Source organism: Eulemur rufifrons, chromosome 6 (genome assembly GCF_041146395.1).
Source record: "Eulemur rufifrons isolate Redbay chromosome 6, OSU_ERuf_1, whole genome shotgun sequence".
In the NCBI taxonomy this organism is placed as follows: domain Eukaryota; kingdom Metazoa; phylum Chordata; class Mammalia; order Primates; family Lemuridae; genus Eulemur; species Eulemur rufifrons.
In genome coordinates, this window is record NC_090988.1 from 93,523,545 (window position 1) to 93,595,633 (window position 72,089).

At 39.9% G+C, this 72,089-nt stretch overlaps 2 protein-coding genes across 6 annotated transcripts in view; both read right to left on the reverse strand.

Moving 5' to 3' along the window:
• Positions 1 to 743: 743 nt before the first annotated feature.
• LOC138385292 (glycine N-acyltransferase-like) lies at positions 744 to 29,232 on the reverse strand. Of its 4 annotated transcripts, XM_069471438.1 has the most exons (7): positions 28,236 to 28,253; positions 25,790 to 25,840; positions 10,657 to 10,752; positions 7,867 to 7,974; positions 5,853 to 5,979; positions 4,028 to 4,196; positions 744 to 1,854 (listed from the first exon to the last, which is right to left on the reverse strand). In XM_069471438.1, the coding sequence occupies exons 1-7, from the start codon at positions 28,236 to 28,238 to the stop codon at positions 1,455 to 1,457; spliced, it is 954 nt and encodes a 317-aa protein (XP_069327539.1). In that variant the 5' UTR covers positions 28,239 to 28,253; the 3' UTR covers positions 744 to 1,454. The 4 variants fall into 4 exon arrangements, with proteins under 4 accessions (XP_069327539.1, XP_069327541.1, XP_069327540.1 ...); XM_069471440.1 differs by lacking the exons at positions 25,790 to 25,840; positions 28,236 to 28,253 and adding an exon at positions 28,958 to 29,232 and having other exon boundaries at positions 745 to 1,854; XM_069471439.1 differs by lacking the exon at positions 25,790 to 25,840 and having other exon boundaries at positions 745 to 1,854; positions 28,236 to 28,297.
• Positions 29,233 to 69,475: 40,243 nt separating this feature from the next.
• Positions 69,476 to 72,089, reverse strand: part of LOC138385293 (glycine N-acyltransferase-like) — a 17,191-nt gene continuing 14,577 nt past the window's right edge. For both annotated transcript variants that reach the window (XM_069471443.1, XM_069471442.1), the window contains one exon: positions 69,476 to 69,972. In XM_069471443.1, the coding sequence (XP_069327544.1) occupies positions 69,573 to 69,972 (400 nt within the window). In that variant the 3' untranslated portion in view covers positions 69,476 to 69,572. The remainder of the gene's footprint in view (positions 69,973 to 72,089) is intronic.

The window sequence follows — 72,089 nt, forward strand, 5'->3', positions numbered from 1 at the left end:
AAAAGGGCTAAAAAGACTCAACAATCAAGAGAACACAAGAGGATAGTTATGCAAGACAGGGCAGGCTTACAACTAAACACTGGTGTAAAATAGAGAAAGCAAATTAAATAAAGGATATTTAAAGTAGAAAGTATACAGGTCTAAACACAGGAGAAGAAAGAATGGAGTTTTAAAACAATTCACTGATGGTAAGATTGAAAAAAAGTAAAATCAGGAAAATAAAAGGTATATTCGTAATAATAGTTATAATTAGCCAAAAATGTTTGAGTAGTTATATGTGAAGTAGTGTCTAAGCACTTTACAGATAGCACAGACTCTTCATAAGAACCATGAGAGAGTAAGAACAATGGTTATTCCCATTGAATGGATAATTAAATGGAGGCCTGACAGATAAAGCAACTTTTTCAACATCCCTTGGGGAAGAGATGGGATTCCAGCCTAAGAAGTTTGACTCCAAAGTCCACACTCAAAATTTTCATGTGTGATGTCTGCAGGGATGACTTCTTACAGGTGTATACATTCAGGAAATGTATCACTTGGGCACCATAATTGAAAAATTGAATGATGGTATCTTCTGTTAAATGAGAGATGAATAAAAATAAAGACATCAAGAATTGGTACACTCTAGAAAAAAGAGGAGTATTGAAACCAATGAAATACAGAATGAAGCCTAAGGAAGTGTTTTAAATATGATAATAAAATAGAATGAATGACAAAAAGTAATTCTTGACTAATAAGATAATGTAGAATAAGCTTTCACAACCAAACAGTGTCTTTATTATAAGGGTACTTGGGGAGGGGAATTAAGAAAGCTCAGCCTTTAGAAGCAATGCTGCTATCTCTTTCATGGGGTATGAGCTATAAAAGAAGACATTAATGTGAGTTAGTCTTTTTCTTAGTAATTCTCCCTGTTATATCACATACATATGTATGTATTTGTATATATATACATTATATATAGTGTGTGTGTAGACATGTGTATGTGTAATATATTTCATGGGATTATAATATGAGGCTTAGGAAATGACCTGGGAAAAGGAAGATTTTGCAAAGGCTTATTTAGAACACTGGCCACTCTCTAGTCAATAAAAGAAAAGCCATAGAAAGCCAGAGGGAAAGCTCATAGAACCCACCTCCTGGTGAAAGGACAAGGGCCAATGAGCTAGGAGTTCTAGGAAGAGCAACACAGAAAAGCATGCCACTGATTAGAGAGAATCACAAGGATCCTTGAAATGTGGGAGCTGGAGCATCTGGCCTGCTTCATACTGAGTAGACTAAGGGAAGTCCAGAAGCTGTTTCAGAACAAGGACCAAGGCTGTCCTGTTCGTTTGTCATAGTTGCTTTGCAGAGCTCAGATTCCACTCCATTATATTTATTCTTTCTGTCTATCCACCATCCACTGCTCCAGCCACCTGCACAACCCGCCCAACACTGTCTTATTTTCTGGGCCAGCTTTACAGAGGCACATAGTTCCACTGGTTCCAATCACAGGGCAGGAGGATACTGGTATTTTTGTTAGCTCTTTGCATGAAGTGGTTGTCCTTAGCCACATGGGAATACACAGGGAAGGCAAGTTTTTCCAGAGCCTGCACCTGGGTATAGAGGATATGGGCGACGAGACCCTGGTTTCGGTACTCCGGCACGGTGGCTGCCATCCGGGTCTCTCCAGTCTGGTCCATCAGAGACCAGCAAACAGGGGTCCCCTCAGCTCCCAGGAAACAGAAGCTGGGGAAGGCCTGGAGACAGCGCTCGATGAATCTCTGGCTTTTCTCATTGCCACCAAAAAGCCAGAATTTATTCACCAAGGCAGCATCGGTAACATCCAGGGATGAGTATGTAAACATCTCTTCGTTGCTATTGGAAACAAGGGAAAAGAACAATCTTTAATAACACACATTCCAGGAAGGATTATATTTGTTTTCCCCCAACTTGTCCTGAGAGGCGAATAGGAGCTTATCTAATGGAGAGTACTCTGTATGCAGACCACCGGGACTCATGGAAGCACCACTGTGTGACCCTGGGCTGGTTATTTAATCTCTCACTTCCTTCCTTTTCTCATCTAATGATGGTGTGATGATCGCACCTCCCTTATAGAATGATTGTGAGGCTCCAATGAGCCAATGGATGCAGGCACTTAGCACGAGTAACTGGCAGACAGTAAGCACTCCATAAAAGTTAGTTACAATCATTTCATTTAGCTTTGTCCATCATCCTCCAGATTTGACAGCTCAGGTGTTATCTTCATTTTACATAGAAGGATAAAGTTTCAGAGAAAATAAACAAGTGCCCCAAAGCCCATGCTAGCAGGCCGTAAAGCCAGAGCTGAAGATCATGAAATCTTAGAATGCTGGTGTTAGCGGGGTCCTTGGGCACCACAGTGAACAAACAGGAAAGCCTCATTCCAGCGAGGGGCAGCAATGTGGAGTGCAGATGACCACTGTAATGGAGGACTGAGGTCCAAAGGCTCCTGGATTGGTGTAAGGGGTTTCAGGAGGCATCCTGGAAAGAGCCCAGGATGTGGAGCTAGAAGATCTAGGCTCAAGTCCCCCCATTATGCCCTTAACCAAGCTCATGGTGGTGAAGCCCCTTCATCATCAGAGCCTGCTTTCTGTCCAGAAATGGGGAGAATGTCCCCTGCCATGTCTAACGCATAGGGTGGGCAAGAGGATCCAATGAGATTCTAGCCGTGGAGGTGCTTTTTAGGTTGAATGTGAATAAAGCTCTTCCAGGCTTATCTTCACACAGAGAAGCCAATCCCTGCCGTCAGCTTTCACTTCTATTGAATATTAGACTAAACATCATTGGGGGGAAATGAAAATTGGTTTAAATTCTCTTTCTTGGAAACCTCTTTTTTTGTGAAGTGAATGCATTACATGCATTTATTCAGCACCCACCATGTGCCAGGCGTTGTTCTAGCTGTTGATGATCTATCAGTGGACAACATAGAGAAGGTCCCTGCTCTTGTGAGGTATGTGATATCATTGGGGAACATTCAAACATCAAGTAAGTAAGGTAAATAAATGAGCTGTTTTCAAACAGTCATAAGTGCTATGAAGAAAATAAAACTGGGTCATGCATGGAGAATAACTGGGAAGTGACTTCAGATGGGGGGGGGTTAGCCAGGACTCTCGGGCAAGGTAACCTTTGGGCAGGCCTGAGTAACAAAAGAAGTCATGTGTGTAAAGATTGGATGGGGCTTGGGGAAGGTATTATAGTCAAGGGAGAGGGCAAATTCAAAGGGCCTGAGCTTGTGATGATCGAGCAGCCAGAGGCCAGGGTTGTTGCAGGGGAAAGCAGGAGATGAGGTGAGTGCTAAAAAGGTGGATGGATTCTGGCTATTGCAGACAGTGAAGGAGTTCAGAATTATTTCAAGGAGAGAGGGGAAGCGCTGGAATCTTTTAAGTAGAAGAGGGGCATGGTTTAAATTAAATTTTTAGAAGATGACTGTGGCTACTTGACAGAAACTAGAGTGTAGGGAGGCCAGAACAAAAGCAGCCAGAGAAGTTGGGAGGTATCGTGGGTTAACTGGTGGCCCCACAAGATATGTCCACTGGGAATCTGTGTATGTTACCTTATTTAGAAAAAGGGTCTTTTAGATGTAAGGATCCTTAAGTTAAGGATCTCAACATGAAATCATTTGGATTCTCTGGTGGGTCTTAAATGCAATGGAAAGACTAAATCTAATTAAATCCAATTAGACCAAAGAGGAGGAGACACAGAGGAGAAGACCACATGCAGGTGGGGTTAGAGACTGGAGTAATGCAGCCCCAAGGCAAGGAATGCCTGGAGGCATCAAAGCTGGAAGAGGCAAGGAAGAATTATTCTCTACAGGTTTCAGAGGGTCTATCGCCCTTTCCACACCTTGATTTTGGGCTTCTGGACTCCAAAATGTGAGAGAATAAATTTCTGTTGTTTTCAGCTACCCAGTTTGTGGGCTTTTTTTTTGGCAGCCCTTGAAAACTAGTACAGAAGGCTACTTCCGTAGTGAGAGGTGTGAATAGTGCAGAGTGGCTTCTCTCAAACTTACATGGACTTCAGTTTGTTAGAGTTGGGTACGTTCTCTGCATCCAGCATCGAAGGCATCAGCTCCTTTGCTGTCTTGACTGTCGCATAGAGAATATTTTGTGTTTGCTTGACCTTGCCAGAATTAATGGCTGCAAGATTTTGAATCGCTGTATACAGGCTGGACTGTGAACCTAGATGAAGAAAATGAGGAATCATAGGAGATAGCATTCTTCATTTTAAAGTTCTAGAAGAGCTGTCCAATGGGGTTGGAATGTTTGTGGGTTCAGAATCATCAAACCTTGTGCTCAGTCATCATATAGGCTTTATATGATAAGGACTACATCACTCTTAAGGTTTTTCTAAATTTAAAATTGGGATAATGGCCGGGCATGGTGCCTCACGCCTGTAATCCTAGCACTCTGGGAGGCCGAGGTGGGCGGATCGTTTGAGCTCAGGAGTTCGAGACCAGCCTGAGCAAGAGCGAGACCCCATCTCTACTAAAAATAGAAAGAAATTATATGGACAGCTAAAAATATATATAGAAAAAGTTAGCCGGGCATGGTGGCGCATGCCTGTAGTCCCAGCTACTCGGGAGGCTGAGACAGGAGGATCCTTTGAGCTCAGGAGTTTGAGGTTGCTGTGAGCTAGGCTGACGCCACGTCACTCACTCTAGCCTGGGCAACAGAGTGAGACTCTGTCTCAAAAAAAAAAAAAAAAAAAATTGGAATAATACCACAAGTCCTGAGTACATCACAGTACAGTTATGGCTGTCAAAGTAGATGAGATATAAACATAGTTACTACAATGTATTGAACACATTCTCTGTCCTCAGTACAGTAGATTGTTGCTATAATTGTCCCAGCTTGTTTCTACTTCACTTTCCTGATTTTCCGTCCTGAACTGACTGTGGTGTTAGCTTTGTAACTTCCTTTGGCCAATGGAACAATAGCAAATGTGATTCAATAAGAAGTTTGGTGTGCACTGGGGCTGGCCTTTTCTTTCTGCTCCCGAGAACCCTGTGACTTCTACATGTTGCACAATCTACTTCCATCACTGCAGTCAATAGCTAGCACAAACAAAGCTGGGTCAACAGCCAGACGTGGGGTCATGACTAACCTAGTCCTATCAGCTCACAGACAACTCTCCAGCTGACTGTGGCCACATGGGTGAATCTAGGAGAGACTAGCAGAATAACTGCCAGCTGAGCCTAGTCCAGATTGCTGACCCACACAATTGTGAGCTAATAAATGATTGTTGTTTTAAGTTGCAACTTTGAAATAGTTTGAAAATATAACTGGTAACCAGGTAAGATCCCATTTAATCATTAAAGGCTCTATGTTTTGTGCAACTGTTATAATCATTTTTATACATAAGGAAACTGATAGACAGAGAGGTTGTTACTTGCCCTAGATCACACAGCTAAAAACAGGCCCAGCAAGTTCTCAATCTTAGGTAGTCTGGAGAGCATATTCTTAACCACTAAAATACTCCTTCATATATATGACAATATGATAAAGCAGAGATAAGACAAAGGGTAAGGTCCACTCCCACATCCATGCACTGTGATAGACCCTGAGCACACCAGAAAATAAATCATGAGTCCTCAGCTGCTAAAAAATTTATGTTACTCATAATTTCCTGTGTAAAACCTCATATACTGCAGTCTTCCAGTTCTAATTCACTATGGGGGTGACAGCAGCTGAGACAAGGAATGGGCAGCAGGCTTAGTGCCCAGAGCTTGGAGGAAAGGAATGTGGGATGTAGGGTACTTGTTCAAAATGAAAAGTGACACTATGGATGTAGACACAGGCGATCCCAGCAGCTAGCCCACATCCCCATCCTCTTACTTTGAATCTGCAAATGCTGTTTCCAGTTGATGACTTCTGGTAAGCCAAGGAATTTCTGACATTTCTTGGGGTTCTTAGAATAAATTTGGTAAGTATTGGTGTAATGATCAAGATCATCTGTCATCTCCTGTTCGGGTTAGGAATAGAAGAATCACCAAAATGTTTGTATTTAGTGATTACAATACTGATTTTCAGTATTCCATTATAGTATTATATTTTAAAATACTAACATATTTTCTGTTGGTGTATTGTCTTAACATAGAAATTATTTACATTGTGAGGTAAGGTCAAGGATTCTCTTATTCAATTAATGAGAAATTTTCTGAACATAACTATTCGGAAGTCAGTTATTGCTTTAAAATTTCACATCTAACAAAGAAAGATAGTTCACTTAGAATCATTTTTCTATTTCTCCATAAAACTCAAGTAGAAGAGTAAAATTAACAATTGACAATCAAAATCTTTAGCCAAATGAATAAGTATTGCTCTAGTGAAAAGATTTTTAGAACATGTGGGCCATAAATGTGTCATTATTATTATAAAACCAATAAAGTTAACGGGATTAGGAATGCTGAAACCAAGGAAAAGGATGATAAACTAGATATGCTTCCTTGTGTTTTTAAAAAAGGTTTACCATTGTGAGACAAACTGCAATTTCATCAAACAAATAAACAAATTCATTCATTCAAATATACCTAGCAAATTTATCAAACCCAACATAGGATTATTTGTATATGAAGGAATAGATAAGAGGAAACATTCTTTCATCCAGTACAGAATCAGAAAACTTTTTTCCCTCTAATACCTGGAAAATATTAAACAAAAAGACACTTCCTAATCAACAATTTTGCTACCTATCAAGCTTTAGTTTTGAGAACAGATACTAAAAACTAGCTCAGATAATATTATTTCTTATTCAGGATTCTACTAATAATTAAAATGTCTTCATTTTAAATTTATTATTTAATTTGGTACGAAAATAATGTGTTTAATAATTCTATGTTTATCAATTTTATTTTATATGCTATTTTAAAATATAATTATACATTTTTTATTTTTGAAATGTGTTTGCTGTTTAATTTCACTACTTAAAAAAAATGATTACACAACATTTAAACAATTCCAAATTTTGCTCCTTAATTTTTCCTGATTGGCTTTGCGGTTTCAGACCTTATGTCTTGCAATTGCTATTTTCTGTGCTTGGAAAATAACAATTTTCTTGCCCTACCCTATAAAAACATCTTATTTATCTTCCAAGTCCCGTTATTAGTAAAATTTCCACCAGGAAGCAACTCTAATCCTCTCCTTGCAACCTCTACACTTTTTTATTGAGTTTATTGATGACAACTGGTTACAACCCAATGCAGCATCTCAGTGGGAAGACAGTACCACCGTGAGAAGTTGTGATCTAGTATGAATGAGTTGGCACGGTTTCAAGACTGGTGTATTTTTAGAGATAGGAAATGTTTTTTCCCCTAGGCTAATAGTTGAGAATAGAAATAGGATCTGATTTATGACAACATAGAAGTCTAGAAATGCGCTTTTAATGTCTGTAACCAAAGATCAGCCTCGATTATGCCACCAACATGATCTTAAATTAGCATGACCTTCCACTGGTTGCCTCCCATTCCCATAAACTGAATGGGGGAAATAAGAAAGTGTGTTTGGTCTTCAGCATCAGCAGAATGCTGGCTGGGGGAATATCTTGGAAGCAAAATAAAAGAATGAATGAGTATGGAAGTGTGCCACATATGCTTTCACTCAGCTTCCTGCCCCTGCTATTCTTGCTTCTTTAATGTACTTCTGTTTCTGCACATTTTATGCCCTGCTGTAATTTATCTGTGGACTTATCCATATTGTCCTTTAGGGTATGAGCTTCTTGAGGAAAGGGACTTGTTGACCATCACTGTAATTCATTTGTTTATCCCTAGGCTTGGCCATATTGCCAGGCACCAGGTAAGCACACAGCAATTATGAGCATAGAGACATATTCAGTTCACGTCGGGCACCTTACCTGCTCCTCAGGGCGGATAACCACTGTTTCAAAATCAGGCCACTTGTCCACCAGGGCCTTTAGATTGAATGGGTTTCCCTGGTTCATGTGGAAGACGGTTCCATAAACCTACAGCATTTCAACAAAGTGGGAAGACCAGCACATTACAAAGGGATGGTAAAATGCCTCGCGTTTGACCAGGACAAGGCTTATTTCTGTGAAATCATGGAATTTTTATGATTGGAAGATACCCAATAAACATTACTGTCAACCGATTTTTAGGTTCTACTTTTTTTGCCCCACTAAAATTATCTCTTAAAAATATTCACATAGTAAAATATTCAGACTAATACAGTTGATTAGAAATCATGAACTCTCCCATTGTAGGATTTAATAATATCTTTAAATGGATTTCCTTCTATTCATGAACAAATTTTAGAAAAGTGAAAGATTTCGGATATGTGTTTTTTCATTTATTGCAAGTGTTTCTGTAATTGCCCTGTGTTATAGAATTTTTACAATGATTGCTTTAAAATCCTTGTCAGATAATGTCAAGATTTGTGTTACCTCTCTTTTGAGATCTGCTGATTGTGGGTCCTCATTTAAGTTAATATTTTCCTGGTTCTTAAATGGCAATTTATTTTTTTCAATTGAGTCCTAGACATATTGGATATTATGTGTTAGGAGACTTTGGATCTTATTTAAATTTTGCTTTAGCTGGCTTTCTCTGACACTGCTCTTGCAGGGGACGAAGGGAGGGATGCTGCCTCAGTGCTGCAAGCTGAGTGTGGAAGTCCAGATACCCGGCTGAGCCACCACCTGAGGGGGATTGGGGCTCTCCAGTACTGTGGGGGTGGGAGTTCACGTCCCATTAGTCCTCCAATGGAACCCTGGCTTAGAGAGTCTGAGTATCTTGTTACTGCTTCCCGCATAGCTTCCACTGATGCCATCGTGAGAATGTGTGGCTTCTTTACTGGTGACTGGAAAGCAATGAAACCCTGAGTCCTCCCCAGGCCTTGGTTGACACTGTCTCGGCAGAGAGGAGGAGGGATTTCTCCTTCCTTCCAGTGGGGTGGAGATAGTTTCCCCACTTGGCCTTTGCTGGCAGGGATAGAGCTGCAGTTTTTCTGTGGTGTTTTTCTTTAGTAGACAGATGCTATTTGAGGTTTTTAGTTTTACTGGGCTTGTCTGTTCCTGGTCCATTGGCTAAAGCAGGTAGATTTTTCTTGGGGGCTCTTTGTCTGTGATGGTTGGTATATTTGGTCTCCTAGCTTTTCTAGCACCTAGTGTGAGATACTGAAAGCAAAAAGAAAACCCATGGAAGTCACTGGGGTTCTGTTCCTTGGATCCAAAGACCCCTTACTGGTTTACCTTCTTCTTTACACATTTCAGTCTTCTTATGTTTTTATAAATATATATATATGTATAAATATCCAGAAATTTTAGCTGTTTTAGCAAGAAGAATGGGTAAAAGTGCCTCATAATTCATTTTTCTATCTTTTCTTGATGGACAGTTGGTGTTTCTAACTTTTCACTGCATAATAGCAAATGGCTCCTCAAAGATATCTTTTTATATAAACATATTTTTATAAAATCTTTGCATACGTGTCTGATATTTACTGAGGCATAGTTTTTAGAAGGGAGATTGCTGGGTTAAAAGTCATCGGCATGTGTAAGGATTTTTTAGACATATTTTCAGATTATCCTCAGGTAAAGTTACATGATCTCCCACTAACCAGTGGAGGCCACAGTTATTAAAACACAGACAGTTGTGTCTTTAAAATGAAAATAAAGCCATGTGATCGACGTGTAGAAGAAAGCTTGCCTTTCTCTTCCCCAGAGTGAAAGGAAAGTACACCAAACGTTGGGGTTGAGGGAAGTGAATGTGTTCAGTTCATGCAAACATTGTGTCAAGTCTTTCAAAGTATCGGTACCAAATAAGCAGAACAGATGTGCCCAGGATTCACTCCACTACAAATGTGTGGTCTGATCTGTAATAACAATGGCTGGCATTCACAGGGCTCAGCTGTGTGCCAGGCACGGCTCTACCTGCTACACCTGCAGTCCCCTCACTCTGACAACCACTGTAAGGGGTAGAAGCTCTCACTACCCCCATGTTATACGAGGAAACTGCAGAGCATAGAAGTTGGAGGGTTCCAGTTCAGCTATTGCTGTTTAACTATAGTGAAACATTTTTTTTTTTTTTTTTTTTTTTGAGACAGAGTCTTGCTTTGTTGCCCAGGCTAGAGTGAGTGCCCTAGCATCAGTCTAGCTCACAGCAACCTCAAACTCCTGGGCTCAAGCGATCCTACCACCTCCTGGGTAGCTGGGACTACAGGCATGCGCCACCATGCCCAGCTAATTTTTTCTATATATATTTTAGTTGGCCAGATAATTTCTTTCTATTTTTAGTAGAGACGGGGTCTCGCTCTTGCTCAGGCTGGTCTCGAACTCCTGACCTTGAGTGATCCACCCACCTCGGCCTCCCAGAGTGCTAGGATTACAGGCATGATCCACCGAGCCCGGCCTATAGTGAAACATTTTAAAAGTAAGCAATGAAGTGTGTTTGAGTCAGCAGAGAACAATGTTTTGCCATTTTGGATACTGAGCAAGTCATGTCAATGAGACTGTTTTCTCTTCTGGGACATGAACATAATATACCTCCCTCACAAAGAGGTGACATGTACTAAATGAGACACAACATGAGTCAGTTCTGCCCCAGGGTAGATGCACAATAGAAGCTCATCTCTTTCCAATCCCTGTCACGGGAAGGTTCAGCCCTTTCTTTTGCTGACAGCATTCCATTCTCACCTTTAAGGCCTCAGGGAGGCTCGTCCTCAAGGATTTCTCTAGCATCTTCAGCATCTGTGGACCCTGCAAGTGGATCATCTTGGCAGGTACCTTAGGCTAAAGAGAGGAACAAGAAACAGCCAGGAATGAAAAGATGCCTGTCATAGTCTGTTTGGATTGCTGTAACAAAATACCGTAAATTGTATATCTTATAAAGAATAGGAATTAATCTCTCACAGTTCTAGAGCCTCGAAAGCCCACGATGAAGGCACTGGCAGATTCAGTGTCTGGTGAGGGCTTTGTGGTTCATGGACAGTGCCTTCTAGAACCATCAACTATAGTTGAACAGCAATAGCCTGAACTGGAAACCCTCCCTTTAAAAGCTCTGTATTTCTGCTTATAGTTAGGAAAATTGGTACTTTAAGATGGGAATCTGCCATTTTTCTCATTTTTGCTGGCAAATTAATAAACCTTTCTTTCCTTTGCCTCAAAAAAAAAAAAAAGGGAGATATTTACATTTTGACTCACTGCCTCAAATTCAGTTCATCATCAACACTTATTGGTCATAGTATCTTAACTATGTGAAAATGTAAGACCAAAGTTGTCACAGACTGATGCCATCAAGTGTTCTGTTTTAACTCTGTGAGAATCAGAGGAGGGAGAATTCACTCCGCAGTGAAGGCACCAAGAAATTAATCTAGAGGAGACATCACTAGAATGGACCATTGACATGCGGGCAGTGTCAGGGGCCACTCTCCAGCCAGTATTGGTAACCCTTTATCTTATCAACCACAGGAGAGAGATCTTGTTAAACTCAAGTGGCATCAGACTTGGGAGTTGCCAAAGCTGTAGGTGTCGGGACGAAGTCATTGCAGTATGAGCTTATTACTTCCTTGCCATTGCTTACTTTCCTAATCATTTGCCCGAAACTACTCCCTGGTCAAATTTTGGTTTTATGTACTTAGCCCTTTATTGGTGAGATACCAGCTTCTGATGTTCTTTGCTCACTTTGGCTTCCCAGATCTCTACCCTGTAAGAAATACTATCCATTTTATATATTGACCTTATGTGTTGTGAGTTTACTGAATTCACTTATTAGTTCTAGTAGAAGTTGTTTTCCAGATTACTTAAAATTGTCTATGTATGTGATCTCAGTTGTGAAAAATAAAAATGTCTCCAGACATTTGTACTGTGTTGTTGAGAGTCTCAAAATAGTGGAAAACTAACATATCCAGAGGAAAATCTAACCTTTTGTCTAGAGACAACTTTCAGCAATGTAGCTTTTGTTCCCCAAGATGGTGGATTAGAGGGTTTGTTAGCATGCCTCACCCACTTGTAAATAGCAAAACAGCATGTAGAAATTCACAATTTGGACGTGTATCCAAGAAGAGACATGGTAACTCAACAAAAAAGTGAAAGAAATCACAGATACTTTGATAGAGGCAGTGGGCAGTAGTCTATGCTATGGGTCTTGGAGAAAATTGTGAGCCTTCAGAGCATGAGAGGGGGAGAGGCTGTCTCTGCAGTACACATTCCCAGTGGGGAGCCAGACCATCCAGGCCCCAGGGGAGCACCTTGTGCCTACCAAGGGCTGGATCTGACTGGTGAGGGGTGGTGAAACTGTGAGAAGGAATGGCACCAGGAATTGCTTTGTGTTCGCTCCCAGACCCTGATGCTTATAGGAGGAAGACATTAATGATCCTAACTCACAGGAGACCTCATGGAAATCTGTTGGCCAACCTGGGCAGTGGTCACAGATTGGGAGAGGATTTGACTTGAGATTTGTGATTTAATCTCAAGCAAGGATGAGCCCTGATGGCCAGAATTTAGAAAGGAGTATGGAGTGGGCTCCTGCTGTGGGCATAGGAGTTCGGCGCTGCCCCCTTAGACCAAGAGGGATGTGTCCTGAGAGACACAGTTTCTGTCCCTGGCAGGGAGTCTTATGGCCTGGGGCAATTTCACAATCTGAATACAGATAACTTGTGACTCAGCTGGCTGTTTTGGCTTGCTTCCAGTGGTGGGCCATGTGTGGGAGACTTGCTGAGTCAAAGTGGGAGCCAAGTGAATGCCCCCATGGCCCACTAAGCTGTGGTGCCCTGGCTGCCTCTTTTTTTTATTTCGGCATATTATGGGGGTACAAATGTTTAGGTTGCATATATTGTCCTTGCCCGCCACCCCAGTCAGAGCTTCACGTGTGTCAATGCCCCACAAGGTGGGCATTGCACTCATTATGTATGTATACACCCACCCCATCCTCCCGCCTCCCACCTGCCTGACACCCAATGCATGTTATTCCTATATGTGCACTTAGGTGTTGATCACTTGAAACCAATTTGATGGTGAGTACATGTGGTGCTTATTTTTCCATTCCTGGGATACTTCACTTAGTAGAATGGGTTCCAGCTCCATCCAGGATAATACAAGAGATGCTATATCACCATTGTTTTTTGTGGCTGAATAGTACTCCATGGTATACATATACCACATTTTATTAATCCACTCATGTATTGATGGGCACTTGGGTTGTTTCCACATCTTTGCAATTGTGAATTGTTCTGTTATAAACATTCAAGTACAGATGTCTTTTTTTTATAGAATGTCTTTTGTTCTTTTGGGTAGATACCCAGTAATGGGATTGCTGGATCAAATGGTAGATCTACTTGGATCTCTTTGAGGTATCTCCATATTGCTTTCCACAGAAGTTGCACTAATTTGCAGTACCACCAGCAGTGTAGGAGTGTTCCTATTTCTCCGCATACATGCCAACATTTATTGTTCTGGGACTTTTTGATAAAGGCCATTCTCACTGGGGATAAGTGGTATCTCATTGTGGTTTTGATTTGCATTTCCCTGATGATTAGAGTTGTTGAGCATTTTTTCATATGTTTGTTGGTCATTGTTCTGTCTTCTTTTGAAAAATTTCTGTTCATGTCCTTTGCCCACTTTTTGATAGGGTTGTTTGATTTTTTTTCTTGCTGATTTTCCTGAGTTCTCAATAGATTCTAGTTATCAGCCCTTTATCGAATATGTAGTATGTGAATATTTTCTCCCATTCTGTAGGTTGTCTTTTTGCTCTCATGATAGTTTCTTTGGCTGTTCAGAAGCTTTTTAATTTGATCAGATCCCATATATTTATTTTTATTGTTGCTGTGATTACCTTTGGGATCTTCTTCATAAATTCTTTGCCTATGCGAATGTCTTGAAGTATACTTCCAATGTTTTGCTCTAGAATTCTTATAGTTTCAGGACTTAGGTTTAAGTCTGTTATCCACTGTGATTTGATTTTTGTGAGAGGTGAAATGTGGGGATCCTGTTTCAGTCGTCTACATGTGGCTATCCAGTTTTCCCAGCACCACTTAATGAATAAGGATTCTTTTCCCCAGTGTATGTTTCTGACTGCTTTGTCAAAGATTAGATTGCTATATGAGGATGGTTTTATATCTGGATTCTCAATTCTGTTCCCTTGGTCTGTGTCCCTGTTCTTGACGGGGCTTACCTAAAAATGATACAAGCCATATGTGACAAACCCATGGCCAACTTCATACTGAATGGGGAAAAATTGAAAGCATTCCTGCTTAGAACTGGAACTAGAGAAAGTTGCCCTCTCTCACCGCTCCTATCCAACATAGTGCTGGAAGTCCTAGCTAGAGCAATCTGACAAGAGAAGGAAATCAAGGGCATCCAAATGGGGACAGAAGAAGTCAAACTATCTCTCTTTGTTTATGATATGATCTTATACCTAGAAAATCCTAAAGATTCTTCCATGAGACTACTGCAATTGATAAACAAATTCAGCAAAGTCTAAGGTTACAAAGTCAATGTACAAAAATCTGTAGCATTCCTATATGCCAACAACAAACTGAGAACCAAACCAAAGACTCAATACCCTTCACAACAGCAACAAAGAAAATAAAGTACTTAGGAATATATTTAACTAAGGAGGTAAAAGACCTCTACAGGGAGAACTATGAAACACTGAGGAAGGAAATAGCAGAGGACGTAAACAGGTGTAAAACCACACCATGCTCGTGGCTTGGCAGAAAATAGCAGAGGACGTAAACAGGTGGAAAACCACACCATGCTCGTGGCTTGGCAGGATCAACATTTTTAAAATGTCTATACTGCCGCAAGTGATCTACAGATTCAATGCAATACCTATTAAAATACCAACATCATTCTTCACAGATATAGAAAAAAGTTTTACACTTTGTGTGGAACCAGAGAAGACCCCGTATAGCAAAAGTAATCCTGGGCAAAAAGAACAAAATGGGAGGCATCAATTTATTAGACTTCAAACTATACTACGAGGCTATAGTAACTAAAACCAGGCTGCCTCTTATCCCTATGCAGGCTCTGTGGCACAGCAGAGGTGGCTCTGCTCCTCTCTGTCACCTTACTCAAGAGGCCAGAGAACTGTTCAGAGACTCCGGTCAGGGCTGCCACTTACATGCATGCCATTGGGGAGCCTGAAGATGGAAATGTATAAATTCCTGGACACATACAACCTTCTAAAATCGAACCAGGAAGAAATAGAAATCCTAAACAGACCAATAACAAGTAATGAGATTGAATAAGTAATGAAAAAATCTCCAAACAAAAACAAACCCAAGACCAGATGGATTTACTGCCAAATTCTAGTAGACTTCCAAGGAAGAACTGGTTCTGATCCTACCAAAACTGACCCAAAAATTTGAGGAGGGAAAAATCCTTAGTAACTCATTTTACAAGCCAGTATCACTCTGATACAAAATTCAGCCAAGGGCACAACAAAAAAAGAATACTACAGACCACTATCCCAGATGAACATAGCTGTTAACATCCTCAACAAAGTATTAAACCTAGCAAACCAAATCTAATAGCACATCATAAAAGTAATACACCACAATCAAGTGGCTTTACTCTAGGATGTAAAGATAGTTCAACATACACCAATCAATAAACATGATACACCCCATTAACAGAATTAAAAGCAAAAACCATATGATCATCTCAATAGATGCAGGAAAAGCATTTGATAAAATTCAGCATTCCTTCATAATAAAAATCCTCAACAAACTAGGCATAGAAAAAATATGCCTTAGAATAATAAAAGCCATATATGACAAACCCACAGCTTAACATCATACTGAATGAGAAAAAATTGAAAGCATTTTCCCTAAGAACTGGAACAAGACAAGCATGCCCACTTTCACCACTTGTATTCAACACAGTACTGTAAATTTTAGCCATAGAAGTCAGCTAAGAGGAAGAGATAAAAGGCAAATTGGAATAGTGGAAGTCAAATTATATATATGTAGATGTATGTGTGTGTATATATATGTGTGTGTGTGTATATATATGTATATATATATATCCACATTTGTCTCTGGAAGGAGGTTAAACATATTCCCACCAGCCAGCAGAGGCTATGGCTTATTGCTCAAGAGAATGAACTTGGAGTCCCCTATCCTGGGTCCAGTCTTGGATTCTCACCCTTGCCATGTTGGATAAGCTATTGAGAGAGAGCAGGAAAGAGAGGAGAAAAGGGTGAGAATCGGTGAGAGCAAACCTATGAACACAGTGACCTTATGGTTCAGGGGTTGGGGAATGCAGTAATGGATGTTAGCATGGACCTCATGACAGTTGTGAACATGACACTTCAGCAGATACCAGCATAGAAATATGCCAGTGAATAGAGATCAAAAAGGTAGTGTTCAGTTTAATGTTTTCCATCATGAGTAGATGATGAACAAGGACTATACGAGTATCTTTCCCTTCATCTGCCCACCCCACATGAACTATTGATGTTAGACCACGGAGAAGGGAAGGAAAATAAAATCTCTCTAGGTTGACTGAGTTAAACTGAATTTATTCTGTTTTGGCCATGAGTGGAGATTTGATATAGAAATTCAGTACAGTTTGGGCAAAATATAGAGGTTGCCTTTTAAACACATTTGTGTCTAGGGCCTGTTAAAGTGTATTTATACTATAATATCCATTGCAAAATCTGAAAATATGTGCAAAATATTCTTTCTTATTGCCATGGCCGAATAAATTTAAAATTCCTTTTATTTTCTGCTGAACTCAGAATATCGTGATCAGAACATAGTGAAGCAGCCACTATAAGTTGAATCAACCAGAATGGACACTTGAAATAAAATGTATTTAATATGTAAGTTAGAATAAGGGATGGACATTTTCTCAACTAGGCCCCCAGTAAATAAGTAATGGTGAATTCTAGGTTATACCTCCATTAGAAGCACCTGACACAAATATCCTAGATTTGATTAGGGGGAAATGTATAGGGGAAAATGTAAATAAATTTAAAATTCATTTAAAGAACACAGAGAAAGTTAAATCACAAAATTCTACAATCACTTCTATAGATTGAAGAAAACCTTTTAGACTGGGGAATTTTGAAAAGTAGCCATTCATCATAAAACTATCTCAGGCAAGTGTCCACAGAGTGTCCCAACTGATGTAACCTCCAAGAAAACTTCACTGTTTCCCTGGGAGGTTGTCTGTACCTTAAGGGTTGACATGTGATGGCAGCTAAATATTAAGTAATATTGATTAATATTAGTAGGTTCTACTATGATGTGTGACTTTAGTTTTATGTTAGTTGATTCAAAGCCATTTTGTTTTGTTAGTAAAGAACAGGGCCAGTTGTGTCATTAATTTATTTCTAATGACTGTAAATAAAACCATTTGAGCTACAAAGAAAAGGGTGCTAATATTTTCTCCTTCATACTGAAGGAAGGAAATAAGAAAATCTGCTAGGGAATGAGGAAGTGGAATGTATTTATCTAAAATGTGTGCATTTTTAAGGAATGTTTTATAAAAAATTACAAATCTACAAATGATTGTCCTCTAAATAGATACACAGTCACACCCACACACACTCACACACACACAGAGAGACATACACACTAGATTGTACTTGTATTCCTCTGGAATGGACCATTTCCCTTTGGAGGCTACAGAAAAATGCAAGCAAGGATCTGAACCTATCATTAGAACTGCTCTTACATAGTTTTGAAAGTAGGCATTCATGTGTGTGTTTCATTTCATTCTGAAATTTCTAATTAATTGTACTATGTTAAGGGATATACAGACAGCAAGCCCCCAAATAGCATCATGTGCACAAAGTTCAGAGCAACTGAGAAATTTAAATCAAACTAGAAATCGAACTGCTACTGACTTCAAAGAAGACTCGTGATGGTTAACCTCTCGCCTGGCAAACGTTCTTTTAGGGTGAACAAATTAAACATTAATATATAGTCACAGAGAACTTTGGAGGTGAACTGTGGGCAAACGTCAAAAGTTTTTATAGAATGCTCCTTGGAAAGAAGTAAGGAAATAATTTCTGAGTCAGCACAGAGCTAAAGGCAGTGTTTGGACTCTGGCATACCCATGGTCACGTCGTAGCATTGCAGCTCACTGTCTGTGAGACAGTGAGCAGACCACTTAACTGAGGCTCCATTTTCTCATCAATGACATGGACACAACAGAAAATATCTTGTAGCGTGGTAATGCAAATTAAATGAGAGAAGACATGAAACAGTGCCTGGCCGAACATAGGTGCTACATAAATGTTGGTCTGTTTCCCTCTACTTTCACAGCAAGTTTCTCTTCTTTACTCCCCGCAGAATTTTCCATTGTCACTTTTATGGATGCAGGGAGGCTCTTCCTCATGGCTTCCTCCAGCGTCTGCAGCATCTTGGCACCTTGCAGTAGGAACATCGTGGAGGATACCTTAGCCTAGAGAGCTAACCAAGCAACATCAGGAGTGAGCAGAGCTGGAGGAGATTCAGAAACAAGAGTAGCAAGTTCGTATTAATGGCCAGGTTTTTCCTCAGTGTCTCTTACATGAAGTCCTCACCAACTCCAAGGAGAAATGAGAGTGGAAAAATACACAGAGATTTTTTTCTGAAATTTTCAGTTCTGTCTCTTACCTTTCCATGAATTCCAGCCACTAGTTCCACTTTAGATTAACAAGCACGTTTTAAAATATATGTATTATCTCTAGAGTTTTAGTTACTACCAGTGATTCTCCTGACTCTTTCAGTAACAAGCTGTGTGATGTTTGGAAAATTATTCAGTCTCTTTGTGCGTTGGTTTCCTCAAATGTAGCTGGGGTAATAGCACTATCTAACACCTGGAATTTTTGTGCGGATTGAATGAGTGAATACATGCAATGTGCTTGCTAGTGTCAGTCATATAGTAAACACTGAACATTTGTTATTTATTTTATTACGACTACCACTCCTTTTTTCCTCCTCTTCCTTCTCCCTACTTGAGCTAAAGTGCCGTATATTGCATGATGTTTTGATGTAGCAATTTTCATGTAGAGCATTCTCACATGGTCTAAATATAGTCAATTAACCATTTAAGAATTATTACTACCAAGTCATATTCAAAGCTTGTACTCTCACCCTGTCACAGAGTCACATTCTTTTTGAGTCTAATTCCATCTCTAAGACTCATTCTTGGATCTGTGATACATATTGTAGAAATTAGTAGGTAATTTACAATAGCATTTTTACATATTTGACTCACTGCATCAAAATGGGATTATCTAAATATTCCATAACCTCCCAACTACATGGAAAGAGGAAGAAAAAAGGCTGTGTCTCTGTGTTCTAGTTTTTAACTGACATCCGGAGGGCAGCCAAGTGACTTCTAAGTGAGGCACTAAGGAAGTGCTTTGCAAGCGTGTTGCATTAAAAGGGGCCCTGTGTGAGATGTCACCCTCCAGGCCAGAACTAGGTAACCTTGTGATTTTGGAAGAGTAGGGGAAAACTGTTGCTTTCAGCCAAGATAGGATCATATAACTTGGGTTTACTTTCCCACCTGAAACAACAATAATTTTCATATGTTGGACATCAGACCATGCAGAACTATGATCCCTGAGAAGAGGAAACTAAAAGATGTGAGTCCCAGAATTGTATCAGCTTATTGTTTGAAGCAGCTTTCAGGTTGCAGCTCAGGGACATGGAACTCAACCAGCACCCAGGGCCTCTCACTGAAGTGAGCATATAGAGGTTGGAGTTTGGAGAGGCCAAGGTGGAGCTTCAGAGAGATATAAACTGGGGCAGAGGAGAGGGAGAGAGTGAGAGAGGAATTTTTTCCCCCTCGAGATCTTAAGAAAAGAGCAGTCCCCTAGAACATTTGGCTAATTAATGATCTGAATATGCATCAAAAGAAACTACCTTCGTACCTTATCCCAGGGGAAGAATCACTGGAAAAGAGTACATAAGACTGAGAATAGTTTATGTTCCCACAGGTTGGAGTGGAAAGCTCTCCCAACACAGGGCATCTGATAAGATGTTCAGGTTTAGCCGAGGGTTAAATCAAGCCTGTCTGCTCTAGATCCACCCTTACACTGGTTAAAAGCAAGCCATGAAATGATCTGACTGATTCCAGTAACTAACTGTTCATCAGAACAAAATACAACACTAAAAGTAAGTACAATGAAATCTGTCAACTAAGGATGTGTAATTCACATCATCCACTAGCCAATAAAATAGGTTAGACATGTAAGAAAGCCCAGAAAATTTGATGCATAACCAGGAGAAAAAAATTGGTAAAATAAACCCAGAGCACATGCTTTCAAACCTCTGGTCACTGCATTTTCCCTGTTGCAACAGGTATTCTCCCCATATTACAATAGTCCTTTCCCCCATCCCCTTGCAGTAATCCTTGCAAAAATGATTCCTCCTTATGCAAAAAAAAGAAAAAAAAGAAAATCCCAAAATAAATAGACCTAGAGACATTAGAACCAGCAGACAAGTATATTAAATAGCTATAATCATTTTTCACCATTTGCACCATGTTTAATATAGAGAAACATTTGCTAATGATGAGGAGGAAATGTGGAAGATATAAAACAAATAAGAAGAAGCTTATACAAATGAAAGATACAACATCTGAAATAAAAATACATGGGATGTGATTAGCAGTGGACTAGACACTACAGGAAAAAAATATCAATGAAGTTATAGACATAGAAATTGAAACTATCCATAATGATACATACAGGAAGGGAGGAAATCAGAGAATTCATTATTGTTAAGATGTCACTTTTCCCAAAATTGAACAATAGATTCAAATCACTCACAAAACACCCCATGTTTTATTTATAGAAGTGATGAACTAATTATAAAATTGACATGATTTTAAGGCTTACTATGAAGCTACTGTAATCATGATAGAGTGGTATTAACATAAGGATAGACAAATAGATGAATGGAATAGAATAAAAAGCCCAGGAATAGCCTAAATATTTGTGGTCGATTGATTCTTTATGAAGAAAAAAGATGTCCAGGCAATTCAGTGGGGATAGAATAACAGTCTTTTCAACAAATGGTGCTGATTTTTATTTTTAGACAGTCAAGATGACTTCTTGATAGACTCAAGTGGTTATAAATTGCTGATGTTAGAAGTTAGTGAAATGGTCAGCCTTGCCAAAATAACAGGAAAATGCCTAATCCCACAATTTCCCATCAGTAGTGGTTAAAGATCAATCCTATGAGTTGTCTCATTAACAGTCACTCTGGGCAAATGACATGAATAGAAACTTCTCGAAAGAAGATATAAGAATGGCTAACAAACATTTGAAAAAATGCTCAACATCCCTAATCATCAGAGAAATGCAAATCAAAACCACAATGAGATATCACTTAACTCCAATGAGAATGGCCTTTATCAAAAAAACCCAAAACAACACATGTTGGCGTGGGTGTGGAGAGACAGGAACACTAATACACTGCTGGTGGGACTGCAAACTAGTGCAACCCCTGTGGAAAGCATTATGGAGGTATCTTAAACAGATTCAAGTAGACCTGCCATTTGACCCAGCAATCCCATTACTGGGCATATACCCAAAGGAAAAAAGGTCATTCTTTAACAAAGACACATGTACCCGAATGTTTATAGCAGCACAATTCACAATAGCAAAGATGTGGAAACAACCCAAATGCCCATCAATACATGATTGGATTAGTAAGCTGTGGTATATGTATACCATGGAATATTACTCAGCTATAAGGAATGATGAAGATACGACATCTCTGTGGTTCTCCTGGAGAGAGTTGGAACCCATTATATTAAGTGAAGTATCCCAAGAATGGAAAAACAAGCATCACATGTACTCACCAGAAAATTGGTTTCCCTGATCATCACCTAAATACAAATCTGGGAACGACACCAATTGGATATCAGACTGAGGTGGGGGGTGGGGGAGGGGATGGGGGTATGCCTACACAATGAGTGCATTGCTCACCGTTTGGGGAGTGGTAACACTTGAAGGTGCTGACTCGGGAAGGGGGGGGTGGGGAAGGGAGGGATATATACCTCATGATGGGTGCAATGTGCACGACCTGGGGAACAGACACGCCTGTAGCTCTGACTTGGGGGGAAAGGCGGTACAGGAGCAACATATGTAACCTGCAATTCTGTATCCCCCATAACAAGATGAAATAAAAAAAAATAAATAAATTAAAAAAAAAAAAAAACTATTGATGGTTTCTCACTGTACTATAATTGGAATAAAATGCAAACTCTTTGCCATATTTAACAGTAAAAAAAAAAAAAACAGTCACTCTGCAGCAGTTCTGTTTTGCTCAACTTCTGAAAAGAGCTGAATGAACAGAAAAGAGGTATAAATCTCTCTCTTTCAAAATTGTTTTTTGAGAATCTGCTTTTTACAGCCTAAAGAGTTCCTGAGTGAAGAGCAGGGTGTGAGCTCTGACCCTCAACCGTATTTCAAGTACAGAGTCACATCTTCTGTGATAATCTCTTCTCCAAGGAATGTCAGGAGAGCCAACTCTTGGACTGACATCCTGGCAGTTTTTGTTATCTACCTGCCACCAACAAGAAAGAAAGGAGCGGACGCAGCAGTTTCTCAACTGTACCCTGCCATTTTTACAACCCCCTTTAAAAAGCCACAATAGCTGGTTTTCCAGGCCAATTCTTTCTTCCTTGTTCCACCTCCATGCTGGTCCTTTTCCCTTCCCCCAGAGAAAAGTAAATAAACCTTTTCTTTCTATCCTAATCTTTCTCTGTAGAAATCTTTCCCAAAACCCATGTGCACCCACATCTCTACCCTAACAGAAGAAAGGCATTGTTTTCTGTGCTTATCTGCCCTTAATGCTGCTTTCTGCTCTCCAAATCATTCATCTAACATAGTTTCCTATGCCATGTTGTGTCTTTTATGAATGTGAGAAAGAAAAATAAAGGCAGCCCTTAAAACATAACACTTTCACGGAAGAGCCCCATTAGGCAAGGTCACACTGCAGCCAGAATGGAATGAGACAAAAACAAACAAACAAACAACAACAACAAAAAACCCAAGACCTCTCCATAATCCCATTAGACCACAGACAAAAACAAAAAGACTATCTTATCCTCTTATCCAAAAAATTGGCCAGGCATCCCTCTCCCCAGTGGCTACTACTTCCTTACCACTGCTCTTTCCCATTTGCTTCAAGAATAAAAGTATTAAATAGAATCGTCCAACTTTCTGACAGCAACCAAGCCAGAGCAAAACCATGCTTCCTTGCATCCTTCCCCAAATCACCTAGATCGAGTTCCTCCTACCACACTCTTCCTGAGCTACACTAAATTCCTCCAAGGTGTGCTTTCTGTCTCATTGCAACAAACAATAAAACCAACTTTGTCAGATTACAGGTGGGCTCCAGGCAGTCTTTGTCTAGAGGTTATCCACACGCTTAATTGTTTAGCTATGAGGCCTCGCTTTCTACTGTCTTCTTCTCTGTTAGTTTTGACTTCCTGGATATCAGGGTCCTCTCCTTTTCAGCATAACCCCTCAGGACCACTGTTTTTGGTGGATGATCAAGAAAGATTTGAATGATCAGAAATGAAAGCTGTATTAGTTTACGTCTATGGAAAAAAATGTCCTACTTCCAAAGATTTAGTACATTTTTGGATCCTGCTGCTTTAACATGTTGGGCAATGTGTGAACTGGTGGATGGTCTGGATTTTTTCACGTGTGTCCCCTATCCTCTTACCAGGACTTTGTTGAGCATTCAAAAAAGAAAACAAAACAAAAAAAAAAGGAAGAGGTGGTTAACTTTCATTTGCATCTCCTTTGTTATGTGAGGAGAGACCTGGCCAGAGCATAAAGGTTGTAATATGCTTTGACCATAGCTGCTGAGCTTAAGATTAATTTAGGAGATGTAAATGGAATCTTTTTTTACCATCTGACTCTCATCTACCTTCCTAGCCTCTTCTGTTGCTACCCTCAACACCTAAGACCACGGGACATTTCTTCAACACAGTGTCTGCTTTAGCACCTCTGGCCTTTCTGCAGTTTATTCCCAGTTTAAATTTTCTATTTCTGCTCTGCCTTCTAAGTTCAGCTTCCATTCATACCTCAAAGTCCAGCTTAAGGACTTGTCATCCCTAGTGACCCCATCTGCTGTCTCTTACTTCAAGCTGAATAAATCACTCCCTTTTCTATGCTCTCATAAGTGTTTATGCATATCTCAATTACAGAACTTGTCACATTGGGTTATAGTTCTATTCTTTTTTTAATTGACAAATAAATACTGTGTATATTTATGGTGTACAACATGATGTTTTAAAATTGAGGTACATATCTCCAGACCGGCTTTGGCGGAGTCTTGAGTGCGACCCCCAATGCTAGTTCTCCAGGGGTGGGTGGTGACCATCTTTGGGGTTCCCAGCCTGGAGACACTGCTCCTGGCAGTTTCAGGCAACACTCCTCTCCTAGCCCAGGTACTTTCATGCCAGGTGCCACAGAACCCGACCTTGGAGGTGGGGTGGATGGCAGAAAGTCGCTTCCTCTGTGCCTCAGGTGTGAATCTGAGGGACCTTAAAGCCAGCTTAGGTCATCTAATAAGAACATAATTCCAGGCTTGCTCTCTGGGTCCAGGTGGCCACCAGCATTGGGGTTCAAGGACAGGGAAGGAAAACCTGGCCAGAGGCCTCAGCAATTGCACCAATTGACCTCTCCCATCAGGCGCAGCCCTCCATGTGTGGTGAAAGAGCCCTGAATAACATATTGTTGGCTCCCCCTAGCAGCAGGCCAAGCAACCACAGAAGCACACACACTGGGACTTGTGCATACCAGCTGTGATCTATCTTGCTCCTACCCCCATCTTAAAGGAGAATAAGGGTGAAATCGACCCTGGGGAGTGGCAAGGCCCCTTCCAAAGATCAGGGCATTCAAATACCCCATCTGAGGGACCAGAGCCTGCCACAGAGACATCAAATTACTCGATAACTGGCTCCTCCTTGCAAACTACAATCAACAACAGAGAGAGTAACACAACAGCTTCACACAGTGCCTTCCATCTCAAGCTATTGGAGGTCAGTGGAGTCATATCCACAAGGGAAATCCACCAGCTTGGAGTTTAAGCTGGGGGACCAAACTCACTAGACTCCATTGGCAAGAGGTGAAGACGACAAGTCAGAGGTAACCCAACTTGATAAAATACCCCTGGGGCAATACAGGACCAGCATGCCTCTCCTCAGCATTGTCAAGGAATGACTCCTGGGGACTTGGAGATAAGGCCATAAACCAGTACTAGCACCCCCAGTTCTTGACCAAGAAGCCCGATGAGAAAGAATCAGCAAAAGAACACAGGAAACATGAAAGATCAGAGAGAAAACCCACCCCCTAAAAGAAATCATTAGATCCTCAACAATGGATACCAATTTAAATGAAATGATTAAAATGACAGAGGAAGAATTCTGAATACGGATTTTAAGAAAACTCAAAGCAATTAAAGAGAAAATAGAAACCCAACACACAGAAGTCACAAGAACAATACAGGAAATGAATTAAAAATTCTCTAAAAAAATTGAAATATTATGAAAGAACCAAAAAAAAAAAAATACTGGAAATGAAAGTGGCATTAAAGGAACTACAAAACACAGTGGAAAGCCTTAAGAATAGAATGGATAATGCACAGGAAAGAACCTAAGAGCTTGAAGATACTGTCTATGTCCTAAACAAATCAGGTGAAGAAAAAGAACAGAAAAGCAAGAGACATGAACAAAACATATAAGAAATATGGGATTATATAAAGAAAACAAACATAAGAATTATAGGCATCTCTGAGAGAAAAGAAGAAAATACACAAGGGCTTGAAAATTTATTTTTTTTGAATAATGGAGGGAAACTTACCTGTCCTGGCCACAAATCTAGATATCCAGGTACAAGAAGCACGCAGAACTCCTGGAAAACTCAATGTGAAAAGGCAATCACCATATAACATAGTTATTAGGCTGGTGAAAGTAAACATGAAAGGGGTGATCCTTTGAGCACTAAGAAAATAACAGCAGATAACCTACAAAGGAAAACCTATCAGACTAACTGTAGACCTCTCAACTGAAACCTTACGAGCCAGAAGGAACTGGGGACAAATCCTCAATCTTCTAAAAGAGAATAATGGCCAACCTGGAATTTTTTATCAGGCAAAATTAAGATTATTATACAAGGGAGAAATAAAGACTGTCCCAGACAAGCAATCACTGATGGAATTTGTGAAGACCAGACCTGCCTTGCAGGAAGTACTCACCACTGCATTATACACTGAACAGCACGATAGACACCCACCAATGTAAAATCATTCAAGAGTTAAGTCCAGATCCCTGACTCCACAACGGCTCGAGAGATAAAACAATAAGAATTTATTCAACAGTATGAACAGAAATCTACAACAGCTATCAATTCTCTCAATAAATGTGAATGGCTTGAATTATCCACTGAAGAGACATAGACAGGCTGAATAGTTGAAAAAAAACACAAGCAAACTGTCTGCTGTCTCCATGAAGTGCATCTTACCCACAAAGATGCTTTCAGACTCAAGGTGAAGGGTTGGAAGACAAACTTCCAGGCAAATGGAAACCAAAAGAAAGTGGGGATAGCTATTCTTATATCAGATAACATAAACTTTAAAAGAGCAAAAATGAAGAAAAATAAGGTCACTATACAGTGGTGGAGGGAAAAATCCAACAAGAAGACTTACCAATTCTTAACATATATGCACCGAACACAGGGGTACCTAGATATGTAAACCAAACCCTGTTTGATCTAAATAATATGATAAACAGTAATGCCACAGTAGCTGGGGATTTTAGCACCCCACTGACTGAACTGGACAGATCCTCCAAGCAGAAAATAAGCAAAGAAACAATGGACTTAAATAGAGCTCTAGAACAAATGGATCTAACAGATTTCTACAGAACATTCCACCAAAATAAAACTGAATATACATTCTTCTAATAACCTCATGGAACTTTCTCTAAAATTGATCACATCATAGGCCACAAATCATAATTAAAAAATAGAAGTTATACCATGTATCTTCTCAGACCACAGTGGAATAAAAATAGAGCTCAATTCCAACAGAAACACTCACCACTTCACAAAGTCATGTAAATTAAGCAATCTATTGCTGAATGACTATTGGGCAAGGAAGAAATCCAGATGGAAATCAGAAGATTCTTCAAACTAAATGATAATGGGGACACAAGATTTCAAAATCTGTGGGATACAACAAAAGCATTCCTGAGAGGAAAACTAATAGTATTAAATGCTCACCTCCAAAAGACAGAAAGTTCACAGATTGTATAGCCAAAGCAATCTTAAGCAAAAAGAACAAACTGGGAGGTATCAGTCTACCAGACTTCAAACTTTACTACAAGGCTATAGTAATGAAAATAGCTTATTACTGGCTCAAGAACAGAGATATAGACCTTTGGAACAGTACTGAGAACGCAGATATGAAAACATACGCATATTGTCATCTAATCTTTGACAAAGCAGACAAAAATATACACTGTGGAAAAGAAAATGTTGGGAAGTCTCTTTTAGACATCAGCCTATGCAGAGAATTTATGAAGAAGACCCTCAAAGCAATGACAGCAGCAACAAAAATAAATTAATGGGACCTGATAAAATTAAAAACTTTTGCATACCCAAGGAAACTATCATTAAATCAATAAGAAAAAAATCAAACAACCCCATGAAAAATGGGCAAAGGACATGAACAGAAACTTTTCAAAAGAAGACAGAATAATGGCCAGCAAACATATAAAAAAATGCTCAACATCTCTAATCATTAAGGAAATGCAAATCAAAACAACAAGATATCACCTAACTCCAGTGAGGATGGCCTCTATCAAAAAGTACCAAAATAGCAAATGATGGCATGGATATGGAGAAATAGGAACACTCTTACACTGCTGCTGGGACTGCAGATTAGTACAAGCCCTGTGGAAAATAATTTGGAAATACCTCCAGGAGATAAAAATACAAATACCATTTGATCCAGCAATCCCACTACTAGGCATCTACCAAAAGGAAAAATACATTCTATAATAAAAACATCTGCACTCATATGTTTATGGCAGCAGAGTTCACAATTGCAAAGATGTAGAAGCAACCCAAATGTCCATAACACATGAGTGGATTAATAAAATGTTGTCTATGTATACCATGGAATATTACTCAAGTACAAAAAACCATGGTGACTTAGCACCTCTTATGTTATCCTGGATAGAGCAGGAGCTCATCTTTCAAAGTGAAGTATGACAAGAATGGAAAAACAAGCACCTCATGTACTCACCATCAAATTGGTACTGGTCAACACTGAGCTGCTCACATGGTAGTAATATTCATCAGGTGCCAGTCAGGTGCCGGGGGATCATGGGGGTGGGTAATCTCACAACCAATGGGTGTGGAGCACACTTTATGGGGGAAGCTCTGGCTTGGGTGAGACATAGGGATTATATGTAACCCAAATGTTTGTACCCACAAAGTATTCTGAAATTAAAATAAAAATTGTAAAAGATAAAATAAAATTGAGTTACATTTTCCCAGATTGTGAATTCCTCTGAGGCAGGAAGCTCATTTATTCTTGACCAACTGCCCTTTAGACTGCACGTACCAGATATATATAGTTGAAGTCACTCCTTTTCCTGAGCATATTTGCCTGTGTGTTCTGAGTGCAACATAATGTGTGCATTTTGAGTTGACTCATGTAAGTGGAGTGGGTTTCACAAGCACTTATTTTTTTAAAAAAACACATTTTTATTGTGTACATTTAAGGTATAAAAATTATGTTATGGGGTACATAGAGACAGGAAAAGGCTACTACAGTGAAGCAAATTAACATCTCCATCATCTTACATAGTTTCCCGTTTTTTTATGGCAAGAGTAGCTAAAATCCACTGATTTACCATGAATACCATACGGAATACAATTTTATCACCTATAGTTCTCATGTTGTGCATTAGATCTCTAGAATTGTTCCTCGTATATGTATGCTACTTTGAGATGTGTCCTCACCTGAAAAATTTTCTTCACACCAATCTCTGTTGATGTCCCTAGGAACAAATGATGGATGGCAGCCTCCAGGAGATGAAATGTCCTCCTGATGCAGTCAGTACAGCAGGGTCTTGTAGAGTCAGTTTTGGTGTGTCTCCTCCAGATATTGTTGAGCTTAGGCTTGTAATATGGTCCTTGTCCTATGTTGGCAAAAAATTCTGGTTGTCACCTCCAGTGGACTCCACCCCTTCCCCTCACAGTGGCATGTTGAAGCAGTTGGCTTTGTAAAGTTGGGAGGCTGGCAATGTGCATACTGAACTTCTCTTCTACCCTGCTATTTCCATACTGCCCTTTGCCCCACATGTCCTGGAAATTATTGTACAAACTAAGGTTGTGTGAAACCAACAGACCAAATACTGGAAGAAGGGTCAGGTTATGAAGGCAATCCCCTCTTCCTTCCCTTCCCATTCTCAAGCACCCTCAAGAGAAGCAAATTGGAGAGAAAGATGTGGATGAGGTCTGAGTTGCAGAATTCAATCTCTTTTCTTCTGTATATGGAGAAGAGAAAATTACTTGCATGTAGGGATGGAAGTTGTTAGGATCATTCTTTTTAAAAATAAGCTGTGTCCTCTCCCCCTGCTCATTTTGTGGCTTCAGTGAAACATCTGAACAATGATTCAATCTGGGCACTTCCTAGTCTCACTTTTACAGAGAAGGAAATTAAGTTTAGCATGGCTGAATTAGCTAGGCATTAAGCCCAGAGCCTTTTCACTCCAAAGTCTCCATCACTCCACATTACACTTGGTCTACCAGCTTCAGAAAAGAAAGGTAGTTTTATTCAAATGATATTTTCAGTCTCAATTCCACTGTGCAAAACATCTAAGAAGAGTTGGATCATATTTCTATTATTTTGTGAATAACTTTTGCATCTAGGTTTGTGAGGATTATTGGTCCATATATTTCTTTTCTTTATCTGGTTTTGGTGTAATAATTATGATGGACACAAAATGTAAATTGGGGAAGTGTTTACTCTATTTTCTTTTTCTTTTTTTTTTTTTTTGAGACAGAGTCTCACTTTGTTGCCAGGGCTAGAGTGAGTGCCATGGTGTCAGCCTAGCTCACAGCAACCTCAAACTCCTGGGCTCAAGCGATCCTACTGCCTCAGCCTCCCGAGTAGCTGGGACTACAGGCACGCGCCACCATGCCCAGCTAATTTTTTCTATATATATTTTAGTTGTCCATATAATTTCTTTCTATTTTTAGTAGAGATGGGGTCTCGCTCTTGCTCAGGCTGGTCTCGAACTCCTGACCTTGAGCGATCCACCTGCCTCGGCCTCCCAGAGTGCTAGGATTACAGGCGTGAGCCACTGAGCCCGGCCTACTCTATTTTCTTAAAAAGCTTGTTCAGAATTAATATATTGTTAATTATTAATATTATTTCTTCACAAATATTTGTTGATGTCAAGGTGATGTAATCTGTGATTAGGAAATGTTTATTTCTTTGTGGTGAAATTCAAATATACTCTTTTATGGTATATTTTTAAGGTATACAACTTGATTTTTTGATATACAGAATTTAGTAGTTAGTATAGTCAAGCAAATTAACATTTTACTGAAACTTGGCACTTATCCACAAGGCTGAATCAGAAGAACAAGGACAAGTGGTTTTGGGAGAAGAAAAGAGAAGTCTTATTACTTTGCTGGCAAAGGAGGAAAAATAGTAGACATTCTTCTCTCAAAATTCAAATTTCCTGAACATAAACAGAAATACAGAACTTTTAAAGCTAGGGCCCCTCAGTTCTAGGCTATCATGGTTAACTATTCTAATCATCCCATCTCTGCCAAAGACAAAGCCTGTGGACTCAAAGCCTGGCACTGCCTGAGATGGCCAAGTTATCTTTTAACAAAGGACTTCACCTGCCTCAGGGTTGCAGGCCAGGCTGTAGCTCCCAATAGGAGTGGGGGAAGTTTTAAAAAGACAGAAAATATTTTTTTTCTTCAGGCCATTCCCTGTGTTACACTATCATCTCACTTAATTATCGTTTCTGTGTGTTTGTGTGTGTGAGTGTGTTAAGAGACTAAAAATTTATTCTCTTCACATTTATACCAAATATACAACATTATTAGCTATAATTTTCATGTTCTACATTAGATTTTTAGACTTATTTATTCTACATATCTGTAAATATGTGTCCTTTGACCTACATCTCTCCAGGGAAGTATTTACTTAACAATCAGATTTTTTTGTGGAACTTGTTTAAATTAAAAATCCACTTTAATTAGTTAATATCTCCTTTCAGATTTCTTCTGTAACTTCTGATTATTTAGGTCTTTAGAAGGATTTATCCATTTCATGTAAGCTGTCCAATTTATGGACAAAGTTGTTCATGATATATTCTTATATCCTTTTATTACTGGTGAAATCTACAGTAGTGTCTCCTCTCTCAGTCCTCGTACTAGTGATTTATGTCACCTCTTTTTCTTTCATGATCATTTTAGAGCAGTGTTTCTTAAATTTGGCACTATTTATATTTTGGCCCAGATAATCTTTTATTGTGGGAGGCTATTCTGTGCCTTGTAGAACATACAGTAACATCCTTCTCCTCTATCTAGTAGATGGCAGTAGCTACACCTCATCTCTCAGTTGTGAAAAACAAAAATGTCTCCAGACATTTGTCCCATGTCCTTGAGAGTCTCAAAATTGTGGAAAGCTAACATTTCTAGGGCAAATCTAAACTTTTATCTAGAGGCATCTCCCCAAAATGTAGTTTTTTATTCCCCAAGATTGTGGATTAGAGGCTTTGTTAGCATGCCTTACCCACTTGGAAATAGCAAAATAGCATGTAGAGTGCACACTGTGGATGTGTATCCAAGAGGAAACATGGAAACTCAACAAAAAAGTGAAAGAAATCACAGATACTTTGAAAGAAGAGGCAGGCAATAGCTTATGCTGTAGGTCAGGCAGAAAACTGTGAGTCTTCAGAGCATGAGAGGGGGAGAGGCTGTCTCTGCAGTACACATTCCCACTGAGGAGCCAGACAATCCAGGCCCCAGGGGAGCTGTTTGACCCTACCAAGTGCTGGATCTGACATAGTGAGCGGTGGGGAGTCTATGAGAAGGATGGGCATCAGAAGTGCTTTGCCTTCACTCCCAGACCTTGACAGTGTAGGAGACCTCAAGGAAATCTGCCAGTCAGCCTGGGGCCTGGTCACAGAAGAGAGAGGATTTGACCTGAGACTTGTGATCTAATCTCTAAGGGAGAAGAGCCCCCATGGCCATAACTGATAAGTGACTGTGAAGTGGGCGCTGCTGTGGGCATAGGAGTTGGGTGCTGCCTCCTCAGACCAAGACAGATGTGTCCTTGGGGACATAATTTCTGTCCCAGGCAGGCAGTCTTATGTCCTGGGTTGATTTCACAATCTGAGTACATCCTAGTTGTGACTCAGCTGGCTGTTTTGGCTTGCTGCTAGCAGTGAGCATGCAAAGGAGACCTGCTGTGACAAGGGTATGTGAGCCAGGTGAGTCTTACTGTGGATTAAAATAAAATCTTAAGGCTCCCTGAAAGTGGTGGCCTTGCAAAAATAACAGGAGAATAGCTAATCCCACAGTTTCCCCAGTAACAGTTAAAGATCAATCCTATGAGTTCTCTCACTAACAGGTACGCTGTAGGAGTTCTGTTTTGCACAACTTCTGAAAAGACCTGAAAGGACAGAAAAGAGATGTAAATCTTTCTCTCTAAAATTGTTTTTTGAGAATCTACTTTTCCAGAATTCCTGGGTAAACAGCAGAACAAGCTACAGCCTCAACCATATTTCAAGGACAGATTCATATCTTCTGTGACAATCCCTTCTACAAAGAAAGTCAGGAAACAAAATTTTAGACTTTGACATCCTTGCAGTTTTTGTTATCTACTGGATGCTGCTTTTGTTAACAATTGTCATCACTATTTTTTTTCTCTTCATCCCCTTTAAAATCAGTGAACCAGCTGGCCTTGCTGCTGGCACCCTCTTCTCTTTCTTTGGGGTGCCACACCATCTCCCTGCTCTCTTCACCCCACCCTTTCCCCTCTCTCTGCCACTCTCTCATTCTCTCTATTCTTCTGAGAATATAAAATAAACTTTTTTACTTTTATACATCTTAATCTCTGGGTGAGAAATCTTTCCTCATCCACTCTGTGAGCACCTACTAGGCTTTCCACCATAACACTCCCCTCCCCCAGCTGACTGGATGGACCCCCTCTTGGCCAAGGGGATACCCTAAAACTGAGTAGCTGACCATGAGAAGGGAAGTCAGACATGCCTACTCATGCCCTCTCCCTTCTTGGAGATATCCTTTGTAACTCATTAACAGGCCTAAGGCTATGCAAGACAAACCTGTAGGTCTTCAATTTACCCAATAAATCACTGAGTCTGGGAATAGGTCCAGAGGCTTGTTCATGATTAATAGACTTCCTTATCAAATTTAAAACATTCCAAGCCTTTAGGCACAGTTATATTTCTTAAATCAATTACAAATCAAAGAGTCTTTAAACCCACCTATAACCTGTAAGCACCCACTTTGGGGTGTCCCATCCTTTCGGGCCAAACCTATGTACAACTTTCATGTATTAATTTATGACTTTATGTGTAATTACTGTCTCCCTGAAATGTATAAAACCAACTGTAACCCAAGCACAGCAAGTCCACTTGCTCAAGGCTTCTTGGGCATGGCTCTGGGCCACGGTCCTCAAATTTCACTCAGAACAATCCTCTTTAAGTTATTTTACAGAGTTTGGCTTCTTTTCCATTGACACCACTATCGCCTGTTAAACTGTGGTGTCCAGGCTGCCCCTCTATCCCTGTGCAGCCTCTTTGGCACAGCAGAGGTGGCTCCGCTCTTCCCTGGAATGTGACTCTAGCAGCCAGAGTGCTGTTCCCAGACTCTGGTCGGGGCTGCCCCTTGTGTGCCCACCACTGTGGAGTCTGAACACAGAAATGTATAAATTACTGGAAACACACAGCCTTCTTAGATTGAATCAGGAAGAAATTCTCCCTCTCTCTCTCTCTCTCTCTCTCTCACAAACACACACATACACACAAAGTCATTTAAGTTGCTCAAAGAAATTATATTTTAATTACTAATCAAGAATCAATGCTCCCAGATAACTACAAACTGCTTTACTACAAAGGAAAGTCTATGCCACTAATCATACTCTATATTAGGTAAATACTTAAGTCTAAGATAATAACAATTTGATTTGGGTTGGGTCAGTCAAAAAATATTTTATTCCCACAAATTCTTCAAATATGTTGGTGGAGGTTTTGATTATGTGATACAATTGAGTTTTTATGGAGATATGGTTATTTCCAATAGCCATCAAAACTCATCTTCATGACTAAGTTGTAAAAATATGCTTTTCTAATCATTTTCCTATTAATAAATATCATAGATTTTTAATCAGAAGAAATAAAATTATAAAGTTTTTATTTATAAAAAGAAATTCTTAACAGATCAATAATAAGTAATGAGATGTAATAAGTAATAATAAAAATTCTCCAAACAAAAATAATAACCGGGACAAGATAGATCCACTAACAAATTCTAGTAGACATGCAAAGAGAAACTGGTTCCAATCCTACTAAAACTGATTCAAAAATTCAAGGAGGAAAGATTCCTTCCTAACTCATTCTACAAGCCAGTATCACTCTGATATCCAAGTCAGGGAAGGGCACAAGAAAAAAAGAAAACTACAGACCAATGTCCCTGATGAACATAGATATATTAATAAAAATCCTCAACAAAATACGAGCAAACCAAATCCAATAGCACATCAAAAAATAGCAAATCAAAAAAGTAATACCCCACAATGAAATGATCCTCCTGCCTCAGCCTCTCAGAGTGCTAGAATTACAGGCATGAGCCACCATGCCTGGTCATGTGATCTTTTACTTTGTTGCACCTGAGTCTTCATATTTTTCTCTAGCCCTGGAAATTTCTCTATTATTTCTTTGAATGCATTTTTCCCCATATCTCTTTCTCTAGTCTCTTTTTATGGCCAATAACTCAGATTTGCCCATTGAGGCTCTTTTCTAGATCTTTTGAGGATTCTTCATGGTTTTTCATTTTCTTTTTCTCCTCCTCTAACTGTGTAATTCTAAATAGTCCCTATTCATTCTCACTAATTCTTTCTTCTCATTGATCAACTTTGCTGCTCAGACACTCTGACACATGTTTCAATATTTCAAGTGTATTTTAAACTCCAGGACTTTAATTTGACTTTTTAAAAATTATTTTAACATCTTTGTTAAATTTCTCTGATAAATTTCCAAATTGATTCTCTGTTTTCTTCCTCAAGTTCACTGAGAATCTTTAACCAGCTATTTCAAAAATTCCCTACCTGAGGTCACATATCTTTGTCATTCCAGGGTTGACTGCTCATACCTTATTATTATTATATTTTTGCCCTTAGAAATTTTTTATTTTAAAGTAACCAAATGTGGAAATTATTTATAATGTATGACTGTGATTTAGGCAGGGAAGATGGTGAAGATTACAATCAATAGATACATTCTTAAAGAGTATTGGCAACCAAATCTACATTTATGTTTTTACTTAACATGTCTTGTTTTTATTCTTTTTGTTTTATTTTTTTTATTTCAGCATATTATGGGGGTACAAAAGTTTGGTCGCATATATTGCCCTTGCCCTCCCTGCCCCCACACAAATCAGAGCTTCAAGCGTGTCCATCCCGTAGTCCGTGCATATCGCACTCATTACGTTATCCTTTTGAGGAGGTCATATTTTCCTAAATGTTCTTGGTGCTTGCAAATATTTGTAGCTCTCTGGGCACTGAAGAGTTAGGTTTTTGTTCCAGTCTTTACACTTTGGCCTTGTTTGTTTTCTTTTCTCTGTTTGCCTTCCAAGAATCCAAAGAGGACAGAAGTTTGAGTTTGCTAAGCCTGTGGTCATCGCAGCAGTTTCTACACTAACAGGTGACCTAAGACCAGTTACATGGCAACTCTCTCTTTCCCCCAGCAGAAGGACCTTGCAACTGGCACTGCACAAGGTCACACCCAAAGCCCATGGCCTCCTAGACCAGTGTGGTACCTGAGCTCACCCAAGGCCCAGAGCTTCTACTGCCCAACTGCCCCAGATGTTTATTCAAAGCCCAAGGCCACTTTACTAAGCAAGTGGTGAAGGTGGCTGGGACTTGGGTCCATCCTCTCAGGGTGTCAATTTACTTTTGGCCTGCGGTTTGTCTTGAAGCACTGTCCAGGAGCAATGGCCTGGAATTAGGGCTTCAGGTTTTGATCTGGTGCTGTTTTACTGTGGTGAGGCTTGTAGTAGGTTCCAAGGCAAGGTCCTCTGTGCCTTTTCCTCTCCTTCACTCAAGCATAAGTGATCTCTTTCCATGCTGCAGCACCTGGAGTTAGGGAGAGTTGACTCTAGTGCCCCCATGGCTGCTGCAGCTGGAGTCATGCTGGGTCTCATCCCAAGCCTTCAGCCTACCAGACCTGCACAGCACTGAAGCTCACTCAAGGAATTTGGTTGCTGTGGCTGGCTGTCACTGAAATTTATTCAGTGCCCAAGGTCACTTAGCCATTGGTGAAGTGATCTGGACTGAAGTTCCCCGTAATAGGGCAGCAGATTTCGCTCTGGCCAGGGGCTGGTTTAGTGTTCCATCTGTGGACAGTGGCCTAGAGTAGAGAGCTGTGGAATTCTGCCTGCTACTGTATCCCACTGTGACAGGGCATTACTGAGTTCCAAGAAAAGTCTCATACTCGCTTCCCTCTCCTCCCAAAGGCACATGGATTCTTTCTCCAGGCTGTGCTGATTGGGGTTGATGGAGGAGTGGTATAGGACATGCAAGACTGTCCTTCCTACTTTCTTCAACGTGTCTTTTCTTGTGCTTATGCTAAAACCAGATAGTATGATTTCTCTCCTGTTATTTTAGTTCTTTTGGAGATATTTTCTAGTGTGTATAGATAGTTCTTTATCTTGATAGTCCTACAAGGAACTAGGGAGTTCTATTTGGCCATCATTCTCTGCCTCCAAAAGACCTGAAATTATTGATATAACATTGAAAATCGTGTTCTGCATGTTCTATCAATTTCTTGTAAAAGAAGTTAGTAAATATAACTAGTTTTCTATTAGTAAATAAGCTCAGTTACTTGGGATGATGCATATCTCCTTCAAGCAGGCAAGCATCTTTCAGTATTAGATGTAAACAAACTAACATTTAGAGTAGAGTATCTCCACCTTTAACAGCATTTATATTTTGTGCTGGATAATTTTTTTTTTTGTTATAAGGTGCTAGCCTGTGCAGTATAGGATGTTTAGCAGTATCCCTGGCTGCTCCCAGGAGCAACTTCTCTCCCTGTCACTCTTACCCTCTACCATGTTGTAAGAACCAAAATTTCTAGACCTTTCCAAATATATCCTGGAGTACAAAATACCTCCTGGCTAAGATCTACTGATTTGTAGGAATTAGACTCATTGAACAAGCATTTCTGAGTTGAGGAAGTGATGACTAGGGATTTGTACTATTTTATATACTTATAATATATGAGAGAATTTGCTTGTTCAAGTAACAATCTTTAAATCCATTTTAAAAGGTATAATTGGGTAATTTATTTAGAAGTATAATTTTAAATTTAAAGTTTAAATTTAAATCTTATTAAGAGTTTGCTTCAATATTGCAAAAACCAATATATTTTAGATTTACCATATGTTTAATTTTGAAAAGGTTATTTTATTTGAAATATGAGAATTATTTAGTATTTAAGAATATTTCACTTGGTATCAAAAATTGAAATCTTTTATTAATCCACTCATGTATTGATAGGCACTTGGGTTGTTTCCACATCTTTGCAATTGTGCTGGTATAAACATTCGAGTGCAGATGTCTTTTTTATAGAATGTCTTTTGTTCTTTTGGGTAGGTGCCCAGTAATGGGATTCCTGGATCAAATAGTAGATCCACTTGTATCTCTTTGAAGTATCTCCATATTGCTGTCCACAGAGGTTGCACTAGTTTGCAGTCCCACCAGCAGTGTAGGAGTGTTCCTAACTCTCCACATCCACATCAACATTTATTGTTTTGGGACTTTTTGATAAAGATCATTCTCACTGAAGATAAGTGATATCTCATTGTGGTTTGATTTTCATTTCCCTGATGATTAGAGATGTTCAGCATTTTTCATATGTTTACTGGCCATTATTCTATCTTCTTTTGAAAAGTTTCTGTTCATGTCCTTTGCTCACTTTTTGATAGAGTTGTTTGATTTTTTCTTGCTGATTTTCCTCAATTCTAAGTAGATTCTAGCTATCAGCCCTTTATCGGATGTGTAGCATGCGAATGTTTTCTCCCATTCTGTATGTTGTCTTTTTGGTCACATGATAGTTTCTTTGGCTGTGCAGAAGCTTCCCCCCCTCCCCCCAGACAGTGTGCTTTTATTTATTTATTTTTTTCAGCTTATTATGGGGGTACAAAAGTTCAGGTTATATATATTGCCCATGCCCCCCCAACCCCCCCGAGTCTGAGCTTCCAGTGTGTCCATTCCCCAGACAGTGCACATTGCACTTATTATCATGTAGGTATACACCCATCCCCTCCCCCACCCCCCACCTCTGTCCGATATCCAATTGGTGTTATTCCCAAATGTGCACTTAGGTGATGATCAGGGATACCAATTTGCTGGTGAGTACATGTGGTGCTTATTTTTCCATTCTTGGGATACTTCACTTAATAGAATGGGTTCCAACTCTCTCCAGGAGAACAAAAGGGATTCTATATCACCATTATTTCTTATAGCTGAGTAATATTCCATGGTATACATAAACCATTTTACTAATCCATTCATGAATTGATGGGCATTTGAGTTGTTTCCACATCTTTGCAATTGTGAATTGTGCTGCTATAAACATTCGGGTGCAGTTGTCTTTTTTATAGAATGACTTTTGTTCTTTTGGGTAGATGCCCAATAATGGGATTGCTGGATCCAATGGTAGGTCCACTTGAATCTGTTTAAGGTATCTCCATATTGCTTTCCACAGGGGTTGCACTAGTTTACAGTCCCACAGCAGTGTATGAGTGTTCCTGTCTCTCTGCATCCACACCAACATGTATTGTTTTAGGACTTTTTGATAAAAGCCATTCTCACTGGAGTTAAGTGATATCTCATTGTGATTTTGATTTGCATTTCCCTGATGATTAGAGATGTTGAGCATTTTTTCATATGTTTGTTATCCATTCTTATATCTTCTTTTGAAAAATTTCTATTCATGTCCTTTGCCCACTTTTTGATAGGGTTGTTCGATTTTTTCTTACTGATTTTCCTGAGTTCTAAATAGATTGTTGTTATCAGTCCTTTATAAATAGATTCTAGTTATCTGCCCTTTATTGGGTGTGTAGCATGCAAATATTTTCTCCCATTCTGTAGGTTGTCTTTTTGTTCTCATGATAGTTTCTTTGGCTGTGCAGAAGCTTTTTAATTTGATCAGATCCCATTTATTTATTTTTGTTGTTGCCCTGATTGCCTTTGGGATCTTCTTCATAAATTCTTTGCCTATGTGAATGTCTTGAAGTGTATTTCCAATGTTTTGCTCTAGAATTCTTATAGTTTCAGGACTTAGGTTTAAGTCTTTATCCACTGTGAGTTGATTTTTGCGAGGTGAAAGGTGTTGATCCTGTTTCAGTCTTCTACATGTGGCTATCCAGTTTTCCCACCACCATTTATTGAATAAGGATTCTTTTCCCCATTGTATGCTTTTGTCTGCTTTGTCAAAGATTAGATGGCTATATGAGGATGATTTTGTATCTGGGTTCTCAGTTCTGTTCCACTGGTCTGTGTCCCTGTTCTTGTGCCAGTAGCATGCTGTTTTAGTTGCTATAGCCTTGTAGTATAGTTTGAAGTCTGATAAATTGATACCTCCCATTTTGTTCTTTTTGCCTAGGATTGCTTTTGCTATACGGGGTCTTCTCTGGTTCCATTCAAAGCATAAAATTATTTTTTCTATATCTGTGAAGAATGATATTGGTATTTGAATAGGGATTGCATTGAATCTGTAGATCACTTTGGGTAGTAAAGACATGTTAACGGTGTTGATTCTGCCAACCACAAGTATGGTATGGTTTTCCACCTGTTTACATTCTCTGCTATTTCCTTCCTCAGTGTTTCATAGTTCTCCCTTTAGAGGTCTTTCACCTCCTTAGTTAAATATATTCCTAGGAACTTTATTTTCTTTGTTGCTAATGTGAAGAGTATTGAGTCTTTGATTTGGTTCTCAGTTTGACTGTTATTGGCATATATGAATGCCTCTGATTTATGTGTATTGATTTTGTATCCTGAAACTCTAATAAAATGTATTATATGTATGCCAGGGAGTACTATTCAGCTATAAGAAACAATGGTGATGTAGCACCTCTTGTATTATCCTGGATAGAGCTGGCACCCATTCTATTAAGTGAAGTATCCCAAGAATGGAAAAATAAGCACCACATATACTCACCATCAAATTGGTTTTAACTGATCAACACCTAAGTGCTCGTATAGGAATAAGATTCATCGGGCGTTGGGTAGATGGGAGGGGGAAGGAGGTGATGGGTATGTACACACATAATGAGTGCAATGCACACTGTCTGGGCTATGGACACGCTTGAAGCTCTGACTCAGTGGGGAGGAGGGGCAGGGGGATATATGTAACCTAAACATTTCTAACCCCATAATATGCTGAAAAAAAAATTGAAGCCTTTTGAAAAGCAAGGCATAGATATAGCTAAAAATTCCTTAAGGTATTTAATTAATTGCTTACAATATAAAGGAGAGCAAACATGATTCATCAGCTATTTAAAAGCTATAGTTAAAAATTGCAGACTTTAAGTGAACTGTAAATAGAGTAATAGAATTCACAAGTGGAATTTAAAGCTGATATACAGACATACTTTGTTGTTCTTCACCATCCTGTCTCAGCTATTGCCAAGAGCTGAAGCCATCACACTGCGTATTCCAAGGAAGACCTAGTGAAGTCCTCAAGGAGTCCTTGAAGTCTGTGCAGACATGTGGAATCAATAACATCAGGTTTTATGGTGTGATAATATCATCAGCAACAAGACTCCTCCTCCTTACCCCTCATCCTATCCACCTTTGTCAAGGGTCCCCTAGAGTAATAGTAAACAGGACCAAAGTTGGAAAGCATATTTGTAGCTTAAAATATGCTACAAATTGTATCAATGTTATATATTAACAGTGACATATAAATTATAAAATAATAATGTATAGATTAATATTTATAAGTGATAATAATATAAATAAATGTATAAACAGTATTGCCATAGAGAAGAAATTTTATGAGGGAATCAGCCATTTCATAATAAAGCAGCAATACATGTCAGTGGTTGGACAAAGAAATTTACTCAAATTGTGATATAACAAATGCTTTCTTCTTTAAAACGTCCACAATAGAGGCACTCCTTTAAAATAGGCTTTTTGAATTCTGCTGACTTATGAGTACAAAGTGTGCCCTCTTGTCCCCTACTGTGTATTTCACAATGCGTCCTCTTGGTTTCAGGAATGTTATGCTGAAACCTGTGCTGTTGGTCAGAGGTTAGCTTTCTTTGCCTGAGAATGAGGTGCCTCTCCCTATTTCAGTGTCTGAAAGACTCCTGTAGTTTGCTGACCACACATAACTCCTTGAGGGATCTTAGCTTGTGCTCATCTAGAAATGAGAGTGTGTTATTTTGAAGTGTTAAAAAGGAGGCTGTGGACCCCCAGTCTCCAGCTGGTGATTAACACCCCTTCCCTTCCTTTCTATAATGTGGTTGTTTGAAAGGCCAAAGTCTTTCATGCTGAATGTGTTGTTTTATTTTGTTTTTTTCTCACCAGCAGTATTTATGAGGGCATTAATTTAGCTGTATAATATGTCTAGCTAAAATATAAGGAATATAATTTTTCCTATTGACAAAGGTACTTACAACAGAAGTAGAATAAATATTACAAAAGGCAATTTCCATGTGCTGAAGTCCCCAGCTTAGTTCTCAAGGATGTAGAGATTGGCCAGTGTCTCTACCAGTGTCACAGCACAAGGAAGAATGCTGCAGACCACAATGTCAGGCTGAAAGAGGAGGAGAGACTCTTTTCCTTTCAAAGAGCTCCTGTACCTCTCCAAACCTCTGTATTTATTGCAGAGAAAGGCGTTCAAGGTCAAAGCAAAGAACATACAGAGAGAATGTTGGGAAAGAACATATAGATAAAAATCTCCGGTGCCAGTAAACACATTATTCTAAAGAAATCTAGGTAGTGATATGCAGCATATTCATATTTATCTTGGGATTCCTTGTGACTCCTTAAGGCTATAAAGAAAAGGACAGGGACCCAACATCAGTCACACTCCCATGCATTCCAAAGCCTGCTGTGTGCAACTGGCTGATAAGCATTCATGTCCCAAGTCCTGTTTGAAGGACTGCCAGATTTCCATCTTTCTTACAGTCCTTTATCCAGGCCTTTATGCCTTTTCTAATATCCCTTTTTTGTTTTAATGTGTAAGTTTTTTTTTTATTTCAGCTCATTATGGGGGTACAAAAGTTCAGGTTATATATATTGCCCATGCCTCCCCATCCCCCCGAGTCTGAGCTTCAAGTGTGTCCATTCCCTAGACAGTGCACATCGCACTCATCATGTAGGTATGCACCGATCCCCTCCCCCCACCCCCATCCCCCCCAGTCAGAACTTCAAGTGTGTCCATTCCCCAGGCAGTGCGCATCGCACTCATCAAGTAGGTATACACCTAATGGGTAAGTTTTTAAGGTACGGAGTGCAGGTTCTGCTAGAGCTTCTCCGGAAGAATCATAGGATATACCTGTGATATGCTTAATTTTCAAATTTTGAAGGGTAGAGTTATATTTTTTCGATAAATAGCAAAGGCCATTGTCCATTTAGATAATTTTGGATAATCCTAAAACTCTGACTGTTTCCACTAAATGTTGGATAGCATGACGGATAGTTTCCCCTGACAAGGGCACAGCATGAATGAAGCCTGAATATGTATCAATAGTAACATGTATGTATTTGAGACGTCCAAAATAAGGTAATTGTGTAATATCAGTTTGCCAGATATCATTCGGCAATTGCCCTTGTGGGTTTAGTCCGGGACCCAGTATGATAGGGGATAAAGAGAATTGTTGACAATCAGGAAAAGTTTTAATAAGTTTTGCTTAAGTTAAAGTAATGGGATAAAGTTTTTTCAATGCCTTAGCATTTTGATGAACAAGTCATGATCTAAGTGTGCCTGCTGTAGTATCTTGGGCAAAGAGACATAATTGGTTAGATACAATATTGTCTACAAAATTATTGCCATCTGTAAGTGGCCCAGGTGAGGAGGTATGTGATATAATATGTGTAATAAAAATTGGACGATGTCACTGAGAAAATAGAGCATGTAAATTAATAAATAATTGTAACAAAGTTTTGTTAGATATGTCCTTAATAAAGGAGGTATCAAGGTTTTGTAGAATATGGACAGCATATTCAGAATCACTAATAATACTGATTTGTAGGTTAAGAAAGTTATTTAATGTTAGTATTACTGTTCCGATTGCAGCTTGTTGAGTGGATTGGAAAACTTTCTTATATAAATAATTTCATTTGGTATCTTTCCAAGCTACAGCAGCTTTCTTTTAACTGTTCTTGAACAAGTTCCTTGAGATGTAAAAGTTTTAATGGGCCACTGTTCAACCCATACCAGTTTATTTGTTTTCCACCGTAGTTTTAAAGGGTGAATCAGAGCAGTGGCCCCTCCTACAAAGGGGAAATAGAAAGTTGTAGTCCCCATTGATGGATTAAATCTCTTCTCCATAAGGAGAAGGGAATATTCATAACAAAATGTTGAATATTGGCCCATTTACCTTCCAGCCCTTCACATGTAAGATGAAAAGCACTTAATTTGGGCATTTGATAACCTCCGACACCTTGAACCATAACAGGGGCATTAATCATAGGCCATTAAATAAGCCAATGTTGAGAAGCTATAATAGATTTATCTTCTATTGTATCTATAATTCCATGAAATTGTTTTCCTTTAATAGTGAATATTAATTGAGGCCTTTGTGTAGTTACTGGAACAGACCAAAAGGCAATAGAACCAGAATGACAAAATTCCTCATTGTTTCTTTGTTTACTTTGAGCATTTCCCTGTAAGTAAGGAATTAAAAGGAGCTGAGCTAATTTTGTTCCTGCTGGTAAAACATAAAGGCCTATAGCTTTTACCATCACTTTGATTTCTCTGTGATAATCGGAGTCAATTATTCCGGATAAAACGTGTACTCCTTTTAAAGTCCAACTAGATCTCTCTAATAGTAGCCCAAAAAATCCTTTAGGTAGCAGCCCAAATATTCCTGTGGTGATAAGGTACACGTTATCTTCTTCCTTAACATCTATCTCCTCTATTGTTCAGAAGTCTAAACCTGCACTATCGCTTGTTTCCGCAGAGAGGTCTGCAATGGTATTTCGTTGGCCAGGGCTGGAGGAGCCTGACTGGCCAGTGCCCCCCAGACATTTTTTGGGGTGCTGGAGGGAGAGCCCTCTTCAAGTTTCCCTGTATAGGATTACCATCCTTATCAAATTTAGATGGACACTGATTAGCCCAATGTTTGCCTTTTCCACTCTTTGGGTAGGTTTTATTTATTTATTTATTTTTTTATTTTTTTTTTTTTTGTTGAGACAGAGTCTCACTTTGTTGCCCAGGCTAGAGTGAGTGCCGTGGCGTCAGCTTAGCTCACAGCAACCTCAAACTCCTGGGCTCAAGCGATCCTACTGCCTCAGCCTCCCGAGTAGCTGGGACTACAGGCATGCGCCACTATGCCCGGCTAATTTTTTCTATATAGATTTTTAGGTGTCCATATAATGTCTTTCTATTTTTTGTAGAGACGGGGTCTCGCTCAGGCTGGTCTCGAACTCCTGACCTTGAGCAATCCACCCGCCTCGGCCTCCCAGAGTGCTAGGATTACAGGCTTGAGCCACCACGCCTGGCCTGTAAGGATTCTTGAATAGCTAAGTCATTGTATTCCGTAAGCCATACTGTATATTCTTCTGATGAAACTAGGACACGAACTAATGTTTTCCAGTCAAAAGGAGTCATTTCATAACTATTTCCCAATGCCTTAACCATGCCCGTGGTAAATGGAGATTGAGGCCATTTTCTCGGATATTCTCTTTTAGCTTCTTAAATACAGTAAAAAGGAGAGTTTCATGTTGTCTCCTATTATTTCTCACAACAAGGAAGCAGCCATAAAGGCGTCAGGGTCTCCTGATTTTAACCCTTCTTTTAGACAACCCTTGATCAAGGAGGGTCATGGCCCCGAATTAGTTTCTGAAAATACTTTAGGTGTGGTGGAGTCCATGGAGTTGGTTCATGATGAGTACCTCCTGACAATGGCCCAGGAGGCAAAGGAGGAGGGTAAGCCATAGGGGAAGATGGCTGTGTTTCATCCTGCGCCTTTAATGGCAGTAGAAATGGCAGTTCCTTTCCATCTGACTCATCAGACTCAAAAGACATTGGATGGTCAGGTTCATCAATAAGCTCCCCTGCTTCTTCATGAGGCGACACCTCCACTTTAGCTGAAAGGGGGCAATCTGGATCATTATGATCTGTAATATATAATGGATAAAGAGCATTACGTTCTAAGCTCCAGTTTGTTAGTATAGTAACATTAATCCTAAGACCCTGTGCAAATCATTTGTTCAAAACTTGTCCTGCCTGTTCCCAGAGCTCGAGATCAAGAGTACCAGCATCTGCAAACCAAGGACAATGTTCACGGACGGAAAGTAATAATTATTGTAATGCCTTCGGTTCCACTGTACATTGAATTGGTTTTAATAATTGTTGTAAAGTCTTAAAGTATAATTTCTTCTCTTTAGTGAGTTCCTGACCTATGACTCACAATTAACTGATAAAATCCCCCTCTAATATTACATGCGTCAGCCCCGTCCTCTTACAGAGTTGGGCCTATCCCTTACCAGTATTCCCCATTAGTCCATCGAAACTTCTCCACGCTGAGTTGGTCGAATCACGTCGGGGTCACCAATTGTAGAGATCGTCCAGCATCTCTGCCAGTGTCACGGCGCAATGAGGCATGCTCCAGACCACAATCTCAGGCTGAAGGAGGAGGAAAGACTCTTTTCATTTCAAAGAGCTCCTGTACCTCTCCAAACCTCTGTATTTACTGCAGAGAAAGGCATTGAAGGTCAAAGCAAAGAATATACATGGAGAATATTTGGAAAGAACATATAGATAAAAATCTCTGGTGCCAGTAAACACATTATTCTAAAGAAATCTAGTTAGTGATATGCAACATATCCATATTTATCTTGGGATTCCTTGTGACTCCTTAAGGCTATAAAGAAAAGGGCAGGGACCCAACATCTGTCACACTCCCACGCATTCCAAAGCCTGTTGTGTGCAGCCGGCTGATAAGCATTCATGTCCCAAGTCCTGTTTGCAGGACTCCCAGATTTCCACCTTTCTCACAGTCCCTTTACCCAGGCCTTTATGCCTTTTCTAATATCCTCTACAGGAAATTTGGTAGAGACCAGCTTGTAGATGCAACTGGCTCCAAGTGAGATGAAGGAGGCTCCAGACAATATGTGGGGACCTGTGCTGTTGCTGAGCAGTACACATGAAAAGCATGCCCTGATGTGGGTCCATGGAGAATGGTGAAGATGTCACTGTGAATATAAAAGACACTTCAGTTCACATACCAAACAAACCAGGTGTATGTTCATGATGGGTGATTCTTAGCATTCGGAGGTCTCTGTTTTCCCATTGCACACACTCAATAGCTGAAGGTATATTTGCCTTCATTAATAAAACATCTTTAGTGTTCTCCAACCAGTGGGTTATTATGAGGAAGTGGTGAAAGCATAGTTGGGCATCCCAGGTATTGGTACCAAATCATATTGGACTTAAATTAACCCATATTCTGGAAACTATACTAAGTCCAGCCTGATAAGGATTTTGTGCCTCATTCACACAAGCAATCATTATGCCCTCTCAGTGTTCACATGTTGTGCATTAGACCTCTAGACTTGTTCATCATACATATCTGTTAGTTTGAGATGAGTCCTCCCCTGAAAAGTTGTCTTCACACCAATCTCTGTTGATGTCCCTAGCAACAAATAATGACAGCAGCCTCTGGGAGATGAAATGTCCTCCTGATGCAGTCAGTACTGCAGAGTCTTGTAGAGAAAGTTTTGGCATGTCTCCTCCTGATATTGCTAAACTGCGGCTTGCAATACGGACCTTGTACTATGTTGGCAAAAAATTCTGGTTGTCACTCTAGTGGCATCCAACCCTTCCCTTCATGGTCCCATGTTATAGAAGCTGGCTTTGCAAAGTTGTGAGGCTGGCAGTGTGGCCCCTCAACTTCTTTTTCCAAAACACCACACTGCTCTTTGCCCCACAGGTCCTTCAATTAAAGTGCAAACCAAAGCTGAGTGAAACCAACAGACCTGATACTGGAAGGAGGGTCAGGTTATGGAGGCTATCCCCTCTTCCTGCCCTTCCCATTACCCTCAATAGCAGCAAGGCAGTGAGAAAGATGTGGATGAGGTCTGATTTGCAGAATCCAATCTTTTTTCTCTGCATATGCAGAAGAGCAAATTACTAGTATAGAGGGAAAGAAGCCAGTAGGATCCTCCCTTTTTAGGATAATCTGTGCTCTCTCTCTGGCTCATTTTGAGGCATCAGTGAAACATCCCCACAATGATTCCATGTGGGCACTTCTTGGTCTCACTTTTATAGAGAAGGAAGGAAGCTGAGACTCGGCATGTTTGAATTAGATAGGCCTTAAGCCCAGAGCCTTTTCACTCCCAAGTCTCCACTACTACACATTACTCTCAGTATACCATCCTCAGAAAAGAAAGGAAGGTTCGTTGCAAAGATATTTTGGGTCTCAACTCCACCGTGTGAAACAACTAAGAAGGGGAATTGGACATTCTCCAGGTCCTTGTCCTCATCACCTTGTTCCTAAGTGAGTCAAAAGCTTCATTTTGCAGAGAAGAAGAGACACTTTAATCAAAGGTACAGGGAGAGAAGAGGCTAGTGTTGAGATACGGGGATAAAAAGCTGGTGTGTTCCTTCGCTCACTGCACCAGCACTGTGCAAGTTTAGGGGGTTATTTTGCATTTAGGAGTCCTGCCCCTCTTAGAACATTAATTCTGAATCATTTCTGTTTGGATTGAAGTCATTTTCATCATTAATTCCTCGTCCAAGGCCAAAGTCCACTGAGATTGTTCTGTCACTGTTAACAGAGTGGAGCCTCTGACACCAAAGGAATTCATATCTCACAAAAATTGACAGAACAGTGAGGGTGAAAGGATGGTTGCTTCAGACCACCAAGTTTTGTGGTGGTTTATTATGCAGCAATAGATAAACAGACATCCAATTTCAAGGCCTATTTCAGAAGCTACTCCTTTAGGAAGCTTGTTGCACTATCCCACTACCTTCCTATTCCACAGCTGGACGTTCCCTACTGAAGTCAAACAGAAGATATTCAATCCTTGAATGGAACTTTCCATCTCGTCCTGGCACCCCTTGAAGTGTATTCCATGGATTCCGTATATTTTATGGCAAATGGGCATTTTTCGGTGAGACCAGCAATATAGGAAAAACTATTCTTTTGCTGAGGGTTGGAAAATTTTGTGATGTATGGTAACTCCCGGTAGATCCAATGTGCTGCCTACAAAGATAAAAATACTATCCAGGAAAGGGGTTATAGCGTTAGTCTTGAAAGTTGCCCAGGTTAGGGTTTATCCAATGGAGATGGTATTAAGTGTTGTGTTAAGGAAATACAGGGGTATAAACACAGGAGCAAGAATAAGGGGAAAAAGTGCAGGGGGGCATTCAACCTTCTTGGTTTATGGTGCAGCCTTTTGACTAAATTGTTACGCATGACCATACTTTCTGCCTGTTTTAAAAGCCAATAGTGTGGATAAAATAAAAGGCTGCCTTAGGGGTGAGCAGTGGATTTTGTTTTGGAGGCCGGGAGCTGCTCACAGTGTCGGCATCATAGCCAGCAGAGGGCAGTGCAGACAACAGCATTACCTTCAGTGGATCACAGGGACGTCATCACTTTGCCAGCAGTTTTGTGAGACCGGATGACTGTTTCTGCCTTTGGCACGGTATGCACAGGGCATAAGTCTCCTCTGCCGTGTATGGCATGCCAGAAGTATTTATAAGTGGGGGTGTCAGTGTCTACTTTCAACTCCTGCCAGTGCCAGCTGCATATACCGTGCATATTTACCGTACAGCCTGGTGCTCCGTATGTGGGATTAATTGAAAGATGGAAAAGGAGCAGGAAAACCGCTACACTCATTCATTGGACAAAGTCCCTGTGAAGGGCAGTGTGGCTATCTGTGCACAGGAACCATGATTTTGTGCATGCTCCCTTTTTAACTCAGTGTCTCCCTGTCTGGTAATCCATTCAAAAGAAACGATTCCAAGGAAGAAAAAAATATTCACATTCAAAGCATTTAGAGTGGCACAAGTTGTGGCAGAGTGCGCATGTCTTTCTGCAGCAGAGAAATGTTGTGAGGAGTGTAGTTAGTTGGCAGCCTCCAGCGGCTGCCCATTCCGGATCTGCCACAGTGTTTGTGCTGAGTCTGTACTCTCCTTAGGCTGCTTCTAGGGGACAGGAAGGGGTCTTTCTTAGAAAGTGAGCTTTCAGCTGAAACTTGAGGGATTGATAGGACTTAGACTAGGAGTGATCAGCATAGTGTTCCAGCAGAGGAGTTATTCATAAGCCAGACGATAAGCAGAATTTCACTCCACCTTGGTTACCAAGGGTTGTGCTCCCAGGAGACCCATCAGATTCCCACAAAGGACCCCAAACATGCCCTCACCTTGAATCTGCAAATGTTGTTTCCAGTTGATGGTCCCTGGCAAGCCAAAAACCTTTTGTACATCCCCTGGATTCCTATCCAGGTAAGTATTGGTGTAGTGATCAAAGTCATCTGTCATCTCCTGGATGGGTCGGGAAAAGAAAAGGAAAAATGCTGGACTTCAAACACTGGGGAGTCTATGCAAACAGAAAACCTGTTGCTCTCAGCTTTGACATGAATATCACAGGGGAGTGAGCTCAGGTCCTAAAAGAGAACAGTGACTACTCCTGTTCTTGTGGCTGGATGATGGCTTTGTTAAAATTAGGCTACCTGTCCCCCAGCACCTGGAGCCTCATCCTCTGGTTTACATGGAAGACGGTACAAAAACCTGTAGCAGCCCAAAGAATAGGGAGTGTCAGAACACTGGGAGAGGGCATCAGATCACTGAGTGGTTGTGGATAAGTCTTGAAATAAATTCATAGACTCTAAGGGCTGCCAGGGTTGGAGTCTGTGTACAGCATGTGGTGTCACCAAGTGGTGTCTGCTTGAACAGCTTTAGTTGCAGGGAACTTGCTACCTTCAAAGGCGACCCAATCTGCCCTTCATCTGCTCTGACTAGTAGAAAGGTTTGTTTTCTGCTTAGCAGAAATTGTTCTCCCTGGTGATCTCATGTTCCATTCTCAGTTTTGGAGCCATAGTGAAAAATTCTTCCTTTTATTTTCACCGGACAGAGCTTCAAGTGGTTGAGGAATATTCAACCACTTAATAATAATTATTGCTACTCTAGTAATGATATTATCATTTAACCACCCCTATTATATGTCCAGTACTATGCTAGATATTTAGGATATTATCCAATTTAAGTTTTAAAACTACCTGTCGCAGGAGGTGCTGTTATCCTTATTTTAGAGTTGATAAAACTGAGGCTTGGAGACAGCAAGTGACTTGCTAGTAAGTCATGGAGTTCCATCATATTTGTGCAACTTGAGACCTGGTAGACTTTCTGCTCTCTCATGCTCCATGTGTCTAGGATAATTAAAGATGGGGGAAAGGAGTGTGGAGGGGAAAGATTGATGAAAGGAAACAACACATGTATTATTTGTTGAAGAGGATATGATGTTTTAAAAAATGACTGTATTTGTGGTTGTAGCTGAACTTAGCTTCCTTGAGGTCTAAGATGTGAAAGCCTCTGGCTTTGGGGGTGTGTGGGTGGAGGAAGTGGTGACGTTGCCATGCAGAACCTGGGCTCCCAGCCATCCTGCAGGTAGCACGATGGTTACAAGTGTGTCCCTGGAGTCAGTCTGCAGAGTTTGAATCCTGGCTTTGGCACTCACTTATTCGCTGTGAGCTCTTGGGCAGCTTGCTTAACTTCCTTTTGCCTCAGTTTCCTGATCTGTAAAATGGGGAAACATAGTAGTACTTCCTGTTGTAAGCATTAGTTGAGATAATACATTTTTTGATATCTGGCACAGAGTAAGCATACTGTTAAGGTTAGCCATTATTATCGTCACCTCCCCAAGGTAGTGGCAGAGCCAGGTGGGATTGGGAACCCTAGGTCAATGATTCTTTTTTTCTCTTTTGGGGAAAGGTAAACAGATCTATTGCACAATGTATCCTTTATTTCAGCTGCATTATTCTGACATTTAAAAAACTTTTAATTGTGGTAAAATACATATAACATATAGTTACCATCTTGACCAATTTTAAGTGTACAGTTCTATAGTGTTAAGTACATTGACATTTTGTGCAATCTCCTGAACATGTTATATCTTCTAAAACTATATTTGTATACTCATTAAGCAAAACTCTCCATTTCTCCTTCCCTCCAGCCCCTGGCAGCCTCCATTCTATTAATACTTTCTGTCTCTATGACTTTGACTACTGTAGGTACCTCATATAAGTGGAATCAAATAATATTTGTCTTTTTGGCTTACATCTGTTAGCACAGTGTCCTCAAGTTTCATCCATGTTGTAGCACGTGTCAGAATTTTCTTCCTTTTTACAGTTGAATAAAATTTTAGTAAACGTATATACCGCATTTTGTTTATCCATTCATCCATGCACGGACACTTGGATTTCTTCCACCTTTTGTCTATTATGAATAAAGCTGCCGTGAACATGGGTGTACAGATACCTCTTTGAGATTCTGCTTTTAATCCTTTATGGTATCTACTCAGAAGTGAAATTGCTAGATCATAAGTTAGTTCTATTTTTAATTTTTTGAGGAAACTCCATACTATTTCTCTTAGTGGCTGCATCATTTTACATTGCACAAGGGTTTCAATTACTCTACATCCTCATTCATACTTGTTATTTTCTGTTTATTTTTTTTATAGTAGCATCTTAATGGGTAGGAGATGATTTCTTATTATAGTTTTGATTTGCGTGTCTCCAATGATGAGTGATGTTGAACATCTTTTATGTGCTTATTGGTCTTTCATATATCTTTGGAGAAATTCCTATTCAAGTCATTTGTCCATTTTTTAAACAGTTTGCTAGTTTTTGTTGTTCTTGTTGTTCATTAGTAGGGCTTATTTATATATTCTGAATATTAACCCATTATCAAATATGTGATTTGAAAATATTTTCTCCGATTCTCTGGGTTGGCTTTTCACTCTGTTGATTGTGTTTATTGATGCATAGAACGTTAAAATTTTGATGTAATAATTGATGTATTTTTTTGTTACCTGTGCGTTTTCTATCATTTCCAAGAAATCATCACCAAATCCAATGTCATGAACCCTGTCCAATGCTTTTGTCATCAAGCATGGAGATAGGTTTCGTTGGACAGTAGAAACAACTTAAACTTCAGAAGCCCTCGGCAGGTTGAAAAATGCTTTCACCCACATTGGATTATTTAAATTTACAAGCAATAGTCAGTTCATAGATGATGAAATAAAGACGCAAAGAACTTGAGTGAGTTACTGAAAAATGCTCAAGGGGAAAATATTGGGCAGAATTGGTCTTTAGGACTATTAAAGAATTGGCCTAAGGTATAATAGTCAAAGCTTTCTCAATATCACACAGGAGTTTTTGAAGCCTCTTACATCCACAAATTGATAATCAGACTAAAGGGACGAGAAATACAAGCCCCTCCTGCATTCACACATTCACAGTAGCTTCAAATTATAATCCTGGCAGACTCAAAAGGTTTTTAACTCCTGGGTTAAAGTTTTTAACTCCAGGGCAGGCAGCACCTGACAGCAGCACATCCAGAGGCTTAACTGAGAGGGCACCCGGAGAGAGCAAGGAGCACATTGGGCGTCTGGTGTTTGAAGGACTGGAAAGAGATATAGTGGTTTATGGCCACGGGCTGTGGAGGGGATAGATTGTTCCTAAATACTGATTTACCCGTTGGTGCCTTCCAGTCTGTAAAGGGCAGGTGTGGGTCTCACTTCCTGACCAGGTACGGGATGCTGTCAGATTATTTGGTAGTGGAGCAAATACACTTAAAGAGAAGAGATTTCCATGTCAGTAGGATCCTCCAAGAAGCCTATATGTGATTTTTAGGAGAAGGGGGTGTTATAAAAGGGTCCTGACAGATGTGCATATACACGACGTTTGATAGGACACGTGTCGGGTGCTCTCTTCACTTGGGCAGGCTGGCAGACTGTCTTGGAAGTTCAGCTTCTGGTGTGTCCCTGTGGGGTGGGAGGGGAGCCATGGTTTATAATGATAATATAGGGAGTCAGACCTTTCTTCTCGGGCCTCAGTTGCCTGGGACAGAACCTGCAGGCTTGAAGAACTGCAAACCAGGTGGTTGCACATAAACCTTCTGCCCTTCAAATCAGCTCTGCAGGTGCAGGAGGAGAGCAGGTGGCTCAGCACAGGCATATCCCAGAGCACCTGCCTCTGACCCTGCCAGAGTGCAGGAAACTGCTATGGCCTGTTGAAAATGAGCTGGGGTGAAAGAAGAGCCCTGCTGAGGTACTTGCTCCAGGATAACCCTTGAGGCCTGTCTCTCGGGAGGTTAATTTCATGTGGTTCCCCATCAGGGTCAGACTCGGAGTACGTCAGTCTACCTGGGGTTGCTCCTCCTGGTGGATGGCATTGTGGTTTGTCATCTCTTGCCTGAATTCCAGCCACTGGGCAAGCACCAGACAGCAGGAGTTGTTAGCAAAAGGGTTGCAAATGGCTTTTCCCCAATTGACCAAATTTGCCATCTATTGATCACATGGTCAGATGTGCTGTGAGCAGGGTGTGGGGGAGTGTGTGATAATGACCCTTGGCAGTCTTATAAGTTTCCTGGAATGGGGGTTCTTTGATTACCCATGTTTACTAGGCGGGAAATTTGGTGTAGACATCTATAGTCAGAGACAATGGGGCACAAGTAAGAGGCTCTCTCTCTCTCTCTGTATCTCTCTCTCTCTCTCTGAAACATTTCTATAATGTGAAATCCCTGCTCTTCACATCTCCTTACATTCATGTTCTGCCAACTATTGTACAGATCAATAACTAAAGGGCTAAGGGGAATCAACAATCAAGAGAACACAAGAGCATAGTTACGCAAGACAGGGCAGGCTTACAACTAGAAACTGGTGCAAAATAGAGAAGAACGTATTAAATAAAGGACATTTAAAGTACAAAGTATACACATCCAAACACAGGAGGAGGAAAACATTTTTTATGAGACCAGAGTGTTAAAAACATTCATTGATGGTAAGATTGTTTGGAAAAAATGGTGAAATCAGGAAAATCAAAAGTATTCATAATAATAGTCATAATTAGCCAAAAATGTTTGAGTAATTAATATGTGAGGTACTGTCTAAGCACTTTATAGCTATCACACACTCTTCATGAGAACCATGAGAGAGTAAGAACAATGGTTATTCCCATTGAATGGATAATTAAATGGAGGCCTGACAGATAAAGCAACTTTTTCAACATCTCTTGGGGAAGAGATAGGATTCCAGCCCAGGAAGTCTGACTCCAGAGCCCACACTCAAAATTTTCATGTGTGATGTCTGCAGGGAGGCCTTCTTACAGGTGTATACATTCAGGAAATGTATCTCTTGGGTCCCCTAATTGAAAAATTGAATGATGGTATCTTTGGTTAAATGAGAAGGGAATAAAAATAAAGACATCAAGAATTGGTACACTCTAGAAAAGAGAGGAGTATTGAAACCAATGACATAGAGAATAAAGCCCAAAGAAGTGTTTTAAATATGATAATAAAATAGAATAAATGACAAAAAGTAATTTTTGGCTAAGAAGATAATGTAATATAAAAAAAAATTACAGTAATAATCTGGGTCCAAAATCTCATACTTTAGTTATAGAAAAACTGGTATGGGCATCAATTGTCATTCATTGTGCTGGGTTTCTTATTTCATCTGTGGGAGTGTCCAAAGATGCTCTTTTATTTTTTACTTTAACAATTAGAGAAATACAGCCTTAATCATACTGTTAGAAAATTAGCAATGAGTGCTAATTAAATTCAAAATAAAATCTGCAACTTACAAATTGCTTTAAAAACAAAAAAAAAATCTAGTGAGAGGGTGCATTGGGGCCTTTTCTCACTACTTCCTGCTATGACTAAGTTTTTTCTTTCCTGAGGCTTTCTCTATGTAAATAAAAGTCAGCCCTTAGTTGCCTACTGAGCCCCTCGGAAGCAAAACTTTTAAACTCTTTTGTGCAGTGGCCCCCTGGCTGTCTGGTGAGGCCTGTGGACCCCTTCTCAGGATCGTAAGTTATGAATTACTAATTTAATAAAATAAAACAGTAGGATTATGAAGGAAAATTATAGTGAAATACAGTTATCCAAATATTTTTAAGATGATTAATTCATTAAATAATAACATCTAGCTGCAAAGTCTTCTAATAATGAATGTAATTATTCATTATATAATTATAAATTAAATGCTTTCCATATGATAAGAGTAAAAGGATATTTCAGTTATCTTCAGCAACTGTAATCAGTTATGATTATCGTCTCATTAGTATTCAGGACAAAGTCTGAAGTACTGCAAATCTACTGTAGGTTGGTGCATTCATTCATAATTGAAGAAAATCCTAAATTATGTTTCAAAGTTAATAAAAGTAAAGATGTAATTTTTTTTTTCTTCTCTTCAACTTCAGAGATTCTCTGAATTTAAATAACCCCCTGGGCAGTCTACAGACACTGATCAAATATCCCTGATCTAAAAAGCTTCGTTTCTCTTCAGCAAAATTTCTCCCCATCAAAACATGACTTCTAACACTGCCTCCTCGAGAGATTGCATAATATAAATGTACACTCTTGACAATAATCTAGAGGTCTGCCCATTTCTCCATTCCCTTCTTAACAGCAGATACTGTGAAACGTATTTATGCTTTACCAATCTAAACAATTTCTATAATTTTCATTTTGAAATTTTTTTTTTAAATTTTTTTTTTTTTCCAACTTTAAGGGAAGAGTTTATTTTATTTCTTCACTTTGACAATTGAAGGAAATGATTGTTGCCAAGGATATCAGAAAAGACATACGACCTTTATACTTCAGATTTTTTAAAAACTTAGCTCTGTTCTCTCTTTTTTTTTTTTTTTTTTTTTTTTATTTTTATTTTTTGTTTGTTTTTCAGCTCATCAAGGGGGTACAAAAGATCAGGCTATATACATTGCCCATGCCTCCCCATCCCCCCGAGTCTGAGCTTTAGTTGTGTCCATTTCCTAGACAGTGCACATCACTCTCATCATGTAGGTGTGCACTCCTCCCCTCCCCCCACCCCATCCCCCCCAGAGAGAACTTCAAACGTGTCCATTCCCCAGGCAGTGCGCATCGCACTCATCAAGTAGGTATACACCCATCCCTTCCACCCAGCCCCGACCTCTGTCCAATACCCAATTGGTGTGAATCCCAAATGTGCTCTCAGGGAAACCAGTTTGCTGGTGAGTACATGTGGTGCTTGTTTTTCCATTCTTGGGATACTTCACTTAATAGAATGGGTTCCAGCTCACTCCAGGAGAACCAAAGAGATGCCATATCGCCATCATTTCTAATAGCTGAGTAATATTCCATGGTATACATATACCACATTTTGCTAATCCATTCATGAATCGATGGGCATTTGGGTTGTTTCCACATTTTTGCGATTGTGAATTGTGCTGCTATAAACATTCGGGTGCAGGTGTCTTTTTTATAGAATGACTTTTGTTCTTCTGGGTAGATGCCCAGTAATGGGATTGCTGGATCGAATGGTAGGTCTACTTGAATCTGTTTAAGGTATCTCCACATTGCTTTCCACAGGGGCTGCACTAGTTTACAGTCCCACCAGCAGTGTATGAGAGTACCTGTCTCTCCACACCCACGCCAACATGTATAGTTTTGGGACTTTTTGATAAAGGCCGTTCTCACTGGAGTTAAGTGATATCTCATTGTGGTTTTGATTTGCATTTCCCTGATGATTAGAGATGTTGAACACTTTTTCATATGTTTGTTAGCCATTTTTATATCTTCTTTTGAAAAATTTCTATTCATGTCCTTTGCCCACTTTTTGATAGGGTTGTTCGATTTTTTCTTACTGATTTTCCTGAGTTCTAAATAGATTCTTGTTATCAGTCCTTTATCTGATGTGTAGTATGCGAAAATTTTTTCCCATTCTGTAGGTTGTCTATTTACTCTTGTGACTGTTTCTTTGGCTGTGCAGAAGCTTTTTAATTTGATCAGGTCCCATTTATTTATTTTTGTTGCTGCTGTGATTGCCTTAGGGGTCTTCCTCATAAATTCTTTGCCTAGGCCAATGTCTGTAAGAGTCTTACCTACGTTTTCTTCTAGAATTCTAATAGTTTCTGACCTAAGGTTTAAGTCTGTTAACCACCGTGATTTGATTTTTGTGAGGGGTGAGAGCTGTGTGTCCTGTTTTAGTCTTCTACATGTGGATATCCAGTTTTCCCAGCACCATTTATTAAATAAGGAATCTTTTCCCCAGAGTATGTTTTTTTCTGCTTTGTCAAAGATTAGATGGCTATATGAGGATGGTTTTATATTTGGATTTTCTGTTCTGTTCCACTGGTCTGTGTCTCGGCACTTGTGCCAGTACCAGGCTGTTTTTAGAACCACAGCCTTGTAGTAAAGTTTGAAGTCTGGCAAATTAATACCTCCCATTTTGTTTTTGTTGTTTAATATTGCTTTTGCTAAACGGGGTCTTCTCTGGTTCCATACAAAGCGTAAAATTATTTTTTCTATGTCTGTGAAAAAAGATGTTGGTAATTTAATAGGGATTGCATTGAATCTGTAGATAACTTTGGGCAGTATAGACATTTTAACAATGTTGATTCTACCGATCCATGAGCATGGTATGGTTTTCCACCTATTTACATGTTCTGCGATTTCCTTCCTCAGAGTTTCATAGTTCTCCCTATAGAGGTCCTTTACTTCCTTAGTTAGATATATTCCTAGATATTTTATTTTCTTTGTTGCTATTTTGAAGGGTATTGAGTCCTTAATTTGGTTCTCCGTTTGACTGTTATTGGCGTATATGAATGCCTCTGATTTGTGTGTATTGATTTTGTATCCTGAGACTTTGCTGAATTCATTAATCAATTCCAGGAGTCTCTTGGTTGAAATCTTGGGGTTTTCTAGATATAACATCATATCATCAGCAAAGAGTGAGAGTTTGATCTCTTCTGTCCCTATTTGGACTCCCTTGATTCTGCTCTCTTGCCTGATAGCTCTTGCAAGGACTTCCAATACTATGTTGAAAAGTAATGGGGACAGTGGGCAGCCTTGTCTGGTTCCAGTTCGAAGTGGGAATGCTTTCAGTTTTTCCCCATTCAGTATGATGTTGGCTGTGGGTTTGTCATATATGGCTTGTATCATTTTTAGATAGGCCCCGTCTATGCCTATTTTTTTGAGTGTTCTTATCATAAAAGGGTGTTGAATTTTGTCGAATGCTTTTTCTGCATCTATTGAGAGTATCATATGATCTTTATTTTTGCTTCTAGTTATGTGATGAATTACATTTATAGATTTGCGTATGTTAAACCATCCCTGCATCTCTGGGATGAAGCCCACTTGGTCGTGATGGATTATTTTTTTGATAAGCACTTGGATTCGATTTGCTAGAATTTTATTGAGAATTTTTGCATCTATATTCATAAGAGAAATTGGTCTATAGTTCTCTGTTTTAGTTGCATCCTTTCCTGGTTTTGGTATTAGTGTTATGTTGGCTTGGTAAAAAGTGTTGGGGAGAATCCCATCCTTCTCTATATTGGAGAATAGTTTATGTAGGATGGGCACCAGTTCTTCTTTGTAGGTATGGTAGAATTCAGGTGTGAACCCATCTGGTCCAGGGCTTTTCTTTTTGGGAAGGTTTTTTATTGCTGTTTCGATTTCAGATCTAGATATTGGTCTATTTAGGGATTCTACTTCTTCCTGGTTGAGCCTGGGAAGGCTGTGTGTTTCTAGGAATTTGTCCATTTCCTCCAGGTTTTCTAATTTGTGTGCATAAAGATTTTTGTAGAATTCATATATGGTATCCTGTATCTCTGTGGCATCAGTCGTGATTACTCCTTTTGTGTTCCTGATGGAGGTTATAAGAGATTTTTCTTTTCTGTTCTTGGTTAGTCTAGCCAGAGGTGTGTCAATTTTGTTTATTTTTTCAAAGAACCAACTTTTGGTTTTATTAATCTCCCTTATGGTTTGATTGTTGTCCTTTTCATTTAGTTCTGATTTAATCTTAATAATTTCTCTCCTTCTGCTGGGTTTGGGATCGGTCTGTTCTTCCTTCTCCAGCACTTTGAGTCTATTCATTAGATTGTCTAATTGTAAGTTTTCTGTCTTTTTGGTATAAGCATTTATGGAAATAAATTTTCCTCTCAGGACTGCTTTAGCTGTGTCCCACAGATTTTGATAGGTTGTATCTCCTTTGTCATTTAATTCAAAAAATCTTTTGATTTCCGACTTGATTTCTTCATTTATAAAATGATTGTTCAGGAGAAGGTTATTTAGCTTCCATGACTTTGAGTAGAAGTGAGGATTTCTGTTAGGGTTCATTGTTACTTTTATTCCACTGTGATCTGAGAAGATGCATGGTATGATTTCTATATTTTTAAATTTTTTAAGGCATGCTTTATGACCTAAGATATGGTCAATCTTGGAGAATGTCCCATGAGCTGATGAGAAGAAAGTATATTCAGTGGTTTTTGGGTAGAATGTCCTGTAGATATCAGTCAGGCCCATTTGATCGAGCGTTGTATTTAAGTCCACTATTTCTTTGTTTATTTTTTGTTTGGAAGATCTGTCCTGAACTGTCAGTGGCGTGTTAAAATCTCCGGCTACTAACGTGTTGTTATCTATCATTTGGTTGAGATCAAGTAGGGTTTGCTTTATGAATCTGGGTGCACCTAGGTTGGGTGCATATATATTAAGTATAGTTATGTCTTCTTGTTGAATTGTACCCTTCACCAGTATATAGTAACCATCTTTGTCTTTCTTTACTTTTGTTGATTTAAAAACTACGTTATCGGAGATTAGAACCGCCACGCCAGCTTTCTTTTGGGTTCCATTTGCTTGGAATATTGATTTCCATCCTTTTATCTTCAGCCTAAATGCATCCTTGCAGGTTAGATGAGTTTCCTGAAGACAGCAGATACTTGGCTTATATTTTTTTATCCATTGGGCCAGTCTATGTCTCTTGAGTGGGGAATTCAATCCATTCACATTTAATGAGAGAACTGATAGGTGAGACAGATTGCTTTTCCTCAAGTTGGGTTGAATTTCATTGATCTGTTTTCTCTCTTGAGCCATTATGATAACTGGGTTTTTATATTTATCTCTTGATTAGTGTTACATTCGAGGGTCCTTCTTGTGCTGGACCATGTGTAACTCTGTTTTGAGTACTTCTTGGAGAGCTGGTCTTGTCTTGGTGAATTCCCTAAGTTTTTGTTTATCTGAGAATGTCTTAATTTCACCTTCATATATAAAACTGAGCTTAGCTGGATACAGGATTCTAGGCTGGGCATTATTCTGTTTCAGAAGAGTGAGAATGGGGCCCCAATCTCTTCTTGCTTGTAAGGTTTCAGTTGAGAAATCTGGCGTGATTCGGATGGACTTTCCTTTGTATGTTACTTGATTCTTTCTCCTTACAGCTCGAAGAAGGGCCTCTTTAGTGGATATTTTGGTCAGTCTAATGACTACATGACGTGGTGTCTTCCTATTTGGTATGAATCTCCCAGGGGTTCTTTGAGCTTCTTGAACCTGTATATCTAGAGATTTGGCTAGGCCTGGGAAATTTTCCTCAATTATATCTTCAAATAGTTTATTCAACCCTTGCTTATTGTCTTCTTCACCCTCAGGAATGCCGATAACTCTGACGTTAGGCTTCTTCACATAATCCCACATTTCTTGTAGACTGTGGTTAATTCTCATGTTTGTTTGTTTCAGCTCTGTAACTGACTTATTTAATTGGAAAGTGTTGTCTTCGATCTCTGAGATTCTTTCTTCTGTTTGATCTACCCTGCTCTTGAGACTTTCCACTGTGTTTTGTAGCTCCTTGAATAAATTCTTCATTTCCAGGAGTTCAGTTTGATTTTTCTTCAGTATTTCAATTTCTTTGGTGAATTTTTCTTCCAAGTCCTGGATCTTTTTTGTGGTTTCTTTATGTTGATTATCCATTTTTACTTGCATGCTGTTCAGCGTGTTTATGATCCATGTTTGAAATTCTTCCTGTGACATGTTGCTATTTGGAATCTGGTTTGTGTTAATTGGTGGTGAACTAGTAATCCTCTTTGAGGGTGAAGTTTCAGCTTGATTCTTTATACTTCCAGAGTTCTTTCGCTGAGCCCTTCCCATCTGGATGAATCCTTAAGATTCCTTCTTTCAGCTTTAGTCTGGAAAGGGGCAGGCCGTGAGCGCCAGGTAAGCTGCCTCCTCTGTCGCTAGGGGGAGCCCTTCGCGTGTTGTTCAGGGTTTTGCTACCTCCGCTGGGGGGGCTGCTCCTCTTCCTCTCCCGAGGTGGTTTCCGTCTCTCTCTGCAAGAAAGACAGTGGATAGGGGGAGGGGAGCGGCGCCCTCGTTCGCCCAGCGCCCCAGCTGCTGCAGTTCCCGTGGGCGATGGTCCTCCCCGCCCCAATGTCCGCAAGGTCCACGCTCGACTCTCTCGTGACTGGGGAACCACTCAGTGTTCACACAAAGGCTTAGCTCCTAGTCGGTCCGTGGACTAGGGAAGGGAGCCGCCCGGTACCCAGTCTATAATTTTCATTTTGATCCTTTTGTTTCTAAAGAAAGAAAATCACAGAAAATCTGTACTGCAATGTGCATATTTATAGAAAGTTTCCACATTCCACAGGTAAGTATTAAGTGTAACATGTGCAAAATATATAATTTTTATATAAAAAAGTGTAAAAGAAGCTTTAAAAAATTCTATTTTTTACCTTATTTTGACTCTTTCATTTCTTAACTTAACAAATATTTATCTTTACTGAGTTCTTACTATGTACCAGAAACCTTGGTAGGCACTAGAGAGGGATGGTGACCCCAAACTATAATTTCAGATATTTCCAGTTAATTTTTTTGCACTGCTATAACTTTCCATTCCCCAACCAATTAATTCATAACAAAACCTCCTTATTTTTCCCCATGTGTTGGCAGTCCTTGGTTAGAAATGCCTGAGGCACAAGGAAGTGACCTTTAAGGAATGACATTTTTATTTGTTGCCAGTGGGGACTGTGAGACCTCTGCCTTGGACAGGTTGGGCCTTTCACTTTCTCATTTGCAAGTGTTCTGGCCATACTATCCTGAGGAACCGGTTTCCCAGTAGTCGAGTTTAATCAAAGATAGATCTTTTAGATAGATACGTTGTAAGAGGCTACAGTCACCTGAAATGTCAACAACTTAAACTGAGAGGCATCCACCGTCTTCAACATTGCTAGGGAGGAAGCCTATTCCACAGGCCTCGGCTATCTCTGCTGCCCTCTGCTGGCTGCGTGGAGTGGAGAGCAAGGTACTGCCTTGGTTATCTGCAGGTCCACTTGACCAGAATGGTGTAAAGGGGTTTTTACAAAGCCATCTAGGTAATAGAGCTTCCAACTATGTAGCATACCCAGTATGAGGGGATAGATGGGGCTATGGGGGTGCAATTCACACATGCATACCTTCAGGAAATGGCATCTCTGTTAGTCCGGTTCCCCAGACCAAAGACCTTATCATTCTTTTTTTTTTTTTTTTAATTTCAGCATATTATTGGGGTACAAATGTTTAGGTTATGTATATTGCCCTTGCCCCCCATTCCCCCCCAAGCAGAGCTTCAAACGTGTCCATCCCCTAGACAGTGCACACTGCACTCATTATGTACATATACACCCATCCCCTCCCCCACCACATCTGCCCAACACCCAATTAATGTTATTCCTAAATGTGCTCTTAGGTGATGATCAGTGAAACCAATTTGACGGTGAGTACATGTGGTGCTCATTTTTCCATTCTTGGGATACTTCACTTAGTAGAATGAGTTCCGGCTCTATCCAGGAAAATACAAGAGGTGCTATATCACCAGTATTTCTTATAGCTGAATAGTACTCCATGATATATGTATACCACATTTTATAAATCCACTCATGTATTGATGGGCACTTGGGTTGTTTCCACATCTTTGCAATTGTGCATTGTGCTGCTATAAACATTCAGGTGCAGACGTCTTTGTTATAGAATGTCTTTTGTTCTTTTGAGTAGATGCCCAATAATGGGATTGCTGGATCAAATGGTAGGTGTACTTGTATCTGTTTAAGGTATCTCCATATTGCTTTCCACAGAGGTTGCAGTAGTTTGCATTCCCACCAGCAGTATATGAGTGTTCCTATCTCTCTGCATCCATGCCAACATTTATTGTTTTTGGACTCTTTGATGAAGGCCATTATCACTGGAGATAAGTGATAGCTCACTGTGGTTTTGATTCGCATTTCCCTGATGATTAGAGATGTTGAGCATTTTTTCATATGTTTGTTGTCCATTCTTCTGTCTTCTTTTGAAAAGTTTCTGTTCATGTCCTTTTACCACTTTTTGATAGGGTTGTTTGATTTTTTTTATTGCTGATTTTCCTGAGTTCTAAATGGATTCTAGTTTTCAGCCCTTTATCGGATGTGTAGCATGTGAACATTTTTTCCCATTCTGTAGGTTGTCTGTTTGCTCTCGTGACAGTTTCTTTGGCTGTGCAGAAGCTTTTTAATTTGATCAGGTCCCATTTATTTATTTTTGTTGTTGCCCTTATTGCCTTTGGGGTCTTCCTCATAAATTCTTTGCCTAGGCCAATGTCTATAAGAGGTTTTCCCACATTTTCTTCTAGAATTCTAATAGTTTCACACCTTAGGTTTAAGTCTGTTATCCACCGTGATTTCATTTGTGTGAGAGGTGAAAGGTGTGGGTCTTGGTTCAGTCTTCTACATGTGGCTATCCAGTTTTCCCACCACCATTTATTGAATAAGGAATCTTTTCCTCAGTGTATGTTTTTGTCTGCTTTGTCAAAGATTAGATGGCTATATTAGGATTGTATTATATCTGGATTTTCAGTTCTGTTCCACTGGTCTGTGTCCCTGTTCTTGTACCAATACCAAGCTGATTTAATAACCACAGCCTTGTAGTATAGTTTGAAGTCTCGTAAATTAATACCTCCAATTTTGTTCTTATGCCTAAAATTGCTTTTGCTAAACAGGGTCTCCTCTGGTTCCATACAAAGCATAAAATTATTTTTTCTATATCTGTGAAAAATTATGTTGGTAATTTAATAGGTATTGCATTGAATCTGTAGATCATTTTGGGTAGTATAGACATTTTAACAATGTTGATTCTTCTGATCCATGAGCATGGTATGGTTTTCCACCTGTTTACATGCTCTGCTATCTCTTTCCTCAGTGTTTCATAGTTCTCCCTATATAGATCTTTTACCTCCTTAGTTAAATATATTCCTAGGTACTTTATTTTTTTTGTTGCTATTGTAAAGGATATGGAGTCTTTGATTTGGTTCTAAAATAAATTTGCTTTAATGCTGATGATATGAGTGTATTAGAGTGGTCTGTGCTATGCTGAGGTAACAAATAATTCCCTAAATCTCAGTTGCTTAACAAAACTACATACTCATCCACTAAATCTCACTCTAAGGTGCTTGTTTGGTATCATATCTTTCCCTGGAGCAACTGGTAAAGGACACACAATTTCACTGGTGCCATCCACAGAACAGGGCAGCCTGTTTCAGGCTTTGAAACACTTTATACATAACTGGGCTGTCTTGGTCTATGTGCGGGAACATAGGAATGCTCAGTTTGTTCAGAGCCTGGATCCAAAAGTAGAAGATATGGGAGACAGGGTCATTTTCCCCAAATCTCAGGCACAGTGCCCGCCATCTGTAGCTCTCCAGTCTGGTCCATCAGGATCCAGGTCACAGGATTCCCATCAGGTCACAGCAGACAGAAGCTAGGAAAGGTTTGGATGCAAAGCTCAACAAATCTTAGGCTTCGCTCATTCCCACCAGAATGCCACTATTCATTCACCAAAGCAGCAAGAGTGGCAATGGGATGAGAGGTCAAACATCTCTTGGATGCTGTTGGCAAAAGGGAAGAGCAAGATCTTTAATGTGGCACTAGCGTGTTTTCAAAGGGCTGCCACTGGTGATCTCATTTGGTCCCTACAGAAATTCTAGGTACTAGGCAGGGCAGGAATTGAGATGAAGAAGCTAAGCCCTCCTCAAGTAAGTGTGACTTGCCTTGAACTCCATTGTTAGTAAAGGGCAACATCAGTCCTTAAATGACAGAACTATGGAACATTAGAACTGAAAAAGGCTTGCAGATCATCTGACCCAAATGTTTCGTGCTGTACAGAAACAGAAGTGTGGAGAAAGGAAACAACTTGTTCATGTTCTCAGGACTCAGCAGGTCTGGGTTGGGCTGATTGCCCCAGGTGGGGAACGCAGTCACTCACTACACTGCCACTGTAGTTGACCTGGCATGTCATTGGTTAAAAGAGCAGCAACTCAAAAAGGTGAATTTACCTTGCCTAGAGAGTAACAGTAAAACAGCAATGCATTAATGTATTGCAGAAATGTCATGACCAGGAGAAAACACAACGGGCCAGAGGAAAAAAAACAAAAGGCAGATACATTTAGAAGGCTGCGTCTGGACTCCTGTAAGCTTTTCCTCTAGGGCAGTCATGGAAAACTCACATTCCTACTGGTAAGAGGCAGCTGACAAAAATAGGTAAGGTCTGTATGGTGGGTTTGCTTCCACTGCGAGGCACAGGGAAGGGTGTGTGACCCACCCCAGAGGCAGCAACTACTCAGCTCTCCCTGGTTGTTGCCTGGTGGACATGAGGGTCTTGTTTGACCAGATCTGAGTTTTCAAAGAACTCTGAATATAATCATGTATTGAAATGACCTATTGTTTTTTAAATGTTGGCATCTAAACCAATTATCTTTAGACCCAAATATGTACTTCTTTTGACAGACATGTCTCAGAGCTTTGGAGGGGAACACTTCCTTGCCACTGCGCCCTCCACTGTTCATTCACTGAACATGGAACACCTTCTCTTTTCCTGTTCCTGCTAGTCTGCTAAATTGCTTATGGGATGGGCTGCAGGAAAGGAAGGAAGATCGACTCAAATAAGATGGCTTGCTGCCTCAGGGAGCTCCTGATGCTGTAGTAAAACAAGATATGGAACAAAAATTTTAGTAAAGGTGTCCATTATAATTAACTACAATCAGGAGGTAATTAATAGTTTTCTCGATATGAAGAGGAAGGACTCCGTGCTGCTAATATATTTTTAAACTTCTCACCTTGAGTGACTGTTGATTTTGTGGAAGGAAGAATTATGGCTGTGGTAGGGCAAAGCTTTTGTGGAAGAGCAGTTCTTTTAAAGAGAAGAGAACATATGTACCTTCATGGAAAAGTGCATTTAATTGTCACGTGTTATTCGTTTTAAATCTAAAATAGTTCTTTAGATTTTCTTGTCATTCATGACATTGGCATTTTTTGAAAAGTATAGGCCAGCGTGTTTTAGACTATCCCCAATTTGAGTTTGAGTGATTGTTTCCTCATTAATTGAGGAAGGTTATGCAAGATATGCTATATGAATGAGATCGTGTTTGTCTAAATGCTTCAATCATCAAGACACGTGATGTTGGTAGTAATTTTGACTGGTTGGAGGTGGCCACCTTATTAGATGTTTTCTAACTCAAGGAGGGATGACCGTAGAGTGACACCAAAGGGCAGTGCTTCAGGATCATAAAGTCATGTGAAATATCTAATATTCTATCAGATTTCCTTTTAAATATTTTTAGTAGTTGTGTGACCCTAAGAATACAAAAGAATGAAAGATTTCATTAACTACAAAGTTCTTTTATATTTGTCCTTCTTAAGAACCTGTCAAGTTCAAGGAGCTCTACATTTGTATTGAGAAATATATTTCTATGTCAGAACAATCTAAAACCCAATCAATTGATCAGCCTAGATGGAGGTGAAGCATTGTATAAATAAAAGAACAGGATAACATCTATAACTCTAATCCTGGGATGTGGGTTTATTGACTACTTCCCTTTTGAAGTTGTGAAACTACTGATGCAACCTCTATATATCAGGTTGATTGTGTCCCATCATGGTGACAGATAGATCTTGTCAGTCTCCCGGCTATCTGGTAGTCAATAGCTTCAATATTCCAAGGTGGTGAGACCTTCTTTAGTGTGCATGCATCTTTCTATTCTTGTAAAAATTAGAATTAAATATACAAATATTTAGGAGACTCATATGCATAGTACTAATATTATAGCTTAAAAAGGAAGTTCAGCATAATTGATATTTTACATACTTGTAAGCTTGTGATAGAATTTGACCTATTAGAGTGAGAGTCTTTCAAGTGTAACTAGAAATACATAATTAGGTGATTGGTTTAGAGTTATAATTTTAAGTTAGATTATTACTAATTTTATTAAAAATCTGTTTACTGTGTTGTTGAATTCATTATATTGATGAATTTTCATTATGAGATTTATAAGAATTATTTACTGTTGAGGATCATTCTATTTGTTGCCAGAGAATTGAAGTCTTTAAAAGGAAAATAAAATCTGTAAATATAGGTTGGAACATTTTAAAGTATTTAATAAGCTAAGTTTATGAATGGATGTATATATAATTTACAAGGTCCCAAAAAGGATTGCTAAAAATTGCAGCCTTATAACAAACTTGGAAATAGAATAAGAAAATTTTATCAAAGTGACATTTTAAAAATGAATTTAAAAGAATGGAGGGGAATGCCTGTGTCTTTGTCATCTTTAGCCTAGAGGGAGAAGTAAATATTCTGTCATCCACAGCAGACTCAGTGAAGATCTGAAGGAATCCTTAACTGCCTAGAGCCACAGGGCGAAAATCTCAGGGTTGGTAGTTTGGACTGGAAGAACTGATAGGCTAATCTCTATCACAGGAGCTTTTAAATGCTTACTGTGAACACTGCTTACAGGTAACTTTATTTGAAGTCAGCTAACTTATCAATATAAAATCAATATTCCTCTTGCATGCTGCATATGCAAAAGCAATCTCTCTTATCCTGATGATCATGAGACCTCGTCTCCTCTCTCTCTCTCTCTTTCCTTTCCTGTTATCATGTGGTATCATGAGGTCTCTTTCCCTTTGAGCATCATAAGTTTTCTTCTCTTCACTTCAGTATTTAGTGTACAAAGCCCTTGTTGACTTCCCTTGTTGACTTCAGGGCAGTTCTGGGGGTGGTGTTTTAGCTGGTACTCAATAGTTGTATAAAAAATACAATTATTATTTTGATGTGTAAAGGAATTGATCAGTGATGGTCCCAAGCCTCAACCTGGTAACATTCTCTTTCTTTCTTTCCTCAGAGTAGGTGTTACTCCTCCAGCCCTGTTGGGATACTCTTCCTGGGGACACTGAGAGCTGACTTTTCTGGGGGGCCCCTCCATCAACCAGACTCCCACATGACCTTCGCTTGCACTGCAGAGAGTTCAGGTATCCCAAAGCAGCATGCTGCTGCCAGGTGGGACCTCAGTCACTACCCTGTACAAAGCCTCCCCTGCCCTAATAATAAAAACCCACCTCCCTGGGTTTGGGTCCTCTCACTTTCTCCTCTCCCTACACTCACCTCTCTTAAGGGGCCATGTAGAATAAGCTTTCACAACCAAACAGTCTCTTTATAATAAGGGAACTTGGAGAGAGGCATTAAGAAAGCTCAGCCTTTAGAAGCAATGCTGCTATCTCTTTCATGGGGTATTAGCTACAAAAGAAGATATTAATACCAGTTATTCTTTTTCTTAATAATTCTCTGTTATATCACATACATATGTATGTATTTGTATGTGTATACATTTATATATATAGTGTGTGTACATGTGTGTATGTGTGATATATTTCATGGGATTACAGTATGAGGCCTAGGAAATGACCTGGGAAAGGATGATTTTGCAAAGGCCTATTTAGAACACTGACTACTCTCTAGCCAGTAAAAGAAAAGCCATAGAAAGCCACAGGGAAAGCTCACAGACCCACCTCCTGGGGAATGGACAAGGGCCAATGAGCTAGGATTTCCAGGAAGAGCAACACAGAAAAGCATGCAATTAATTAGAAAGAATCACAAAGATCCTTGAGATGTGGCAGCTGGAGTGTCTGGCCTGCTTCATACTGAGTAGACTAAGGGAAGTCCAGAAGCTGTTTCAGAACAAAGACGAAGGCTGTCCTGTTCGCTTGTCATAGTTGCTTCACAGAGCTCAGAGTCCACTCCATTATGTTTATTCTTTCTGTCTATCCACCATCCACTGCTCCAGCCATCTGTACAACCCACCCAACACTGTCTTATTTTCTGGGCCAGCTTTACAGAGGCACATAGTTCCACTGGTTCCAATCACAGGGCGCGGGGATAGTGAGATTTTTGTTAGCTCTTTGCATGAAGTGGTTGTCCTTAGCCACATGGGCATACAGGGGGAAGCCAAGTTTTTCCAGAGCCTGCACCTGGGTAGAGATGATATGGGTGACAAGACCCTGGTTTCGGTACTCCGGCACAGTGGCTGCCATCCGGGTCTCTCCAGTCTGGTCCATCAGAGACCAGCAAACAGGGGTCCCCTCAGCCCCCAGCAGACAGAAGCTGGGGAAGGTCCGGAGACAGCGCTCGATGAATCTCTGGCTTTTCTCGTTACCACCAAAAAGCCAGAATTTATTCACCAAGGCAGCATGGGTAACATCCAGGGATGAGTGTTTAAATATCTCTTGGTTGCTATTGGAAACAAAGGAAAAGAACAATCTTTAATAACACACATTCCAGGAAGGATTATATTTGTTTTCCCCCAACTTGTCCTGAGAGGTGAATAGGAGCTTATCTAATGGAGAGTACTCTGTATGCAGACCACCGGGACTCATGGCAGCACCACTGTGTGACCCTGGGCTGGTTATTTAACCTCTCACTTCCTCCCTTTTCTCATCTAATGATGATGTGATGATGGCACCTCCCTTATAGAATGCTTGTGAGGCTCCAATGAGCCAATGGATGCAGGCACTTAGCACGAGTAACTGGCAGACAGTAAGCACTCCATAAAAGTTAGCTACAATCGTTTCATTTAGCTTTGGCTATCATCCTCCAAATTCGGCAGCTCAGGTGTTATCTTCATTTTACATAGAAGGATAAAGTTTCAGAGAAAATAAACAAGTGCCCCAAAGCCCATGCTAGCAGGCCGTAAAGCCAGAGCTGAAGATCATGGAATCTTAGAATGCTGGTGTCAGCGGGGTCCTTGGGCACCATACTGAACAAACAGGAAAGCCTCATTCCAGCGAGGGGCAGCAATGTGGAGTGCAGATGACCACCGTAATGGAGGACTGAGGTCCGAAGGCTCCTGGATTGGTGTAAGGGGTTTCAGGAGGCATCCTGGAAAGAGCCCAGGATATGGAGCTAGAAGATCTAGGCTCAAGTCCCCCCATTATGCCCTTAACCAAGCCCGTGGTGGTGAAGCCCCTTCATCATCAGAGCCTGCTTTCTGTCCAGAAATGGGGAGAATGTCCCCTGCCATGTCTAACGCATAGGGTGGGCAAGAGGATCCAATGAGATTCTAGCCGTGGAGGTGCTTTTTAGGTTGAATGTGCTTTACAATGTGAATAAAGCTCTTCCAGGCTTATCTTCACACAGAGAAGCCAATCCCTGCCGTCAGCTTTCACTTCTATTGAATATTAGACTAAACATCATTGGGGGGAAATGAAAATTGGTTTAAATTCTCTTTCTTGGAAACCTCTTTTTTTGTGAAGTGAATGCATTACATGCATTTATTCAGTACCCACCATGTGCCAGGCGTTGTTCTAGCTGTTGATGATCTATCAGTGGACAACATAGAGAAGGTCCCTGCTCTTGTGAGGTGTGTGATATCATTGGGGAACATTTAAACATCAAGTAAGTAAGGTAAATAAATGAGCTGTTTTCAAACAGTCATAAGTGCTATGAAGAAAATAAAACTGGGTCATGCGTGGAGAATAACTGGGAAGTGACTTCAGATGGGGGGGTTAGCCAGGACTCTTGGGCAAGGTAACCTTTGGGCAGGCCTGAGTAACAAAAGAAGTCATGTGTGTAAAGATTGGATGGGGCTTGGGGAAGGTATTATAGTCAAGGGAGAGAGCAAATTCAAAGGGCCTGAGCTTGTGATGATCGAGCAGCCAGAGGCCGGGGTTGTTGCAGGGGGAAAGCAGGAGATGAGGTGAGTGCTAAAAAGGTGGATGGATTCTGGCTATTGCAGACAGTGAAGGAGTTCAGAATTATTTCAAGGAGAGAGGGGAAGCACTGGAATCTTTTAAGTAGAAGAGGGGCATGGTTTAAATTAAATTTTTAGAAGATGACTGTGGCTACTTGACAGAAACTAGAGTGTAGGGAGGCCAGAACAAAAGCAGCCAGAGAAGTTGGGAGGTATCGTGGGTTAACTGGTGGCCCCACAAGATATGTCCACTGGGAATCTGTGTATGTTACCTTATTTAGAAAAAGGGTCTTTTAGATGTAAGGATCCTTAAGTTAAGGATCTCAACATGAACTCATTTGGATTCTCTGGTGGGTCTTAAATGCAATGGAAAGACTAAATCTAATTAAATCCAATTAGACCAAAGAGGAGGAGACACAGAGGAGAAGACCACATGCAGGTGGGGTTAGAGACTGGAGTAATGCAGCCCCAAGGCAAGGAATGCCTGGAGGCATCAAAGCTGGAAGAGGCAAGGAAGAATTATTCTCTACAGGTTTCAGAGGGTCTATCGCCCTTCCCACACCTTGATTTTGGGCTTCTGGACTCCAAAATGTGAGAGAATAAATTTCTGTTGTTTTCAGCTACCCAGTTTGTGGGCTTTTTTTTTTTTTTTTTGGCAGCC

What these genes read in the sequence shown, in the direction of transcription:
- LOC138385292 (XM_069471438.1), bottom strand. An exon ending in TAGATTTGTGGCCAGGACAG is followed by an intron (nt 10,753 to 25,789) that starts GTAAGTTTCCCT and finishes TCCTCTCTTTAG; the next exon opens with CCTAAGGTACCTGCCAAGAT. An exon ending in GCCTCCCTGAGGCCTTAAAG is followed by an intron (nt 7,975 to 10,656) that starts GTGAGAATGGAA and finishes GAAATGCTGTAG; the next exon opens with GTTTATGGAACCGTCTTCCA.